General features: G+C 36.5%; 2 protein-coding genes, 1 long non-coding RNA gene and 1 other non-coding gene across 4 annotated transcripts; 3 read left to right on the top strand and 1 right to left on the bottom strand.

The window, feature by feature from the left end:
- Positions 1–15,450: 15,450 nt before the first annotated feature.
- Positions 15,451–16,029, top strand: LOC127095747 (uncharacterized). The gene is made up of 2 exons (XR_007792682.1): positions 15,451–15,720; positions 15,868–16,029. It is a non-coding gene; the product is annotated as an uncharacterized LOC127095747 (long non-coding RNA).
- A 13,368-nt stretch (positions 16,030–29,397) lies between these two features.
- TRNAR-UCU (transfer RNA arginine (anticodon UCU)) lies at positions 29,398–29,470 on the bottom strand. Its single transcript has one exon. It is a non-coding gene; the product is annotated as a tRNA-Arg (tRNA).
- A 117-nt stretch (positions 29,471–29,587) lies between these two features.
- Positions 29,588–32,449, top strand: LOC127094930 (DNA repair protein XRCC4). The gene is made up of 5 exons (XM_051033686.1): positions 29,588–29,789; positions 29,889–30,031; positions 30,147–30,275; positions 31,226–31,348; positions 32,088–32,449. The coding sequence occupies exons 1-5, from the start codon at positions 29,651–29,653 to the stop codon at positions 32,331–32,333; spliced, it is 780 nt and encodes a 259-aa protein (XP_050889643.1). The 5' UTR covers positions 29,588–29,650; the 3' UTR covers positions 32,334–32,449.
- Positions 32,450–50,166: 17,717 nt separating this feature from the next.
- On the top strand, positions 50,167–50,812 carry LOC127097242 (glu S.griseus protease inhibitor). The gene is made up of 2 exons (XM_051035739.1): positions 50,167–50,335; positions 50,429–50,812. The coding sequence occupies exons 1-2, from the start codon at positions 50,314–50,316 to the stop codon at positions 50,620–50,622; spliced, it is 216 nt and encodes a 71-aa protein (XP_050891696.1). The 5' UTR covers positions 50,167–50,313; the 3' UTR covers positions 50,623–50,812.
- Positions 50,813–72,089: the final 21,277 nt, after the last annotated feature.

Below are 72,089 nucleotides of genomic sequence, written 5' to 3'. Positions count from 1 at the left end.
CAATTACAAATAAACATTCCGTTTGCTGAAGCTTTGGAACAAATGCCAAAGTATGCCAAGTTCATGAAGGACATACTAACCAAAAAGCGGAGGTATACGGAACCGGAGACCATCGTCCTTGATGCGAGCTGTAGTGCCATCATTCAAAGGACGCTTCCTAAGAAAGAGGTTGATCCGGGAAGAGTTACATTGCCGGTTAAAATTGGTGATGTGTATGTCGGAAAGGGACTTATTGACTTGGGGTCGAGCATAAATCTTATACCTTTGTCAATTATCAAGAGGCTTGGCAACATCGAGATTAAGTCCATCCGAATGACATTACAATTGGCGGATAAGTCGACGACCCATCCTCATGGCGTAGCCCAAGATGTGTTGGTGAAGGTCGACAAATTCTTTTTCCCGGTGGATTTTATTGTAATTGATATGGAGGAAGATGATGATGCTCCGCTCATATTGGGCCGACCATTCATGAAGACCGCAAGAATGATGATTGATGTTGATGACGGTTTAATGAAGGTGCGTGTTCAAAATGAGGAGGTCACCTTTGATCTATTCGAGGCGATGAAGCATTCCAAGGATAGAAATGATAGCTTTCGCATCGATGTGATCGAAGACGCTATTATGGAAGTTTCAAAGCATATCCATGAGATATCTCCTATGGAGTTAGCTCTCGACGACTCATTGGAGGTTTTCACTGTTGAGGAGGAGCTAGCTCTTGAGGAATGCTTAAAGGAACTTGATAGCTTGGAAGACCTACAACCGTGGGAAGTAGAGGAAGAAAATTTGAAGAAGGAGGTAATTGACGAGAAAGCGCCAATTGAATTAAAAGAGTTACCTTCGACTTTGAAATATGTGTTTCTAGATGAGACCGAGGCAAAGCCGGTCATCATAAGCAACCTTTTGACAAAAGAAGAAGAAGCCCGTCTAATCATTGTGCTAAAAACCAATCAAGAAGCTATGGGTTGGACTCTTTCCGATCTTAAAGGAATTAGTCCATCCTATTGTATGCACAAGATTTTGATGGAGGAGGATTTCAAGCCGGTGGCTCAACCACAACGCCGCTTAAATCCTACAATGAAAGAGGTTGTAAGAAAGGAAGTGGTGAAGCTTTTGGATGCGGGAATGATTTACCCGATCTCGGATAGTCCGTGGGTTAGTCCCGTGCACGTGGTTCCGAAGAAGGGTGGAATGACCGTAATCCGTAATGACAAAGACGAATTGATCCCGACTAAAGTAGCAACGGGGTGGAGAATGTGTATAGATTATAGACGGTTGAATACCGCGACTCGTAAGGACCATTTTCCACTCCCATTTATGGATCAAATGCTTGAAAGACTATCGGGCCAACAATACTACTGTTTTTTAGACGGCTACTCCGGGTACAACCAAATTGCGGTTGACCCGGTTGATCATGAAAAGACGGCTTTCACGTGTCCGTTTGGAGTGTTCGCATACAGAAAAATGCCTTTTGGGCTTTGCAATGCGCCGGCGACATTCCAACGATGTGTCCAAGCTATTTTTGCCGATCTAATAGAGAAAACAATGGAAGTCTTCATGGATGACTTCTCGGTGTTTGGTGGGACGTTTAGTCTATGCTTGGCAAATTTGAAGACGGTGTTGGAAAGGTGTGTGAAGACTAATTTGGTGCTAAATTGGGAAAAGTGTCACTTTATGGTGACCGAGGGGATTGTGCTAGGCCACAAAGTCTCTAAAAGGGGGCTTGAAGTGGATAGAGCTAAGGTTGATGTAATTGAAAAATTACCCCCTCCGGTCAATGTGAAGGGCATCCGTAGTTTTTTGGGGCACGCGGGGTTCTACCGGCGCTTCATCAAGGACTTCTCAAAGGTGGCTAAACCTTTGAGCAATTTACTCGCCAAAGATCAGGTATTTCTCTTCACCGACGATTGTTTGCAAGCTTTCGAGGTTTTAAAAGAAAAATTGGTTACCGCTCCAATAATAGTCGCTCCCGATTGGAATGAAAATTTTGAACTAATGTGTGACGCGAGTGACTATGCCGTTGGAGCGGTACTTGGCCAAAGAAAGGACAAAACTTTTCATGCTATACATTATGCGAGTAAGGTTCTTAACGAGGCTCAAATAAATTATGCCACAACGGAAAAAGAACTACTCGCAATAGTGTATGCGCTAGAAAAGTTTAGGTCCTATCTTATAGGGTCTAAAGTCGTGGTGTACACCGACCACGCGGCGATTAAATATCTGCTGACCAAGCCGGATTCGAAGCAAAGGCTCATCCGTTGGATCCTCTTGTTACAAGAATTCGATGTCGAAATTAAAGACAAGAAGGGGTCGGAAAACTTGGTAGCGGATCATTTATCCCGCTTGGTGAATGTCGAGGTTACCGCATCTGAAAAGGAAATCCGGGAAGAATTTCCTGATGAAAAATTGTTTAAGGTTCAAGTTAGGCCGTGGTTTGCAGACTTTGCAAACCACAAGGCTAGTGGTTGTGTGCCGGCCGACCTAACTTCGAACCAAAAGAGGAAGTTCCTTTCGGATGCGAAGTATTATGTTTGGGATGACCCATACTTGTTTAAGTTGGGTAGCGATAACCTGTTAAGGAGATGCGTAACTGGTGATGAAGCCCAGAGCATCCTTTGGCATTGTCACAACTCGCCTTATGGCGGACATTATAATGGGGTTAGAACGGCCACAAAAATTCTTCAATCGGGATTTTATTGGCCAACTATTTTCAAAGACGCACATACCCATGCGCAAAGTTGTGACAGTTGCCAAAGAAGTGGTGGGATAGGTAAGAGAGATGAGATGCCTCTCCAAAATATCCAAGAAGTGGAAGTGTTCGATTGTTGGGGCATAGATTTTGTTGGACCTTTCCCACCCTCTTACGGGAATGAGTACATGCTTGTAGCTGTTGATTATGTCTCTAAGTGGGTTGAGGCGATTGCCTCACCTCGGGCGGATGCCAAAACGGTGATAAAATTTTTAAAGAAAAACATCTTTTCCCGTTTTGGAACCCCCCGAGTGTTGATAAGTGACGGAGGGTCACACTTTTGCAATGCACCTTTGGAAACAATTCTAAAACATTATGGTGTGTCGCATAGGGTGACAACTCCGTACCACCCTCAGGCTAACGGGCAAGCGGAGGTCTCTAATCGAGAGATTAAGAGAATCCTAGAAAAAACCGTGTCTAATTCTAAAAAAGAGTGGTCCCAAAAATTGGACGAAGCATTATGGGCCTACCGTACGGCCTTTAAAGCTCCAATTGGCCTAACTCCGTTTCAATTGGTATTTGGTAAAACTTGCCATTTGCCGGTTGAATTGGAGCACAAGGCCTTGTGGGCCCTAAAATTTCTAAATTTTGAACATGAGTTGGCCGGTAACAAAAGGAAAGTACAACTACTTGAGTTGGAGGAGATGCGCAATGCCGCATACCACTCAAGTTGGTTGTACAAGGAAAAAGCAAAGAAGTATCATGACAAGAAGATCCGTACCAAAGAATTTGTGCCCGGACAATTGGTCCTATTGTTCAACTCCCGGTTGAAGTTGTTTCCCGGGAAGTTGAAATCGAAATGGTCCGGGCCATTTCGGGTGAAAGAAGTAAAAGAGTACGGGGCCATTATCATTGAAGACATGGACGAGAAAGACAGTTGGACCGTGAACGGCCAACGATTGAAAGTGTATCTCGGCGGTCATGTGGATCGCGAGAGTTGTGCTCAGCCGCTCGATGCTCCCCTGTGAGCATCGCACCGTCGAGCTTAGCCGACGTTAAACAAGCGCTAGTTGGGAGGCACCCCAACATTGTAAGTATTTATTGTTTTATGTATCATGTTGAATTCTGTTACAGTGTGCGAAACAAGGCTGGATGACTTGCAAGTGCTGCATTTGCAAATGCATTTGCTGTCATGCTCGCTTGCAGCTCGCTAGGCGAGGCAGAAGCGAGCATGCTCGCAAGCTGCTCGCTAGGCGAGGCAGCAGCGAGCGCTGCAGTACTGTTTTCTATTTAAACACTTCAGCAGAGCCATTTTGCCCTACCTTCAAAAATTTGTCTGAACGGCTCTGCTGAGGATTTCGTGCGTGGTTTCTCAAACTCCCTCTGTTGCATCTTTATCACCGACACGTGCTTCTTTCGCCAATTGCAAACTCTCCCCACTTCTCTTTTCCAAATCCGTTTACCAAAGGTTTGCCCCACTTCTTTTTCTTTTTGTTTACTCTTAAATTCCAAATATGCATAGCAAATAGGATAAATTTGGTATGGGAAACATGGAGGTTGCATGAGATATTGTGGAGTTTGCAATGTTAGGTCGTTTAGGTTTTCAAATTGGGGATTTCATCTATTTTAGGTTTTGCATGCAATTAGCCAATCCCCAATAGCATAGAACGACTCATTGTCATTAGAAATCATTAGGTTCTGTGTAGGAACCATAGAGTACGGGTATTGGGAGAAACATCCTTGAAAATGCAGAAAATCCCAAAACCCGTAAGGTTCGCTAGCAGCTCGCTAGGCGACCTGGGGCGACCGTTCGCTGCAACTTCGCTAGGCGAAGCAGCAGCGAACATGACAGTATTTTGAATTTTGTTTTAATGGCTAATCTGTTTGTTGGTGTGTATTGTTTCTTTGTATATTTTGCAGAATGGAGTCTAGATCTGGAGCTGGTAAAAAGAGAAAAGGAGATGCAACTACTTCCAGGACCGTGCCGATTCAATTCGACCACGACAAGTTTGTAGGCCCGAAACAAGCGGCACGTTACATCGCTTTGGAGAAGCGAAAAATCCTTCCTGAGAGGCGTTTTCTGATCAACCCGCAGGGCACTTACCGAACTTTCGCCGGGTTGATAGACGCCAAGAAGTGGGATAGGTTGATAAGTCCCTTGGAGCATTATGACATTGGTACAGTGCGGGAGTTTTATGCTAACGCACTGCCCGACGACGACGAGCCCTTCACTTGGGTTTCTAGAGTTGCCGGGCGTACTATTCCTTTTGACCGGGATGCGATCAACAGAATCCTAGGGGAACCGCTCCAGCTGGGAGCTGATCAGAGAGACCAGTACCACACCGACCTCAGACTTCATCGAGACGTCGCTGCCATTACCACCGACCTGCTTTTGGCTGGGAGATCGGTTGAGCCGAACCCATCTGGGGTTCCTGTGAGATATCACCGGGAGGACATGACTCCCATGGCTCAGCTGATTCTACTTCTGGTTTTAACCAACATCCAACCCAAATCACACACCTCTACTGTGCCGATCCCAGTGGCACATTTAGTCCATTCCATCCTCACTAATGTTGAGATTGATGTGGCGAGGATAATCGCCAATGAGCTGAAGACTGTGGTTGAGAGTGGGCTGAAATCGGGGGCTCGTGTGAATTGCCCACTGGCCTTCCCGTGTTTGATTATGAGCTTATGTATTCAGGCTAGGGTCCGGCTTCCGTCTCGTGGACAGGTTAGAATCCCGGCACCAATTGATGATCGGTATGTAGCTAAGTATTGTAGAGCTAAGACTACCGCTGGCAGTGCGGCCTCGGGAAGTACTCGGGCTGCTGATGGTCCTAGTGCTTCTTCTCCCGGACTTGATCCGTACCTGAGGGCTGTTTGTGACTACAGTTTTGAGTGGATGGCAGCATCCCAAAGAGCTATGATTGACATGCACAACAGTATGCAGAGGTTGGAGCTGCAAGGTAATGACCCCTCCGGTGCTCGAGCATTGTTAGCGCGTGAGCAGTTTATGCTCAACGCTAATTGGCCTGTGGACAGGCCAGTCTATGGTGAGGGGGAGGGAGCTGAAGCTGATGATGAGGATATTGATGATGAGGCTACCGGTTCTGAAGCCGGTAGTGAAGAGGAGTCTTGAGCCCTTTGTGGGTTAAGTTTTTGAGTATTTGTATTTCAGTTTTTATTATGTCATTTTTATTTGTACTTTCGAATTTTGTATTTTGACCATGGGTGTACTATTGGGGTGTTTTGTCCCCCACGAACAAAATTTATTTTTCAGTTAATGTTATTTATGTTTGTTGTTAATTTTGTGTGTTTAATAAATTTTTGGTTGAATGAGTGGCAAACCCTTCTAGATTGGTTGCTCCTCAAGAAGTACCCAATGAAGGTGCATCCGAGCTTGGATGGCAATGATAAGAATAACAAGTGAATGAAGCTAAGGTACATGGTTACCGTCGGCTAGAATTTTAGAATGCATTAGGAACTTTACTCTTTTTGGTAAATTGAATATTGTCTTTGTGCAACATAATTGAATGAATGTTTCATCTAGAACCTAAAACCACAAAGTGTGAGGAAACCTCCATTGTTCACTTAAATGCTGGATTCTAATAAGTTTTGTTGATTCATGTGATTCATTATTTGTCTGTTATTATTGTGAAATTGTGGAAGCAATTAGAAATGATCAAGGCACTTGTTTTCTTTCGAGCACAACTACATCCAAAAACAACTTACCTGTGAGCAGAGAGAGTATTTGTTAACCCCTTTGAGCCTAAACAGTTGAATCTCGGCTTGAAATAAAGCGAGATCTCAAAAAAAAATTTTTACAACCCGGAAAATATTGATTATTGTTCTTTTGCCGTAAAAAGGTAAGAGCATTCACTTAGGGTGTGGAAGAAATAAGTTGGGGAGAACGAAAAAGAATTGGTAAGCACCACAACTCTTGAAAAAGAAAAGAAAAACCGAGCAAGCATAGAAAAATATATGTATAGAAAATATAGAAAAGAAACATTTGTTTTGTACATTTGATGTGAAAGAAAAGAACAAAAATATAAAGAATGAAAATGAATGCTTGCTTGGAAGAAAAATAGTGAAAAATAAGAGTTGAGTTGTGGAATATGTGTTGTGAAGGTTACAAATAAGAAACAGATGAAACAAGTCGAGTAGTGTGAATAATACTGTGAATGTCTCTTTTGCATCGGCACTTTCGTTTCAATGGCCTTAGAAATGACCCTTGTTTGTTAACCTGACCAAGCTTCAACCGAAAAGCCCTTAGTGATCTTTATGCTTCCACAGTACCATTTTTAATTGATTAGACATTGTATGAATCTGTTTGATTTCTTCATTATTTGTTAGAGAGCGAGATTAGTCCCGCGGTTGCAAACGCGCAAAATCTTCATTCCTGATTCGAAGAGGAGAGATAGGATGATTCATTCAGAACAGTATTGTTGTAGATAGATAAATATTTTGCATTGCTATTTAAGTTTAAGTTCCTAGGTATTATTTTATTCAAACCGTTGGGAACTTGTATATGCGAATTTCGCTTGTGTTTGAGCCGTTTATCCAACTTCGGAGAAACCGTTTCTTTATGCAAATCCTCTTGTCTTTCAAGAGGCATACTTTGCTTGAGGACAAGCAAGAATCTAGTTGGGGAGAGTTGTTAGATGCCCAAAAGTGCTTATTTGAGCTATCATATGTGGGCATCTTTCACTCTTTTGCCTTGCTAAAATTGTCAAAATCACATTTATTTTACATGGAATGCGTACATTGATAAACAAGCTTGGTGCCTTTGATGTGTTTGTTATTGTGCAGGAAAGGCATGAATTAATTGATAATAAAGACACAAGAGAATTGGCAAAGGAACCAAAGCAAAGGAGCATTTCATCTGCCTGCTCGCTAGGCGAGGCTGTGGCGAAGAATGGGTTTGCTAGGCGAGCTCCTGGCGAACAGCTCCAGTAAATTAGCAAATTAATTCGCTAGGCGAGCTCATGGCGAAGTCTGCAGCGAATTCATTCTGTTTTGGTGAAAAAGTGCAGCCAGCACGCACTCGCTAGGCGAGGCTCTAGCGAGTCCCCAGCGAGCATTCCAGTAGCAAAACCTCTCAACCTCGCTGGGGGCGAGCTTGAAGCGTTTCCTTCGCTAGGCGAAGGTATGTTCGCTAGGCGAACATGACAGTTTAGCAGGCCCTGTTTGCTCTGGGCGCAGGGGCTTTTTGTGCCCATTTTAGGACCTCGCTAGGCGAGCTATTATGCTCGCCTAGCGAACATGACAGTTCTGCACTTGTCTATAAGTAGCAGGTGCCACTTTTGGGCACAAAACCTCATTTTTACCAACTTTTCCATTTTTTGTACTTTCTCCTAGATATTTTACAGCATTGCTTTGTGGGAGATTTTATGCCCTAATTTCATTTCTCTTCATCTAGCTACCATCTTCCACAAAAAGAAGGTGGATTCCCATCCAACTTCGATTATTCGACTTGGATGTTGATCAACCCTCTTTTCTTACTTGCCGACCAAGCTACCATGAAAATGAGTAGCTAAGTCTTCCATTTGTCAAGGTTAGATGTAGGTGATTGCTAGCTTTGTGTGTAAATGTAAGGATCCTCATATGTAAACTCTTTAACGGTAAATATATGATGAAAACTTTGTTTCTATTTAAAAACTCTTTGTGTTGGTATTTGATCGAGAGATGTTTACCGATTCTTGACCTAGGTTTTCATCCAAACTTGTTTGTTAGCTAGAGATAGTAACGAATGATTTTGTTCACCATAAGGTTGAACCAAAACGTTGTCTTTTTGATAGATTGTGTTCGAGAGAAACAATGGATCAAAATGACAAAACTTACAATGGGTGTTCGAGAGAAACGCATTGAGAGGACTTTGTGAAATTATTTATCATCTAAAGGAGTTTATAAGATTGTTGACTGAGCAAATACATGCAAAGCAAATGTAATCATTGAAACCTAACTTTGACAATATTTCTCATATTAATCAAAACGTAACTTTTACCGCAATTAATTACTTTGTATGCAAGATAACTTGATTAAAACCAAAACCCTAGTGTTACATTAAGTTAAGATTAATTCAACCATTGAACGGCAGTGATATCTTACAATCTCTGTGGATACGATAACAAAAACCCGACACTTAAAAACTGTCTCAACAAAAACCTTGAAAGGTTGGGTTTTCCCCTCGGAAATGAACTTGCGACTGATTTGATCTTGCAATCGTTGCCAGATGGATTCAGTCAATTTGTCCTAAATTTCAATATGAATGATATGGATAAATCTCTTCCTGAACTGCTAGCCATGTTAAGAACTACTGAGCAGAATCTGAAGACAAAAGGGAAGTCCATTCTGATGATCAGAAATGGAAAGAGACAGAACAAAAGGCCCACCAAGCAGAGTGATAAAGGGAAGGGGGGGGAAGTTGCCAAACCCATACCCACTGTTGCTGCTTTGAAGCCTAGTGGAGGCATAGCAAAGACAAACACTTGCTTCTGTTGCGGTAAGACCGCACATTGGAAGAGAAAACTGCCCAAAGTACTTGGAAGATGACAAAATCTCCATTCACAGGAAAAGGTGAAAGAGCTAATGATCTTTTGGCCCTCATACATACTGATGTATGTGGACCACTGAACATACCAGCCAAAGGAGGTTTTCAGTACTTCATTTACCGATGATTTCAGTAAATACGATTATGTGTATATAATGAAACTCAAATCGGAGTCCTTTGAAAAGTTCAAGGAATTCAAGAATGAAGTACAAAACCAACTAGGTAAGAATATTAAAACTCTTCGATCAGATCGAGGTGGTGAGTATTTAAGCCTAGAGTTTGATGACCATCTGAAAGAGTGTGGGATCCTATCCCAACTTACTCCTCCTGGAACACCCCAATGGAATGGTGTATCTGAGAGAAGAAATTGAACTCTGTTAGACATGGTCCGATCCATGATGAGTTACGCCGATCTTCCAAACTCCTTTTGGGGACATGCACTATTGACAGCAGCTTACACACTTAACCGTGTTCCATCCAAAAAGGTTGAGAAGACACCATATGAGATATGGAGTGGTAAGAAACCACATATGTCTTACATAAAGATTTGGGGTTGCGAGGTTTATGTGAAACGACAAATTTCAACTAAGCTTGAGCCCAAATCTGACAAATGCTCATTTGTGGGGTATCCTAAAGAAACAAGAGGGTATTACTTTTACAATCCTTCTGAGGGCAAAGTGTTTGTCGCTCGAACTGGAGTTTTCCTAGAAAAGGATTTTATTTCCAAAGGAACCAGTGGGAGGAAAGTAGAGCTTGAAGAAATTCAAGAATCACAAAGCATAGATACACCTATGGAGGAATTAGAGCAGGAAACACAAGAAGTTGTGGAAGAGCAACCTGCTCAAGTAGAACAAGACCAACGTAGGTCAAGCAGGATACGTCAATTACCTGAGAGATATGGATATCTCATAACTGATCAAGGTGATGTATTACTCATGGATCAAGATGAGCCTGTGACCTACCAAGAGGCCATAACTGGTCCCAAGTCTGAGAAGTGGCTAGAAGCCATGAAATCTGAAATGGATTCCATGTACACAAACCAAGTTTGGACCTTGGTAGAGCCTCTTGTAGGAGTTAACCCTATAGGATGCAAGTGGGACTTCAAAAAGAAGACTGACATGGATGGTAAGGTACATACCTATAAGGCAAGACTGGTTGCAAAAGGATACAAACAAATTCATGGGATTGACTATGATGAAACCTTTTCACCAGTTGCAATGCTTAAAATTTGTTCGGATTTTACTTGTTATCGTTGCATATCATGATTATGAAATATGGCAGATGGATGTCAAAACTGCTTTTCTTAATGGAAATCTTCTTGAGGATGTGTACATGACACAACCTGAAGGATTTGACATACCAGAGGAAGCCCAAAAGATATGTAAGTTACAAAGATCAATCTATGGATTGAAGCAAGCTTCCAGAAGCTGGAATCTTCGTTTTGATGAAACAGTAAAACAATATGGATTCATCAAGGACGAAGATGAACCTTGTGTCCACAAGAAGGTTAGTGGGAGCATGATCGTTTTCCTGGTATTATATGTAGATGACATATTACTCATTGGAAACGATATCCCTACCCTACAACAAGTAAAGTCTTGGTTGGGGAAATGCTTTTATATGAAGGACCTAGGTGAAGCAACCTATATATTAGGAATCAGAATCTATAGAGATAGATCACAAAACTGCTTGGCCTAAGTCAGAGTACATACATAGAAAAAGTGTTGAGACGCTTTAATATGCATGATTCCAAGAAAGGATTCATACCTATGCAACATGGCTTGTGTCTATCAAAAACACAATCCCCTTTAACTAAGGAAGAAAGGGATCGCATGAATAAGATTCCATATGCATCTGCAATAGGATCTATCATGTATGCCATGTTATGTACTCGACCAGATGTCTCGTATGCTTTAAGTGCAACGAGTAGGTACCAATCTGATCCTGGTGATGCTCACTGGGTAGCTGTCAAGAATATCCTTAAGTATTTAAGAAGGACTAAGGACTCATTCTTGATATATGGAGGTCAGGAAGAGTTGGCTGTAATTGGATACACCGATGCTAGCTTCCAGACAGATAAGGATGACTTTAGATCGCAATCTGGTTATGTGTTTTGCTTAAATGGTGGCGCTGTGAGCTGGAAAAGTTCAAAGCAAGATACAATTGCTGATTCTACAACCGAGGCCGAGTATATTGCTGCCTCAAGTGCAGCAAAGGAAGCTGTTTGGATCAAAAAGTTCATTAGTGAACTTGTCATAGTTCCTAGCATTGTGGATCCCATTGGTCTCTACTGTGATAACAATGGTGCTATCGCACAAGCCAAGGAGCCTAGATCTCACCAACGATCCAAACACATACTTAGGCGTTATCATCTCATTCGAGAGATAATAGATAGAGGAGATGTAAAAATATGCAGAGTACCTACACTTGACAATATTGTTGACCCACTGACAAAGCCTCTTGCGCAGCAGAAGCATGATGGTCATACTAGATCTATGGGTATTAAGGGTATGCCTGATTGGCTCTAGTGCTAGTGGGAGATTGTTGGTGTAAGCCCTAGAGGCCAATACTTTTGGTACTTGTATCGAATTATTTATTAATAATAAAAGGCTTTTTCTTTATTACGTTTGTTTAATAAAGTCCCTAGAATAGCTAGTCTGTTTAATGTATCAAGTATGACTTAATCATGAGATCACATTAAACATAAGGACATTATTCTTAAAGTATCCGTAGTCGAGCTTTATTGTGAAGTGGGATGACATTAAAGCATTAAGACTATTATGTATATAGACTGATGATCACATCTCTTGGATCATGGATAAGGAGTTATCAAGTCTTAACCATAGGTATGAATATTAAGAGTAATATTTATACCGGATTGACCCGCTATGAGAATACTATATAGAAAGTTATGCAAAGTGTCATAAGTTATTCTCATGGTGATAATGGTGTATACCACTCTTCGACCTGAAACCACTATGGACCCTAGATGTAGAGTCGAGTGCTTTATTGCTGATCAAACATTGTCCATAACTGGATAACCGTAAAGATAGTTGATGGGTACTCCACGAAGCATGCTGAGGGACATGAGTGACCTAGATGGAATTTTCCCCTCCTGCATAACAGGATAAATGTCTATGGGCCTAATATTGAACTGGACAAGGATGACACGGTCTATGCCTTGTGTTCAATATAGACATAAGGGCAAAAGGGTAATTATACACATAAGTATTATCACAGAAGGAATTGTCAGATCACATGACATTTTCATGTCTTGGGTAGCAGTGATGTGTTGCTAGATACCGCTCACTGTTTATTATGTTAAATACATGATTTAATATAATTGCCAATGCCGCGAAAACCTACAGGGTCACACACAAAGGACGGATTGATGAGAGATAAAGTAACTAAGGAACACCGTAAGGTACAGTGCCCTTAAGTGAATTGTAGAACATCGTAAAGGTACAGTGTACTTAAGTAGAATACGAAATATGGTAAGGTACCATGAGCTTAAGTGATTTTGGGCATATTATAAGATATGAGCCAAAATACACTTAAGTGGGATTTTGAGCTTGAAGCCCACACAAGTGGTTCTATAAATAGAACCCCTGTGCAGAAGCATTCATTGCGGTTGCATTATTTTCGTTTTCTCTCTCTCTCTCTCTCTCTCTCACACTCAAAGCCTTCATTCGTACCAGCTAGCACTGAGATTGAAGGAATACGTTCGTGTGGATTGAGTAGAGATGTTGTCATCGTTCAACGTTCGTGATCGCTCCATGGATCTGCATCAAAGGTTTTGATCGTCACAAGAGATCTGCACCAAAGGTTTCAATCGTCACAAGAGGTAAATATTCTATCACTGATCATGACCATTTGTAAGGATCTCTAAAGGAGAAAATTTTAATTTCCGCTGCGTTTTGGATCGCAATTCTCCTTCACACCAAGTCAGCAAAACCAGATGGAACATTTACTACCATTTTCTCATAGAAAGTAGTTTACAGTGTGTCCATAAACATGCCAGTGAGTTCCTTTTCTGTCAGGGGTGGCTCTATACGAGCAACCAATTCTCTAAAGCGTTGAGCATACTCTTTAAATAATCCATTATTCTTCTAGGCCATCCTTTGCAATTGTCCTCTGTCTGGAGCCATATTCATGTTGTACTTGTATTGTTTCATAAAAGCGTCAACCAAGTCACCCTAATATTGTATACGACTCTTCTCTAAGCTCATGTACCATTTCAAAGAAGCTCCACATAGACTTTCTTGAAAATAATGTATCAGCAGTTTATCATTTTCAGAGTGAGCAACCATCTTTCTACACTACATAATTAAATGGCTTTTTGGGCAGGTGCGAACTTTGTATTTTTTAAAGTAGGGGACTTTGAATTTACAAGGTATGGTCATTTAGGAACTAAGCACGTGTCCTTTGCATTGAATCCAAACATATTAATTCCTTTTATAGCCTTGAGACTTAACTCAAAGGTTTGGTATTTCTCTTTTACCCCTTTGACAATCTCCTCTTGATCATTGTTATGAAGACCAACATCATGGTATATAAAACGAGGATCATCAGTAATATCATTGGCAGAAATGTGTACTATTGGTCGAGTCTCGATGATCATCGGTATTTGTACACTTTATTATGGGAGAGAGACCACTCTAGAAGTTTCAGCATTAGGTGGAGTATAGTTGGGAGGTAAACCATATAGAGGATATCCAACACTCATCCCTTGGATAGGTCGGGGTTCCATAGAGACAACAAAAGTGATGATATTAGAGATGATTGTAGGTTGAGGGTGAACTCCTCCATTAGTCAGTGCTTGCAACATATCCATCATTCTATCCATCGTTTCCTTGATCTCGTTGATCCCCTCTCACATTTCTTGATGCTCTTGATCAATTTCTTCCATCATTCTTTTGGTATTGACCCTTGTTCGGTAGTCGTGTCGGAGAATCTTAAAGGTCTATGGGGAAGAAGGGTGAAATGAGTTTCTGGATCCCCCCCCCCTCTTTTCGTGTCGGAGAATCTTAAAGGTCTATGGGGAAGAAGGGTGAAATGAGTTTCTGGATCCCCCCCCCCTCTTTTCTGCAAGATGCAAAATGCATGAAGGTCCATGTATGAATATGCATAAATGTGCATGGATGAGTATGCAAAATATTTTATGTTTCATTTTTAAGTATGCTAAAAAAATTCATGGGGATGCAATGTACATACGAGATTAGGATAATGACAGACCTAAGAAAACACATACGGGTTTAGGATAAGATGGTGAGAACACCCATATGGGTTTAGGGATAATGATAGATGTAGGGAAATCCTAGCAAGTTTAGGATAATGACAGACCTAAGAAAATCTGAACTTGTTTAGGGATAAGAACACCTTATTCAAGAAGGCTCCCTACGACCGACTAGTTCTAAGTATTTACAACTCAATTCCCTCACATGCATGTTATAAGGTTTTCTACAAAGGGTCATAGAGTCATGAATTATACACCGAGTTTCAAGATGATGAGGGTTTAATTTTAGATTCATAAATTTGCTGACATTGAGAGATAATGAAGTCATGATTATATTTTGTGTTGTGTGATAGTGTTCACAATGGTTTTGTGATACCATGAGAAAAAGAAGGTAATTAATGAATTATGTTATTTTAGTGTAAACGTGGACACTTCTTAATATAATAGAGGTAAATGAAATATATAACATTGTCGAAACGAATTTGCAAAATTACATGTTAAAAATTCCCAAATATGGGGAAGTTTCCTTTTGCAATTACACTTAATTTCTAACAACTCTTCATAATTCTAATAATTATCTTTATTACGGTTTTGTGTCTCGTAATTATTATATTTATTATCCAAAATAACGAGGATATATGAAAATGATTACAACTATAATAAACAACTTAGTTATTGAAAAACAAATGGCCCATTAGCTTATTTGGTTAGAGCGTTGTGCTAATAACGCGAAGGTCGCAGGTTCGAGACCTGCAAAAGATTCATCATCATCACCTGTTTGCATTATTTTATAGGATTTTAAAATATTTCAAAAGTGGTTATTAATAGTAATATTTCTATAATTATTAATAATACATTTATCTATGACTCTTTAAAGGTGGTAATATTTAATTAATTCCTAACTACTATTTTTTATTGTTTAGTATACATTTATCTATGACTCTTTAATATTAATAATAATTGATTGATTAACTTAGGCTTTGAAAACAAACAAAAACAATGTTAGTTTACATCCAATTTTGTTTCTCAATACATACGCGAATCATTTGGTGCAGTGAGAACAAACAAGCCGATTCAATTTCAAATTGGTTTCTTAATACAAACCTTAAAATTTCACTCGTGAGCACAAACAACTACTATGCCGATTCACTTTCAAATGGGTTTCTCAATGCAAACCCTTAAATTTTAATTTATCTTCTCCCAATACCGATTCATCTCATCATCGATATCATTTCTTCAATTTTTCAGGTAATCAATTTAAATTTTTGTCAATTTCTGCTAATTTCTAATGATTTCAAATATATAAATTGGACCAATTTTTTCTCCCATTTCCCACTTCTTTTATTGGTTGATTTCTGGTAAATTTATAATTTTTACTACTCGATTATGTATCAGGTTTTCTGAATGGCCGCCGGAAAACATGACTTTGTTAAGGAAATCACTCCTACAAAGGAATCATGGAACGAGTTATTCGCTTATGGGTTGTATCCGATATGAACGAGAAACAAAAGTTTTTTAGGATGGAAATGATTATAATGGATGAGAAGGTTGTTGTTATTGTTGTTTTTTCTTTTCATTATTCTTATTTGATTATTATCGCGACGCAAAAGTTACTGAGTCAACCACCATCTTTTATTCGTTAATAAGAAATATGAGAAATAATAAGAAAATCCTAAAAATATAAGGATAAAACATTAGGGTTCAGGAGTCGATTAAGTGAGAGGAAAATGTTAGCAGCCCTTATTTCTATTGTACTCATGGGAACATCTTATAGTTCTAAAGTTATTATGTTTATCTAAGGGATTTTTTTGCCTAATTTCTTATGTCTTGCTTAATGCTTTGAATCATTCATTTATAAAGGGAAGTTAGTAAGTTATTTTTAAGAAAGATTTAATCACAAAGGGATTTTTTTATATTATTGTACCTTAAATATAATGAAGAATTAGAGTACGGTAGTTCGTCTGAAAAATGTTGTGTGTTGGTTGATTTTATTTATGAAAAGATCTCAACGCGCTGGGCGGAAAAAAGTTTGTTTGAAATGGATTAAAGTTGATGATTAAATCTATGATTTGTTCCTATTTTGGTTTGAGAAGTTTATGAATCCACTCCAATTTGGTTTGATTCGTAATTGATTTTTGGAAATTATGGAAAGTTTTTGTATTGATTTGGAACTAGCAATAACCGTGTCTATTTGAAGTTTTGGATTTCACTTATTCTGCTTTTGGGACTTTAGGATCCATTTTATTATCGATAATAAAAATAAAGATATTTTGATTTTATAAATAAAAACTAACTAGTAATAATAGTAACAACATAATTTTTTTATCCTTTTCTTAATAATAAACTAACAATAATAAAGACAATTTTTTTATAATAAATAAATAACTAATGATAACAATGATAATATATATATATATATATATATATATATATATATATATATATATATATATATATATATATATATATATATATATATATATATTATAATAACTAACTAATAATAATATAAATTAATAAAAAGTGTTTTTTGGATTTTTATAATAATAATGATCAATCTATAATAATAACAATTAATTTAATAAAATAGATACTAACGAAGATTATTTTTTATAATAATAATAAAAGAGAGAAAGAATAAAAATATGTAAATAGGAGATAAAAAGTGAGAAAAATTTAAAAATAAGAAAAAAAACTAAAAAAAGAAATAAAATGATCTAGTAGGAATCAAACCTAAAACATCATGCTTGTCATACTCACTACACTACCAAGTGAGCTATCTCATTCATTTAAAATGAAAAACTCTAAAAAATCTATAAAAAGAAATTTGGGCAAAATTTTGGATATGATAATTATATTATATGGTTTTGTTTTAATTGTTATTGTTTCTAAATTGATAGGGTGACAAAATCCAAGCTTCAATTAGAAAAGGTCTGATGTCTCGATTTGAAAATAAGATTCGTAAGGGAATTGCTTATGATTTGAAATATTTTGGTGTTGCCGATAATACTGGAGCGTATAGGACCACAAAACATCAATTCAAGTTGAATTTGCAGAATGACATTGTCGTTACAGAAGTTGGAACTGGACTGATAAAAGTATCCCCTTATTCATTTACATTTTCTTCATATATTATTAGAAAAGTTGACATGGACTATTTGATTGGTAAAATCATTTAAAAAACATTTTTCTGTTTTTGATATTTTTCTTTTTGTTCAGTTTAATGATAATGTCTTATTTTTGTAATAGATGTTATGGGGGGTTTTATCTAGTGTTGGACGTGAAATGGTCTATGAAAGGAATCGTTTAACTACTAAACTTAAAGTGATTGAGTAAGAGTCCAATGGATAAGTTATTTGATATGATATAAACCTTTTAGTTTTACATGCAAGAGCTATATAACTTACATTAAATGATTTCATTTATTTCTTCATGTAGTATGAAGTTTGAATGCATACTCTTTGGATCATAGTTGATGATTGATCCGCTGTCGCGAGCGGATCAAAAACGAGTATTTTTGACAAAACTAGTTAGCGACAAATTGACTCGGATTATCGTTCTCACAAGGATTCTTGAATGAATTAACCAATGATAGTAACGATTAATGGGGTTTTGGTTGGTTTAGGATTCAATTAAAAAAAATAGATTAAAATAAGTGATTGTTGAAATAAGTTGTAGCAACAATTTACTGATTCGGTCTTTGCCTATCATCGACTATCGTAATTCCAACCGCAGATTAACTATTCCTATTCGATTATAATATCAACTGACAAGCGCAATTGATAGTATAAGTTGTATGTTCCTATTATCCGAATTAAGCAAACGGGATTAAATTTCATGAATTAAGCAAACATGAATTAAACGGACTCGATAACGAATTAAGCAAACGAAATCGTGACTATAGTTAGGATCACACAATCAATCGGATTAAATCAATATAGCATATGTAATTCGGATTAAGCAAACAAAATACATATATTAATATTGAAAGGAATAAAAAACCTGAATAAGAATTACTAAAATCTCAAGGTATCGGAACCTGAATACAACAAATTGTTTGGATCGATTAGTTCTTCATGAGAATTCTTGCCAAAACTTTCCGGAATTTCGTGAATAATGATTCTCCTAATGTTATGTGGCTGCTAGGTATATGGAAAACAAGGAATTTGGTTTACAACCCAACTGGATCGAAAACATAACACAAGCCCAAAACTAATGACCCAAAATTTAAATAAAACTAATGCTGCAACTTCAATGAATTTTCTGGCCCTGCTACAGCCTGATTCAGCTCTCTACTTATGAATAAAAGTTGTAGATCTTTTTCTTAGCTTTCCATCGACTGGTAGCACGTCTCAATCCAATACTCCTAGCTCAAGATATGATTTTTCTCGCGAAAGCTGCTAATGCTGAAAATTAAATACGAAAATTAAATAAGTGCAAAAAATAAAATAAATTATGAAAACACATTAAAACATAAAAATAATCAAAGCAAACCGAAGTAATACTTAAGTACAAACATGGAAGAACGTGCATCAAAATGCATTGTTCGATGATCTTGATGCATACCTCCAATCGGGCTATAGAGGAAATGTTGTTGTGCTTGCTCAGTATCTAAAAGTCAAAATATATAATGGGAAAGTCCAATTGCATAATGCAATGAACTGTACCAAGCTATTGTTCAATCCAGAAATATCTGACGCAAACAGTTTCCTACTCAAGTAAAGAGTTACTAACTTTTTATTCAAATTACTTTTATGATTTTTTTCATTCATTATTGATGATTACTTTTATTTCTTCCTTATTAGTGATAATATTGGATCACCCACTCAGTCAACTGAAGGATGCTTCTGAATTGAGTTTAAAAGAATATTTTTAAATTTGAGTCAATGCAAAACAATTGAGGAACTTAAGGATTATCAAGATGTAATCTTAATTAAATTTCTATTTCTTACATATTTTACATCAAACACTTTATATATATTTTTGGTTTATTTAACATTGTTATTGCTTTTTTGTGTTTCTAGAACATGGTTTGTGTTGCTTTAGGCACAATCAAACATGTTATTTGTGGAAATGATTTATGGTATATTGCATGTGTCTGCAACAAAGGAGTTGTTGCATATTCCAAAAGGTTTTTCTATCCTAAATGTAATAAGATGTTGGGAAAATTGTGCCAATGTCTTTATCATAAAATGTTTCTATTGTTCATAAGTTATTAATATATTTATTATTTTAATTTTCTTACTTTCTTAAATATATAGGTGTCGTATCAAACTTAGAGAGATTGATGAGATAGATTATGCTACTTTCGTGTTTTTTTTATCGTGATTGTTGTTTGTTGACAAAGAAGACATACTTTGATTTGATTGAGGAAATGGACCGTGTTAGTATTTTTTTTTCAAATATTCGTTTGTACAATATTTTTTAGTGTCATATTATACTTAAATTCATTTCTGGTAGTAACTTTGTTAAAAAATATGTATATTAGGATCTTGAGCCAACCATTGTGCCTAGAGTTATTAGTAAATTTGTTGAACAAACTTTGCTATTTAAGATAGATGTCAAGAATGATGTGAACTATGGATTTGAACAATCATTTCACGTTAAAAAGGTTTGTATCGACAAAGATATTGTAACTAGGTTCAAATCTGCTATGAAGGTGGTTTATATTGTCTTACATGTTAAACTTTTTTATTTTTTGTGTGTAAATTGGCATGTCTGTTATTATATACTTAATTACTATCTTATTTTATGTTATTTAGAATTATGCTGGTGTTGAGGATGATTTGACTGTTGGTGTTGTTCATAGTGAGTTGGTTGCTGGTGTAGTTCAGGGTTTGAATTCCAAATTTGAGAACCTGGTTTGAATTCCAAACATATTAAAGTTGATGTTGCAGATTGTGCTCCTGTTAAAAGGGGCATTATGGAAGTTGTTGATAAGAATGATGAAGCCAACTTAAGAATTTATAAAAACAAAGATTGAGAAATATTAATGGACATGACTCATCTGATGGTGTGAAAAATACAGGAAAGCAGGGGGGTGAATTGGGTTTTTAAAACGAAAGCTTTTTACCAACTCAAAAACTCCACACAATCAAAAAACAAAGAGAGAAAGACACAAGGATTTTTATCCTGATTCACTTGAAATCAAAGCTAATCTAGTCCATCCGCCAATGTGATTTCGCCTTTTATACACAAGGACTTAATCCACTATAATCAAACATATTGCAAAAATCACAATGAACAATTTTATTTGTCTTCTCAAGGATCCGACTACAACTTAGTCTCCTTAAGGAAATCACAAAGAGCAACTTTCTTTATCTTCTCAAGGATCCGACTATAACCTAGTCTCCTTACGGAAATCAAACAAACAAGTTTAAATACAATTTTTTATGTTACAAGTAGGGCTGGAAATGAACCAAACCAACTCGAAAATAGTTCGAGACTCGATTCGATAATTAATTCGTTGGACTTGGTTCATGAACCAAATGAGTCGAACTTGAGCTCAAAACTAAGTTCGTAAAATAAATGAGCTGAACTTGAGCTATGTATAGTTCGACTCGTTAGGTTCATGAGTCGACTCGGTTATATATATATATATATATATATATATATATATATATATATATATATATATATATATATATATATATATATATATATATATATATATATATATATATATATATATATATATTTAAATCATATATCTCAATAGTATCATTTAAAAAAATAATGTATAGATTTTAACCTTTTAACTTATCAAATTAAATATTTTAAAAAATACTTGTGACATTTTTTTATACAAAGTAAAATACTTCTAACTCAAAATAAGAATAGTTTTTGAATTAGACTTTTATTTATATCTTGAAAGCTTTATTTTGTTTTAATATTTTCTCTTTAAAAAGAATAATTTAAAATATCAAATATAATAAAAAAATTTAAACTTTAAAAAATGACTTTTTAGTCCGTGAAGTAAACAAACTGAACCTAACGAACTGAACCTAACGAGTTGAACCGAGTTGTTCAAGAACTTAAAACGAGTCGAGTTCGAGCTTAAAAAAAAGTTCGTGTCGAACTCGAGTCGAGTTTCGAGCTAAACCAATTCTTATCGAGTCGAATCGAGCTGACGACGGGTTCGACTCGACTCGACTCATTTCCAGCCCTAGTTACAAGTTACTTCTACATAATCGGGTTTTAAATAAATGAAATACAATCACTTAAAGAAAAGTATGCACAAAGTTGTGAGCTTTTTCACGTAGAAAACAATCTTGTAAATTGTTGCATTAGATTTCTTCAAGTCTCCGAGTCCTACTTATATAACATAAGAAAGAGACCATTGGAGGGCAAATCCGAGATACCAAAAAGCAGTTTCCACTAATGGATTAGTGACTGATGTGATGAATAATACTGTCATTCACCCATATTTTCAGGAGTGGAAGGAACATTTTTGATTTGTACTATATATTATTTGATCACGTATCCACTTTGATATTATATTCAAATTCATTGGCTTTTGATGAAAAGTTGATGAAGCATGAAGAGAAGAAACATAAAGCTGAAATCATAATCTTCAGAATCTTTAGTCAGAACCTTGACCATGTCAGCGTCTGGATTGAGATCTTCAGAGTCTTCAGCTAAGTAACAAAACTTCAGAATCTTCAGTCAGAACCTTGACAACGTCAACGTCTGGCTTGATATCTTCAGAGTCTTTAGCTAAGTAATAAAACTTCAGAAGCTTGCCATTCTTCAGAAGCTTGATAATCAGAGTCACATCTATAAGGTTGCAATTGTCTTTGAAGATAAACTCTGGGAGGTCAGCAACAGAAGGAATGCTTGGAGCATGCTTAATAATAAGACCAGAAGCCATTGTTGGCCTTTTGAGAACTTGTAGAAAAGAAATTTGAAATTTGAAAGTAGAAGTTGCAGAAAGCTTTTTATAAGCCACAAAGAGGGAAGCTTCTCAGTTTCCCTCTAAAGAAATTTTTGACAATGTCGTTCATAGGATAAACATGCGACATTTATTTTATGAGAAAAAAGAAATTAAAGGGTTTCTTTTAAAGGTCATTTAATTTCATGGTCCATGATTCTCCTAGGAAATCAGAGTTAATGATGGAAAATCTGCACACATGAGTGTGACGTGACAATTTAGTGGAAATTATTCATGATGACTAATTAATGTGACGTGTGCAGGCTATAATGAATGTTGTCGAACAGTTACAAAAATGCCACATTTCATCCATCTGATACATATGATCAAAAGGGGAATTTTTTGGGGCATCTTTTAGCCTGGAAATTCTAGTTGGTGAAAAGTCAACAAATAATGGCAATAACTACGCCGGAAATGCTAAGTGTCAAAAGCTTCAACCCAAGGCTTCAACATATTAACTATGTAGACTAAGATGGTTCAACGAACCTATTAGTTGAGTCAAAGCAAAGTCTGGTTTAGAAGAGTCTCAAGAACAGATCCATAAGATTAAGATCACTCTCTCTTACAAACATGCTTAGAATATTGAAAAGGGTTTCACAAATCAGACATTCGACTCGTATCTAAGTTGACATGTCTACCAGGTGTTGGGGACTTAGAATTTTATTAAAGTCAAAAGACTATGTGATATGAAGATGTCTCAACACTATGGAATTCGATTAAGGACTATCGACCAAGGCAGTTAAGAGGCTCAGAGAAGTTATCGAAGCAATTATCAGTGGATTTATTACCATGTTGCTGGGCAGGGTCGGCCTTGTCCATATGCAGCATGTGCTGCCGCACAGGGACCCAAATATTAGAGGGCCCAAATTTTTGAATTTTTTTTTATAAATATTAATAAAAATAAATAAAATGTTATTAAAAAAATTCAATAATCAAAATAATTATAATTATATGGGATTAATTACTATACACTGTCAGTGTAAAAAGTTTTACACCATCGGTTCATCATCATCACCCGTTTGTATTACTTTATAGATTTTTAAAATAAAAGTCAAACTTCTTTTAATATCCAACGTCTATAATTAACTGACGGTGTAAAACCCTTTTGCACTGTCAGTGTATTTCAATTAATCTCTAATTATATTCATTTTTAATTTATATATAAATTTATTTTTGATATATATATATTTTAATTATTATAATTATGTTTTGGACCCATTTTTGTAATTAGAACGGGGCCTCCAATATAATTGGGCTGACCTTGTTGCTGGGTTTTCAGCAGTTTGATCTTTGAAGACATGTGAGAGCAAGTTAGAGAAAAGTTATCTAAGTAGTGGAATACGTGTCAAATATGTAAGATTTATCCATTATCATCAATTACTTTCATAGTAGTATATGATTTAGTTTCAGTGTGTGGGATCAAGGTCACAACTTTCCACTAATTCTCTATAGAACAAAATTATCCAAGTCACATAGAGAAACTATATGTGAGAAATGTGAGTATGCATCCACTCTTTAAACTTTTTGTAAATATTTTGTACTTGAATCATTTACTTTAATATCATTTATCCTCTTTAATGTTTGTTATTTTTATCAAAAGCATATTGTTTGCATCCAATTTATCATTATTCAAACATTTAAATCCAAGTCATACTTGTTTTTCTTTGCATTCTTCTTTTGCACAAATTGTCTCTGAGATTTTTGAGTTAATCTCTTAAGTAAACTAAATTTGTGATTGTTAATAACAACACCAATAAACACAAGCCATCTATCAAAAGAGGTAATGTGCTAGAAACTTTATTCAACTCCGTTTACAAATAGTCGGTTGTGAGTTGAGAGATATTAAGGTGTTGGAGCACTTGAATATTTGAAGCTGAACGAATGCGTCGGAATATAACTGGATAGATGTAATGGTAGAGAGTGATTTCTCGGCCTTGGGCTCTGAGGTATCCATAAGTGATGCAAACATTGTATTTGGCAATCCTTTGTAATGGTCAGTCCTTCAGGTGTCATGGGAGAAGATGATATGCAATACTTTTGATAAGGACATGGTCCCATTTTATGAATGCTTATTTACTAGAATAGGAATTTGGCTGCCTTTTTTTGAATTTGAGGTAGCCTTCCTGAAGCATTTAAAATTTTCTCCTTGCCAACTTCATTTGAGGTCGTAGGTGTACATAAGTGTATTACAACTCTGTGCCGAGTACATATCTTGGAAACCCTCTCTTAGGTTTTTTTCATCTCTTCCATCTGAAGCATACTTCTATGGACAACTTTTGTGACTAGGGGCTCATATACTTACATCCTATTAATATTTTGTTTGACCCCTTTACTATAGATTACAGGGATTTTTTTGGGAATTTTTCATATTGGTGAAGCCCATCACCCTCGTGGCTCACTCTACTTTTTGTTATATCCATGCTGACTTTCCTCAATACTGCCAAATTTTGTATGCAAAGTATTGGTCTAAACTCCATTTTAAATGGTCTACTCACTCCTTTTGTACCCATCTGAGTTCTTTTTCTTCAAACAAGGTGAAAATGAAGGAGGAAAAGGCGAATTGATACTCATGTTATCTTGAGCGCAGTTAGCCATGAGGAGAGGAAGAATTTTTTTGGCGAGGACAGAGGCTTCATGTTTTTTTTACATGTGTGATTGTATCTTGTAGATAGAATGGATAAAATAAGCAAGTTGAACATATTCTACAACCTTCCAGATGCTTAAGGTATTCTGGTTGCGGTGAATATCGAGGCTACCACTTATGGGCTTACTTCTCTAGATACCACTAGTATAACTCCAATCATTGCTCCCACCCCAGTCATAGAGATGTCTATTCTTTCCCCGACCCCTTTATTAGTCACGCCTCTGATTTCGACCAAGAGGGGCAGAGATGAACAACAATCCCTCAGGAGTGAAGGTTATCCAAAATGGATTTGAGTTTTTGAAGATGGTGCTTTTGGGGAGATGACTCCCTTCATAAAGATACCGGACATATTCTCTTCTCGACTTTCTCCTACTTCTGATGAGGTTGCTGTTGTTATTTCAACGTCAGATCTATTATTAGTCCAAAATATTCCCGAGGGGGATAAAGTGGAAATGGTTTCTTAGCTTGCTCATAGTATGTTCAAAGCTGGCATTATTTTCTCTATAGTGTCTACTGGACGGGGTAATATCCTGGCCCTAGGTAATCCTTCCCGTGAAAGGGATACTTGGAAGGGAAACGTCGACATTAGAGAGTTAAGGTGCACTAATACTCAGAAGGAGCTTATTATATTGCAGGAGGAGGTTAAACTTGGAAACTCTTTGAAAGAGATTGCAGATATACATAGTTTTCCTTCTATTTTGGCTGTTTGTGTGATTGAGTTGGAGGGTTCCCTTAGGCATATATAGAAGCGGTATAAATCTACTTCTGATTTTATCGAGGAGAAGACTCACATGGTGGAAGATCATCATAAAACTTATATTCAAGACACTGAATCCCACACAAAGACCTTGAAAACTCTTTAAGACGAGGTGGTCGGTCTAAAGCGGGCGCTCTATAAGTCTCTTCAGCATACTATGAGGGACGTGCTCATAGTTTATGAGTGAGTTATGGAACAAGCGAGGAAGCTCTGCCCCAATGCTATAATTTCTTTTGAGGCGTTGGATTTGTTTAGGCCTTCCCCTGGGGTGACTCTAGGAGGTGGTCCCATTACTTCAACTTCAGATGCCTTGAATTGATTTCCTTTCCTTTGTATTATTTTTTTTCTTCTTGCAGTTCTTCCCAAGATTTTGTTCCTTGAGTGTAATAACATTTATTATTCAAAGGAAATATTTTACCTTGATGATTTTAGTGTTTTTCACTTTAGAGCTTTGTGTCAGTTTTTACTTTAACATTATCTCATTTACAAATTGTTATAACTATGGGATTGCTCATTTTCTCTACAAATTCTTTTTTACTTTAGAATTTAGGTCAAACCACCGACGTTCATTGACTACGGCGTGATGTCTACTTTGGGCGTGAAAGCCTTAACTACCCGCCTTGCAAAGGAAACAATGCATTTGATCATATTGAAACAAAGAAAATGCTTATGGAGTTTTTCCTCTTTTTGCAACTTGGTGCGTTGAATAATGTTAGCTACCATTTTTCAGTTGCTAAAATTGCTTGTTGTATTTATCATTATTATAGTAGAACATTAATTTCTATGTCGCGTTTAGAGAATTTCATGCGTTCCCCAGGACATGGCATGGGATTGGCAAGGTCGATGTCAAGTAGTCGTACTCTATATTGTGCTTCGCGTCACAAATGATTGTTCCCCAACCCAAGGTAGGATCCATGTACCTCCCTCAGAGGCTTGCTTAGATCGAGGTGGATGTCTCTAGGATCCACCACCTATGCCTTAGGATCGGCTAGATCCGAGGGGGTGCTTCATCTACGTATAAGTGCATTTAATCGGCCTCAGATGTGAGGTGTACGTTTGAGCCATATCAAAATCAGATAGATGTGTTAAGTTTGTATTGGGTATGCAACGGGGAATAGAATGTGCTAAAGCCGTATCAGAATCGCAAACATGCATTAAGTCTGAAATCGGAGAAAGAAACGCACAACAAAAATTAAAAATAAATAATGGAACGACGAGGTAGATAACCTTCAATCGTCAGTTTTGACATGAATGAGCGCTATCTGGGGTATTTAGCTATTGTGTTTAGACGTGAATCCAAGTGTACTTCACGCTTTAAAGTGCCTTCCTTGGTTGGATGAGGTGCCTAGGTATTTTGGCTTGCACTTAATTGTTGTTATATGTTTGAAGGGTTGGCTGCCCCAATGAGTAGTTTGAAGACGACCATTGATATTTTGAACCCGTCGAATTGCTATGCCCAATGCTTTGGCGAGGTACTTTTCGATCCTCGGGGTTAAGATTCCTCGACTTCCTTTCTACATCGAAGTGAGTATCTGCCTCAAGTAGATTAGGTGTTCGCCTGCGGCGAATCTGGCTTGCTGCCCCGCTTTCCTCGGACCCGAGATTATGGTCAGACATATACAATGTTCCATGACAGGCCCGTTTAGTCTTTCCTTTGGAACGGGGACGCAAAGCTAGTGTTGAATGTGGTTAACGAGCCCTCTCCTGGAAATTAGAACTAAGGGTATCTTTCTTTGAACACTCTTGGTAGACCTCTGCTCAGCGATCCAATTTGAGGAGACCCTGATGCATCAAGTGGAAATCCCGTGGTACCCCCATGATGCACCCCTATGTTAGATCGATGCATGTCGTTAAATATGAACTTACGGTATCTTCTGATGTCACCCCGACAATGGGGGGAACTAGGGACACAGTCAGGTCATACGTTGAATTGCGAATCCTCGGCCCGACCTTCATGGAAAACGACTTCAGACCCCGACGTAACCCTAGATATGGATTTGGAACACTTTCTTTGTTTTTCTGTGGAGTACTCAAGGGAATCAGAGATATGGACTCCGAGGAACATGAGCGGAAATAATTATTAATTGAATCGACTATGACTAACCTCCATATCCATTTCCCAACATTTCTCGATTATGAGATCAAAGGAATCTGCGGACAATGGAAATGAAAAGCAATTGAGAATTCATGGAAAACATAACAATCAGAGACTGGTTCACTTTTGATTCAATGACCTAAGGAGATTGCAAATCGATAAATCAGAGATCTGTATCTGAACCGCAAGAATCCATATCTAGAACTCTTGAGTTTGTTTGATGGTACTTAGGAAGCGAAAGCGATTTTTATGGAAAACGTAGGAATCAGAAGTCGATTCCCACAGACGATGCCACTGTTCCGTTCGAGAACCAAAAATGGATGATCTAGATACACGAAGGAACCATAAATGATGATAGTTGAATAACTGGCGATCTTGGACGGTGGCTCCAATCTCCTTTACTGTGGCGTGAGGTGGATCTGCATGGCTAACACTCCAACGCTCAAATCGATTCAAAATTCAAAATGAGTGTAATGAAATTGGAGATCAGATATTGCCCTTTGATCTTATAATGTGAATTGATTTATACTTTAGATCAAGTGAAATTGATTTGAGATGAATTTGATCTTGATCAATTGGGCCTTTAACCGATCCAGAATAAATATCTTGAATTAAAAGAGACGTCGAGAATAATTCAAGTTGATTTTAAAAGATGTTAGAGTTTTGCTAACATCTAGCCATGGACAACTAACCTAGTTTTAGTTTTAGTTATTTTTCTATTTTAAGATTGTTGTGTAAAACAATTATTTGGTGTGCAAGTAATAACTAACTATAACTATATAAAGCTCTGTCTAAAACAATAATATCAACATTTTATCTCTTTAATTTAATCCATATGCATATCTCAACTCAATTTTCTAACCCTTTTTGTCTCGATCTTCTCCCCTTCATAACAATTGTTCTCAACATTCTGAAGTGACATTTTTTTACTGCAAACATGGGACACCTGTTTAGATAATATACTAATAAACATGAGACACTCATTCCTAATAAAATGTTTCTCACTATGTTAAGAATAATTTTGTTCTTTCTCTCTGCCACTCTATTTTATTGAGATGTATAAGTTGTTGTAAGTTGTCTCTCAATTCCATTATCCTTGAGGTGAACTCACTTCCCTATTCAGTTCTTCAACGATCAATTTTCACATCATGTCCCTCTTTTAACCATTATTTTAAACTCCTCAAAAATGTGTCAAGGACAACAAATTTCTTAGTTAAAAAATATATTCAAATCTTTTTACTAATTAATCTATGAAAATAATAAAATAATAATTAAACATAATCTATTTATACCATAAAATGATAAAGTATTAAAGATGTTATTTTTTTTGATAATTCTTTCATTTGGTAATTTTGTGGATTAAGATTTAAAAAAAATACGATAAAAATGGTAATAGTAGTTGAAATTCATTTTATGAAACAACAAAGTAGTTTAAACTTGAAAAGGAGAAATCAAGGCAATTGTAAATAAAAATATTTTTTGTTTGAAAAAAATACAATCACGCCCAGTGGGACTCGAACCCACAATCGCTTGATTAGAAGTCAAGCGCCTTATCCATTAGGCCATGGGCGCCTTGTGGTTATCATTTGAATTTATGTTTTAATATACAATAAATTCATCAAATACCAAATGTAAAAACATTAATCACTTTCTTTAGTTTCTTAATCCGTTTTAATGAATTTCTAATCCTTAATTAATCAAATTTATATAGTAACCAAAATTAACATAGTTGTGTGTTCCATACTGTGATCGATGGAGGAGAAGAAGCAACACACATGCTTGAAACTGCACATTAATGGAAAAGAAGAAGCAATATTCGTGAAGGGCACTTGGTTCGATACACACTTCAACCTCTCCATCACCGATGGTTCCACTGCTTGGTACTGCCACGGTACTACTAATCACTAACTTCTTTTCGCTCCTCTTTCGTATTCCATTACCCATTTCTTCAAAGTTTTGATTTTGTTTTATGGGTTTTGAAAATTTTCAGCATCGGAGGAGGAGTTGAAGCAGCGTGCCGCTCAGTGGGACCAGCCAGTTTCGGAGTATGTGAAGCTGTCTGAGCGGTATTTAGGGTTTCAGCAACCTGGTTCTGTATACGCATTTGCTGATGCTGGTGATGGTCATAAAAGGGTAAATATAGCCTACCAAGTGTTTGTTATTTGTTCACAGTTGATTTTGAAATGTTTGTTAGTTACAAAGGTGCTTCTTTCAGTTTTGGCTATTAATGTTTGTGTGAATGTTGCAGTTGTCATGGACGTTTGAGAAGGGAGGAATGACGCTGTATTGGCGGTGGAAATGCATGCAATCTCCGGATTCTAAAAAAGCTACTGCAGAGATATTGAACTTTCTCATGGATGCAAACATCAGGCTTAGTGTATGATAAGGCGATAACATTCTGCTTAACTTTTTTTAGTGTATTTTTCATATAAGTAATTACAATTAACCTCACTAGTATGCATCATGTTTCTTGGTGTGTTCATTATGGGTATTTACTTGGAGACGTCATGCTTGGGATGATAATCGGAAACAAATAGGACTTGCTATGTTTAATTGTGTGAACTGTGAAGTGGGAGTTTAAGTGAATGAATTATCATTTCTGTTAACACTTTATTTATGAGAGAGGAGGTGATAGGTGAAAGGGTAGAATCCTGCATATCATTGTTTCATTACCAATTTTCCGTTGCTATTATTATCTTCTGCTCTGGATGAGAAACCATTGTTTTGAGAAAAATTGATAAGCATTCTTGTTACTCACATCCTCAATTCTAATCTCGATAGAAGTGTGAAAGTAGCTACAACTAAATTTGGAAAATTACTATTGTGTACAAACATAACCTAATGCTAAGCTGGTCAAAAGAATACTTTTTTTTGTACTAGTGTGCAAACAACGCCTATTTCTCTATTACATAAACTTTTAATTTGGAATGTTCTTTTCGATAATAATAGAAAATGCCTTCAACTTGATCACTATTTTCTATGTTAAGGCATGTTCTATTAGAAAAGAGTGTTCTATGTTCTTTACATAAACTAAAACTTAATGGAGTGTTCTATGTTCTTTACATAAACTTAAACTTAATGGAGTCTTCTATTTTCTTTTCATAAGCTTAAACTTGAGTAAATACGGGGTGTTCTATGTTCTTTACATAAACTTAAACTTGAGTAAATATGGGGGTTCTAATAGAACACTCTTTTTCATATGAACCAGATTAGTGAAATAATCTATCTTAATTTTCCAAATCCGGCTTGATTTAGAATAGTCAGTACTTATATCCCCGCCCCTTTTCTTTAGTATAGTTAGACGTGTTTGTTTATATGCATTTACAGGAAGAAGTTGTCATAAAAACGGAATTGTTTGAGAAGACGAAAGTAGAAGCTGAAAAGTGCTTGGCCCAGAGTGAGAGAATAGCCAATGAGAGGGTGGAATTTGAATCTGAAATATATACAAAGGTAACTTTTTTACTTTCACTTTGTGTTTGTTTTTCTTCATCTCTGTTTGTCCATTGAACGTTTTGACCTGTATGGTTTACTGGCATAGCATTGCCAAGCCCTGTATCACTTAAGAATGTCATTGGTCCTACTCCTGCTAGATTGCTCAAATAATTAACTGATTGAACAAGTTTTTTTTCTTCCAATATTGAATCCATTCATAACTGTATGTTGAATTTCTGACTCTTAAATTCATGTTGATACCTATTCAATATTTTTGGTGGAACAATGAACGAAGCAACAGTATATTGTTGAATTGAAATGTGATGAGCTCAAGAGCTTTACAATGGTGGAAATGTAAAAAACATTGATAAACCTGAGTTCAAGAACCCTTCATCAGAGCACTATGCTCCTATTCAAAGAGAAAACTCTCCTGGCCAAATCTAACAATTTTTCTGAATGCCTTGCCTCACCTATGTCACTCTAATCCTATAGACATTCCATTCCTAACAGAATGCTAGTAGAGTCACATGCCACGACACTAACTCCTCTAATTTCTCCATTTTTAGTGTGGGAGGGCATTTCTGGTGTTGTATGATGCAGGTAGCTCCTGCAATGAGAAAAAAGAGGATTGTGTTAAGATTATTTTGTTATTTTATGATGCTTTTCGTTAATTGTACTATGCTAATATTACAAATCTTGCATTTTTGTCTTTGCTTTCATGTATCCAACTGAATCTGCTTGTGTTATTCTGTTTTAGTTTTTGGGGGTCTTAAATTCAAAGAAAGCAAAACTGAGAGAGCTTCGAGACCAGCTGTCAAAACAAGATAACACTGACAAACATCCTCAAGAGGAAGACGATGCAGAAAAAACCGAGAGTTTTGATGAAGAAAGTGATTATGACAAAAGTGATGAAGACGAAGGTCCTCAAACGTGTATTACTAGCTCTTCAAAGGATGTGGTAGCAAATAAGCCTTCACGTCGAAGGGGAAGCAAACTCTTGTGACAAATTATCTGCACTAACTAGGCACTAACTAGGCAAGAATTTATTTTCATGGATTTTACATATGTACAAAAATCACTTAATTTCCATGATAATTATAATGATATGATTTATGTGAATTATTTATGGTCGGTTCGGATAGATGACTTGTAGGTAGAATATTGAAAAGTCTTTGTCCAAATCAATTAACATCGGATTTCATTGATTTAGACGAATATATTTTACCACCCCGTAAATTTGACTTGTACCCCTCCACAAAATTTTGTTAATACCAATCTTGCCATTGACAAAATTTAGCTAGAATGTCTAAACGAAATATCCAGTAGAATAAAAAGTTTGGTATGGTATGGGGTGTCCAGATGACATTGTGTACGGTTAGTGCATCAATCCTCTTTCTGTACTCCAGAACACCGTTTGTGTGTGCACGCCTGGACTTCCATCTCTTGCCCTGTGTGGAGCCAACACTGGTAGGAATAACCTACCTCTCACAAATGGAGAGGAAATGCTCTTGGCCTGTGTGGAGCCAACTATGGTAGGAATAACCTACCTCTCACAAATGGAGAGGAAATACTTGTATATCCAACAATGCACAAGAACATAGACAAATCAAGAAATGTCATAAATAATAACTATAAGAAATAATAAATTTTATACCTGAAATAAACTCATAATTGGCAAGCTTCCTAATCTCAAAGATAGTCGTTTCTCTAAGTGCTGCATATAGAACAAACAATGTAGCACACCCTCTTGCCCATCTGATATGGTCAAGGTTACTAAATTGTGAAGTTAAGCTTCTCTATGATGAATGTTTTTGATGAAGACAAAACTCCAAGCAACAAGAAGACAAATATTTTATTCTATGATAAAGCATCTTGATTCAAGAAGTTAAGCTTTTCACTTCAAGAAGGTATAATGAGAATACTTACCTTCACTAAAGTCTTAGAAGCTCAAGGTATTCGTATGGCTATTGCATAACTTTTCATAGTGCATAGAAAATGTCTTAGAATCATATTTTTCATTTTCAAACTGGGTAAATCGATTTACCTATAAGGGAAATCGATTTACCACTGAAGCTTACATATTTTTTAAAAGCAAAAATTAATTTTTTCACTTAGGTAAATCGATTTACCACTTATGGAAATCGATTTACCACTGGAGCATTACATTCCCAGAAGCGAAATTTTAACTTTTTAAACTAGGTAAATCGATTTACCTCTTAGGGAAATCGATTTACCTCTTAGGGAAATCGATTTACCACTGAAAGATTTTGAAAATTTTTTAACGTTGCAACAGGGTAATCAATTTACCCATTATGTAAATCGATTTACCACTGTGCGTTTCTGAAAAATCAGTGGCTGTTCATACACCTCTTCATGCACCATTTCATGGAATCTTTTCATTACATCTTTGACAATTGTTCATGATTCTTTCAGAACATTACCATGTTTCATGTGAGGTGTTATGTGCATATAAATACATGATCTTTCATATTCAAATTTCACCTCTTCCAATCAATCTCTTAGAATTTTCAGAATTCACACTTATTGTTTTAAATCTTCATTCAAGATTTTTCTGCATATTTTCATATCATTCAAAACAGAAAATTCTTGAGCAATCTAATATCTATGTGTTGTGAATTATTTTCATTGAAAGAGAAGATCAAGCAAATTGATATATCACTTTGAGTGATCATTATACTACAAACTTTACATTCAATCCATTGTTGTAATCCATATCTTATATTTAGAATTGTTGAAAAATAAGATTATGTGTTTTGTAAACACCTTGCTGTTCAGGATTGTTGGAAGCAAGAGAGTAGGGTTTGAGAGGATTGTTCTCATATCAACTTGGTGAATCACAAGAGGTTGTTCTTGGTGATTGTGTCTGTCGTGTACAAGTCATAACAGATAATGAAATCTCTTTCATGTTGAAAGGGGACTGGAGTACTCTCGATCTGTGAGGGGAACCGGGATATATCTTCGTGTTCTTTATCTTTTCGCACTTTATCGTTCATCGCTTAACATAACCAGAAAAGAAAGAACAAAGTTTTTCATAAACCGGAAAAAGGTGTTCAAAGATCCTAACTCACCCCCTATTAGGCACTACTCAACTAACAATTGGCATCAGAGCAGGTTTTGGTAACTTGCTCCACAGATCCAGATAATGGCTTCCGCAAGCACAAACCCGGTTTTTAAAGATGGAGGTAGTAGCAACAAACCACCTCTATTTTCTGGCGAATATTTCGATTTCTAGAAAATCCGCATGAAAGCACATTTAGAAGCACAAGGAGATGGTATCTGGGAAACCGTTGAAAATGGTCCGCATAATCCAACAAATGTGATCAATGGTGTTGGCACCCCAAAGATCAAAAGTTCGTATGATGAAGACGATAAGAAGAAAATAATTAATGAGAAGAAGACCATCAACATTCTTCAAAGTGCATTAAGTATGGACGAGTTCTTCCGCATATCTCAATGCAAGTCTGCGAAAGAAATATGGGATACCTTGGTGGAGACTCACGAAGGAACCACTGAAGTCAAAAGATCCAGATTAAATACATTGAGTCAAGAATACAAAATGTTCAGAATGCAGCCCGAAGATATTTGTTCACTTAACGAATCACTTAATCGCTCTTGGAAAGACCTTCACAAATGATGATCTCAACCTTAAAGTGCTTAGATCCTTGACTAGAGAATGGCAACCAAAAGTAACGGTCATATCGGAGAAGAAAAGTCTTTCCACTATGACGTCCGCATCATTATTTGGAAAATTCCAAGAACATGAACTTGAACTTGGAAGACTCGAAAAGCATGAAAATCAAGAGAAGAAATCCAAAGGAATTGCTTTAAAAGTAGATTCAAAGGAAGATAGAAATGATGGCGTATTGGAGGAAGATGAAAATTTCATGCTCCTTGTTAAAAGGCTTGGTAAGTTTTTTTAGTAAAAATGACAAACCCTTTAATGCAAAAAGAAATAAACATTTCAGGAAAAGGGAGGCTTCCACATCTACGCAAGAAGTCACATGTTATGAATGTGGAAAGCAAGGTCACATAAAGCCGGATTGTCCGAAACTCTCAAAGAAAGGTGGCTTTAAAGGCAAGAAGGATTTCAAGAATAAAAAAGCATATGTTGTATGGGAAGATAATGAGATAAGTTCTTCATCCGAATCAGAAAGCGACGAATGTGCAAATCTAGCATTAATGGCCTCGCACCATTCCGACGATGAAGAAGATGAGGTTAGTAATGGGTTTTCTCTTTTCGATAGTGATGCACAAGGTGCTATAAATGAACTTCTTGAAGAATGCAAAATTATGTATAAAACTATATCATCTCAAAAGAAAACAATTTTATCTTTAGAAGAAAAAATCGTGACAATTGAAAAAAATGTCAACGATGAAAAACAAAAGATGATTAGTGAAAAACAGAATTTTGTATGTAAAAAATTGTGAATCACTTTCTTTCCAAATTGTCCAATTAAAAAGAGTTCTTGAAAGGTATGCAAAAGTTAAAATTGGGTTGGAAGGTGTCCTTAGCCAACAAAGATATTCCAATGACAAAAGTGGTTTTGGTTATTCAAAATTTTCCAAGCCAAGTTCAAGCAAAACTGTCTTTGTTAAGGCTAATGACCAACAAACCAAAGAGAAAGTGAACAAGGCAAAAAATGTTCATCACTATCCTAAAATAAAAATATTTTCTAAAAAGAAATCTTATGTTCCTAGATATAAAAGCAATTTTGAACCTACTTGTTTTTATTGCAGAATAATTGGCCATACACCTAATGCATGCTATGTTAGAAACTTTAGCGTAGCAAATGGGCATTACGTATGGGTAAAGAAAGACACTAATTATGAAGGACCCAAAGAAATTTGGGTACCTAAAAAAAAGTAACTTTGTTTTGTAGGTATGTTTGAAAACCACATCAAATCTTTGGTATCTTGATAGTGGGTGTTCGAAGCATATGACGGGAGATATAAACAAATTTTCAAATCTAGCATTGAAGGTCAAGGGTTATGTCATATATGGTGATACCAACAAAGGGAGAATTCTTGGCATAGGCAAAGTTGGAGCACCACCTTTCATATCCATTGAAGATGTCCTTTATGTCGAAGGACTAAAGCATAATCTTCTAAGCATTAGCCAACTTTGCGACAAGGGCTTCAAAATCAAGTTCACCAAAGATGAATGCTTGATTGAAGATGAAGTCTCTCATGAGGTAAAACTCAAAGGTACAAGAATTAATAATATTTTTATGATTTCTCTTGATGATTTATCTTTGAAGATAAAATGTCTTATGGTAAACAATAATGAGTCATGGTTGTGGCATAAAAGATTCACACATATTCATATGGAACATTTGAATAAACTTATAAAGCATGATCTTGTCATTGGTTTCCCTAAGATAAAATTCGTCAAAGATAGACTTTGTGATGCATGTCAAAAAGGGAAACAAACCAAATCAACTTTCATATCAAAGAATGTGGTGTCCACTACAAGGCCACTACAATTGTTGCATATGGACTTATTTGGTCCATCAAGAACAAGAAGCTTCAGAGGTAATGTATATGCTTTAGTTATTGTTGATGATTTCTCTAGATACACTTGGACTTTCTTCTTAGTGCATAAAAATGATGCATTCAAGGCATTCAAGAAATACGCGAAGCAAGCCCAAAATGAGAAATCGCTAACTATTGCCTCCATAAGAAGCGACCACGGTGGGGAATTCCAAAATGCCTCCTTCGAAGAGTTTTGCGAAGAACATGGAATCTTTCATAATTTCTCGGCACCAAGGACTCCTCAACAAAATGGAGTGGTGGAGAGAAAGAATATGTCACTTGTGGAACTTGCACGAACGATGCTAAGCGACTCAAATCTTCCAAAGTATTTTTGGGCGGATGCGGTAAGCACGACATGCTATGTAAGTAATAGAATTATCATTAGACCTATCTTGAAAAAGACTCCCTATGAACTCTTCAAAGGAAGGAAACCAAATATATCTTACTTTCACATTTTTGGGTGCAAATGCTTTGTTCTCAACAATGACAAAGACAATTTAGGTAAATTCGACGAGAAGTCCGACGAAGGTATATTTCTTGGATACTCTCTTACTAGTAAAGCTTTTAGAATATATAATAAAAGAACTTTAAAAATTGAAGAATCTATGCATGTTACTTTCGATGAATCTAACCCCTCCAAGGAGGATATTGTTTTGTGTGATGATGATGATATTATAGAAGTTCCTCAAATAGATACTTCAAGTGGAAACAATGGTGATCAACCAAAACATCAAGATGAGCAAAACACAAATAATAATGATTTACCTAAGGAATGGAGAACTCATCGGGATCATCCAATTGATAAAGTTATTAGTGATATTAGTCAAGGCATTGCAACAAGATTAAATCTGAAAGATGCATGCTTGAATATGGCTTCTGTCTCACAAATTGAACCTTCCAAAGTTGATGAAGCCTTAGGTGACGACCAATGGATAATTGCTATGCAAGAAGAGTTGAACCAATTCGAAAGGAATCAAGTTTGGGAACTTGTCCCTTGGCCAAGTGATAAACACATCATAGGTACCAAATGGGTGTTTAAGGACAAGCTTGATGAGAATGGTATAATTGTTCGAAACAAAGCTAGATTGGTGGCCCAAGGATACAATCAAGAGGAAGGCATTAACTTTGAAGAAACATTCGCTCCGGTTGCAAGGTTAGAAGCTATTCTTTTATTACTTGCTTATGCATGTTCATTAAATTTTCAATTATTTCAAATGGATGTCAAGAGCGCATTCTTGAATGGCTACATCAATGAAGAAGTCTATGTCAAACAACCCTCGGGCTTTGAAGACTTCAAAAATCCTTCACATGTTTTCAAGTTGAGGAAAGCTCTTTATGGCCTAAAGCAAGCACCTAGAGCATGGTATGATCGTCTCAGCAACTTTCTTTGTGAAAAGGGATTTGAAAAAGGTAAAATCGACAAAACCTTGTTTATTAAGAAAATAAAAGATAACACTTTATTGGTTCAAGTCTATGTTGACGACATCATATTCGGCTCAACAAACAAACAAATGTGTGAAGAATTTTCATCAATGATGCAAGGAGAATTCGAGATGTCCATGATGGGTAAGATGAATTATTTTCTTGGACTTCAAATTAAGCAGCTGAAGGATGGCATCTTCATCAACCAATCAAAGTACTGCAAAGAGTTATTAAAAAGATTCGACATGGATAGTTGCAAGGCAATGTCTACTCCGATGGGATCCGAATCTTATGTTGATCAAGATAAAATATGTGTTTCGATTGATATAACAAAGTCTTCCTTACTTTGTTTGACGGCAAGCCGTCCTGATATTATGTTCAGTGTGTGTCTTTGTGCTCATTTTCAAGCCAATCCAAAAGAATCACATCTCACCGCTGTTAAGAGAATCATGAAATATCTCAAGGGAACAACAGATGTCGGCCTATAGTATCCTAAAGGTAGTATTTGCAATTTAGTTGGTTATTCTGACGCTGACTACGCAGGATGTAAAACTGATCGAAAAAGTACTAGTGGTACATGTCACATCCTTGGAAATGCATTAGTTTTGTGGGCTTGCAAGAAACAAGCATGTGTTGCTCTAAGCACTGCCGAAGCAGAATACATAGCCGCAGGTAGCTGTTGCGCTCAAATACTTTGTCTTAAGCAACAACTTCGTGACTACGGACTCGATCTTGGATGCATTCCTATTTGTTGTGACAACACAAGTGTGATAAACATTACAAAGAATTCGGTCATGCACTCAAGAACCAAACATATTGACATTCGGCATCACTTTCTTCGTGACCACGTGCTTCAAGGAGATGTCGAAGTCACATTTGTGGATACTCATAATCAACATGCCGACATCTTCACAAAACCTTTAGCGCGAGAACCATTTTACAAAATTAGAAGGGAACTTGGGATTCTAGATGAATGTGACATATAATTTGGAAAAAACATATCAATAATCAAAGGTGCACATACATTTCCAACTCATCTATTTACATTTGCAATTTACTTCATGGATATCCACTTCTACTCCTTTCTTTTACATGATTCATTGGGTGTCTCTTGCATGAATCTTTGTTAAAAATATGTGTTTTTTTAGCTTTTTTCACTGAGTAAATCAATTTACTCATGATGTAAATCGATTTACACATAAAACAGTAGCACTGATTTTTGTATTTGGCATATTTTGGCACTGAGTAAATCGATTTACCTATGCTGTAAATCGATTTACCCATAAAACAGTAGCATTGTTTTTTCGTGTTTGGCATATTTTGAACTAGGTAAATCGATTTACCCATAATGTAAATCGATTTACCCCTGAAACTTTTCACTTTTTGTGCTTTCTGGCCATATGGTAATCGATTTACCTATGGGGTAAATCGATTTACCCCTGCGTGTTCAGATTTTTTTCTTTTCTTCTACTTTGGTTGGTCCAATCACATCCCTTCTCTCTCCCATTTAAAAGCAAATTGTTTCTCACAAAACCTCACTTTAACCTAGCAGCCAGAATCTGCCCCCTTGGTGCTCTCACCTAAAAAATTTCATCTTCTCCAAATCACCCAAAACCTTCATTAAAGCTTATCTCCATCATCTCCTAATCTTTACTCATGGCATCAAAACTTAAGAGGAAAGCTGGAACTGCTGGAAAAGGGAAAGAAAAAGCTTCATCATCATCCATGGATGTTCAACATTTCTTCAAAGATCACACCTCGGAGGAATTTGAGAGGTATCAAAAGTTTTATCAAAAGAAGATTGTTCAAACTCCAAAATTCGGTGATCTCTCTTCCTTTCCTGAAGAATGCTTTAATTTTCAAGATAAATTAATTTCTACAGGTTTAGGGGCTCTCATAACTTCTTCTGGACCCTATTATCCAGATTTAGTGAGAATGTTTTATTGCAACATGTGCATTGAGAATGAAAAATTTGTTTCACATGTTAGAGGGAAAAAGATTACCTTAACCCCTAAGAGACTTGGTCAAATTTTGGAGGATGAAGTCTGGAATGATTATAATAAAAGAGAATTTTATTTTGGCTCAAGTAGGATATCGGAAGGCGAATATCATGTAAAAAGGGTTGAATCTCATGGTGGGGAAGAACCACCAAAAGATTTTGGAGTGCTGGAAATTTTTTCATCAATGATAGGTTGCTTCATTATTTCTTGGCTTATGTTATATTTCCTAGAAATTCAAATCATTGTACTGTTACCGATATGGAGATGCAATCATTATATGCTATTAATAATGACATTTCGCTTAATTGGCCACGTCTCATTCTTCACCATTTGATGACTCACACCAACAAGCTCAAGTCTCTTCCTTATGCTTGGTTCATCACTCGTATTATGGAGTATTTTAATGTTAACTTTAGTGATGTTGAGTTTTGTCTTATGGATACAAGAAGTCACAAAATCTCTATCAAGAATGTGGACAAGCGGATGGGCTATTGGTATAATCCGGAAACTAAGTCGGTTATGTTTATTGGTGGCAATAATGAAGAAAATGAAGAGATTCCTCAAGAAGGAAATGGTGGTGAAGATGTACCTCCTCCAAATGTTCCTCCTCCAAGTGGTTTAAGTAATCAAGACCTCTTTAACTTCATGACATCTCAATTTGCCAACCTTAACACATCCATCAATGACCAATGGATTTCGACAAATAATCAAATTGCACTAAATCATGAAGCCACCACCAACCGCATAAACCTTCTTCAAAACGACATGAATCAACACTTCTCTTATCTCTACTCGCATCTCAATATCCCTCCATATGATCCAAATAACCTGGCTTCTCCCGCTCCTATATTTACGCCCATTCAACAACAATTTCCTTACCAAGGAAACAACACCAACAACACCAACAATAACATGAACCAACCTTAGTCTTTTTCTGTTTGTTTGTATTATTCTTGTTATAGGTTGCTAATTGCATATTTGGTTTCATTATGTTTTTATTATGTCTAATATTTGAACTATTTTGGTGTAAGGTACTTGGTACCAAAACTTTGTTTGTTTGCATTGTTTATGATTTCAATTTTGGAATGCATGAGGCTGTTTTTCTTTTACTAGTTATGCTGTATATTCTATTTTATATTTGTCATGTGGTTATCTTTCACCCATCTTTCCCTTCTTTTTGATAATGTCAAAGGGGGAGAAAGGTGTTATGAATTATGCTTGTATGCTTGTGCATTTCCTAAGGTACAAATGATACAAATCTCCTTCAAAATGATCAAGTCAACATGATCATAAGCTTCTCAAATTTAGGGGGAGTTATACATCTCAGGAGGAGAAATTTTCGTTTCCGGAAATTACACGCATCAAAGAGGATTATTTGTCATCATCAAAAAGGGGGAGCATGTGAAGTCAAGCTTCTCTATGATGAATGTTTTTGATGAAGGCAAAACTCCAAGCAACAAGAAGGCAAATATTTTATTCTATGATAAAGCATCTTGATTCAAGAAGTTAAGCTTTTCGCTTCAAGAAGGTATAATGAGAATACTTACCTTCACTAAAGTCTTAGATGCTCAAGTATTCATATCGCTATTGCATAACTTTTCATAGTGCATGGAAAATGTCTTAGAATCATATTTTTCATTTTCAAACTGGGTAAATAGATTTACCTATAAGGGAAATCGATTTACCACTGAAGCTTACATATTTTTTAAAAGCAAAAATTAATTTTTTCATTTAGGTAAATCGATTTACCACTTAGGGAAATCGATTTACCACTGGAGCATTACATTTCCAGAAGCGAAATTTTAAGTTTTTTAACTAGGTAAATCTATTTACCTCTTAGGGAAATCGATTTACCACTGAAAAATTTTGAAAAATTTTTAAACGTTACAATAGGGTAATCGATTTACCCATTATGTAAATCGATTTACCACTGTGCGTTTCTGAAAAATCAGTGGTTGTTCATACATCTCTTCATGCACCATTTCATGGAATCTTTTCATTACATATTTGACAATTGTTCATGATTATTTCAGAACATTACCATGTTTCATTTGAGGTGTTATGTGCATATAAATACATGATCTTTCAAATTCAAATTTCACCTCTTCCAATCAATCTCTTAGAATTTTAAGAATTCACACTTATTGTTTTAAATCTTCATTCAAGATTTTTCTGCATATTTTCATATCATTAAAAACAGAAAATTCTTGAGCAATCTAATATCTTTGTGTTGTGAATTATTTTCATTGGAAGAGAAGATCAAGCAAATTGATATATCACTTTGAGTGATCATTATACTACAAACTTTACATTCAATCCATTATTGTAATCCATATCTTATTTTTAGAATTGTTGAAAAATAAGATTGTGTGTTTTGTAAACACCTTACTGTCCAGGATTGTTGGAAGCAAGAGAGGTGGGTTTGAGAGGATTATTCTCATATCAACTTGGTGAATCACAAGAGGTTGTTCTTGGTGATTGTGTCTGTCGTGTACAAGTCATAACAGATAGTGAAATCTCTTTCATGTTGAAAGGGGACTGGAGTACTCTCGATCTGTGAGGGGAACCGGGATATTTCTTCGTGTTCTTTATCTTTCCGCATTTTACCGTTCATCGCTTAACATAACCAGAAAAGAAAGAACAAAGTTTTTCTTAAACCGGAAAAAGTGTTCAAAGATCCTAATTCACCCCCTCTTAGGCGCTACTAAACTAACATAAATCGCATCATATACTTTGCATCAATATATACATGACACTTATCCTCTAGTGGCTGCCTCGTACATTGACATTTGCACCAGCTCTGCATACCTATCCATGAGCCAAGATAGGCGAAAGTGAGCACTTGTGTTAAACCTAAACTTCTCCTCCTCAGTAACCCCCATATCCCATATGGAAGTAATACATGCTAGCTGCCGGCTAATTAGAGGAGCGGTGAAGAAACTAATTGGCATAGGAAGATAAAATAGAGAGGAGACATCATCCAAGGTAATCGTCATCTCACCAAACAAAAGATGGAAGTAAGATGTTTCCTTATGCCATCGCTCAACAAAGGTTTTCAATTGTGAAGCGTCGAGTGTGGTCAACAAATAGTTCATCAATGAAAAGAGACCACAATCCTCTACAATCACCCTGACATCCCGTGGCATCGGGGCATTTAAGAACTTCTTCAGATTCTCTATGTGATTGGGCACCTTCAGCGGCAGTCGGTCATATAACAAACAAAATAAAAAAACATCAGTTATTTTCAACGTATCAATAATAAATAAAGTCAAGTTCAACATAACATATGCATACCTCTCCCTGCCATAATCTGAATTCCACATGACCGACATATCCAGTGATCATAGAACGGTCACTGGGCCTTCTAGGAAATCCTTCATCAGTGTGTATGGATAGTCCCGTCGACGCTGAAGTAGTAACCTCTATATCAACATGGAGAATAACCTCCATATCACTCCTAGCAGGCAGAGTAACCTCCACATCACCCGTAGCAGACAGAGTAACCTCCACATCAACCGTAGCAATCGCCTATGTATCAGACTGAGGAATAACCTTTATATCATTCAAAGCTACCCTTTCAGAATAATGAGGCACCTTTGTCTTGACCACCATCTGCATGTCACCCTGACCCTCTACATCCTCAACACCGCAACAATTGGCTCATCATCAGGATTTTTGGTCCATCAAACAACATGTCTAGATCCTCTACGTCAGATACTGCGTAGTGCGTGAAATTGCTCGGCTGCCATCCGCCTCATGTGAGAATCGGTCGGGGCTACTCTTCTCGCCCGGATGTGCGAGTCCTCAATGTCATCTCCCATCGCAGCAGCAACTGCAACCCTGTCATACTACCTAGAAGCAATCATGTTGTTTGATTCTATGGTCCTCATTGCAAATACAAAAAAAAATGATGCAATTTAAACTATCATATTTTTTAAAAGTTCAAAAAACTTCATGCTTTTCCCAATTTTTTTGAAAATTTTGGTTAACCTAAGAAATCTTTTACACTATCGTTATTTTCAAAAATCAACGGTATAAATGCATGCATTTTTACTAGTTTTTTCAAAAAATATGGTAGAAAACATGCATTTTTATCGATTTTTTCAAAATATCCGATATAAAACATGCATTTTTACTGGATTTTTAAAAATGTCTGGTAGAAAACATGCATTTTTGCTGGAATTTTCAAAATATCCAACATAAAGTATGCATTTTTACCAGTTTTTTCAAAAAAATCCGATAAAAATGCATGAGAAACATGATTTTTTACCAAATATTTATAAAAAACTGATAGAAATGCATTTATCCCCGAAAATTTGATAAAATTGTATACTTAATGGTCATAAATATGGTAGTTTAATTGAATATCCGGTATGTTTGAGAGATTTTCAAAGTTAATATGGTAATAACATAACATGTGTGAGGTAAGTCAAATTTGGGGTGTAGCAGGATAAATTCTCTTAGTTTAGTTCAGACTTTAACCAAACTAAAAAAATGTCCAACCCAAACACTCAGTTTGATTGGAATTTCCAGGGTCAGATTTGAACTCGTGCAACCTGACCCATTACACAGAGCCTTAAAAAATCGGACCCCTCAAAATATCCATTCAAATTTTAAAAATTAAAATAGTAAAAATCTAATATATATTTTGTTTGTTAATTAAGCAAGTGTTTCATTTTTATGGCCCAACGACTTTGTAACAAGTCTTTGATAGGAGTGTCGCGTGTTCGATCATGGCTGGAGTATTTTGGATATTTAATTTTTATTACTTTACAAAATCTACCTACAAATATTTTAACGAGTGTATTTTGGATATTTAATTTTTAGGCTTAAATGCACTTTTGATCCCCCTATTTTGAAGTTTTTTAAAATTTAGTCTCCTCATTTTAAAAATCAGCTTTTTTGTCCCCTAAAATTTACTTCCCTTGGGATTTCCATGGTCCTCCTCCATTTGAAAATCTCATTAAGGACATGACACATGTGATGTACATCCACGTCATATTTAATGAATATTTTATTTCACAGTATTTAATTTTAATATTAAAAAACAATTTTAATTTAAATAATGATTTTAACTAAAAAATTTATTATGCATTTATTAATGGAAACTCAACTTCGTCTTGCACACACTTGCAACCCTAGCCATCTTCGTCTTCTAGCTTGAAGTCAAGCACAAATTATGTTTTCCATATTCAATCCTCCATTTTGGTTTCCTTGCCAAGTCGTCTCCCTCCCTTAAAATGTCCTAGAAATCATTTTCAAAAGTAGCTATAGAAATCGTTCATTGATGTACGAATGTCATTATGGTGTGAATGCTCCATTGACAACATCATGGACTGATGCAAACCCAGAACATCGTTTCTATGATTGTGGAATGTATAAGGTGAGATTTTGTTTATGCTATTTTTTATGTTCTTCTCTTTTATGTTATATCTCCATTGATGTATATTCCTTCCACTCCATTGATTTCTCCAGATGCAATGTTACAAGAAGTGTAGCCACTTTGTTTGGTTGAATGAATAAAGGAATCCAAAAGCAAATGAAGTTATTTCCTCATCACTGTAGAATTTGAATGATGAGAAACAAAAGGTGAAATATGCCATGATGAAAGATGAAGAAATGAAGATGAAAATGGAATTGTTGAAGAAACATTTGAAGCTCAACTCGATGATTACCATCGTTGTGTTAATTGCATATGTTGTCAACAATAATGAAATAGGATCTTAGTTGAATTTGTGTTGTAAGCTTAGGTTCTTTTTTGTAACATTGCTGGTTTAATTTGAAAGGTCTAACATGTTTAGGTTATGTGTTGTTACAGTTTTATGTTGAAAGATACAATATTGTGTAACTTGACTTGATAATGAAATGAAATTACAATATTATGTATCAACTTGTAACATCTGATACCATAACTTATTGATTTACTTAAAACAAACCATAAAGTTTACTTGATTTTGAAATGAAATAACTATAACATCTCTATACATTCCATAACAGACCATAACAATTGAAACCATAAGTAGTTGATACCATAAAACCAGTTGATATTATATCAAAAGATCAATTGCATAACAAACCATATTACAACTGGTTCATAATAGATCGTAACCAGTTTCATAAACAGTTGAAACCATAACTTGTTGATACCATAAAACCATTTGATTTGCATAAAACCAGTTGCTATTATATCAAAAGGTCATAACATATCATATTACAACTGGTTCATATCATTTCATGACCAAATTACAACTTGTTCACAACAAACCATATTGGTTTATAACAAACTATATTGCATAAAAAAGATCATGGTTCATAAACATACCATATTACAACTAAAAATGATGGTTCATAACAGATCATATTCATAACAGAGTACCAGACATTACAAAATAAATCTAACATATAAAAGACCATAACATAAAATAGACCACTAGGCATTACAAAACAACATTGCATTTAATCTTGAGTAGCTTGAGGTGCTTGAGAACCCTGACCAATTTCAGCCTGGTTTTCACTTGACATTTTCTTTTCTTTACCACCCTTATTGGTCTTTGCCTTCATCGCTTTGTTTCCTCCCTTTAGTATTGCTCTTTTACCCTTACAACTTCTCTTGTTATGACCTATTTCTTCATATTTCTTACAAGTAACAGTTGCAAGTTTCCTTGAAAGCACATGAGGGTATTTGGCTCATCATTTGCCTTGTTTCTCAACTTCTTTGGACGACCAGTTGCTCGTCTCATAACATGAGGATAAATCAGTACATGATCAACTATAAGTCACAATTATGGTCTATTTGTTGGAATATAATATTTGAGTAGGTCTTATCAAAATTTGACCTCCTGAAATAATCATAAACTTAATCATTGATACATACCATACAAACCAAAACATAATCAAAGAATTCAAAATTTGAATCATACATGTAATACTCAACCACATAATTTTCAAGTTATTTTTTGATGTTCCAAATGCATGTGATGACATGACATCAAGGTATCCCAGACAAATTCCACTTTCTACATGAACATGTTTCATTTTTAAGATTGACACATTAGATCTTACTCCCATTTCAAACCTCTAAGAAGATAAATATCCTTTCAAAAATATGGTTGGCTTTTCTTTCAGCACATTGTATATACACAATGCTCTTAGGATTTGACTTCAACAATTCTTCTGAATAACTCCTCAAATGATTAAATTGATCAAAACCAACACCTTAAATCAAATAGATAGCCCTCCTTTTTCCCCCTGTATGCTTGATCTAATGATATTTTCACTCCACACCAGCACATTGTACATCCTCCTCATCAATGTAGTAATCTATTTCACTTGGATCCACAATCATAGAGGGGGGGGGGTCAGATACTTTGTGCTCCATAAATACATCTATCACCCCGTGTCCTACAACATCTTTAGCAAACTGCAACACATCCTTATCATTATTCAATGACCTAAGAACACATGTAAAGCTAAAGACATGGTTCCAATACCACAAACACTTTATGTCTACATAACCCTCACTTTTAATCAATCTCTCCACATCCATGTATGACATGAAATCCACATCCCCCTGCTAATTCATCTCAGTTACCTTTCCACCAACATACCACTTAACAGGTTCAGAAACTAATCTCCCTCTATGGTGTATTCTTAACCTAACCTTATTAGTTTGACATGACCTAAAAATTTATTGAATACATATGGAATAAGTTAACATTCAGTGGGACCACAACAAAACATTAAACAAACATGGTGGACCACAACATTAGAATAATACACATAAACAAGAAACAACTATGGGACCACAACAAGTTCACATGAATGAAAAGGATAATGGACCACAACTAAACAAACAACACGCAAAATAAAACAACTGGGACATGGTGATACTCCAAAGAGGAAAAAACATACCTTAAACAGAACTCCACTCGTCCACTAGTCATATTCGCGAATACCAGGTACGAAAGGTTGCAATTGTGAGCTTCATGTTTGATGTTTAAATCTATGTGATTGAATGAAATTAGGGTTCTTCGTGTTCTTCTTCAGAGAAAGAAAGGAAAATGTAATTAGAGTTCAAAAGGGAATTATGACTTCTGATTTACCACATTTTATTTTATATTGTTTAAAAGTAAATTAAAATGATTTACATAAATTACAAATACTTTACAAAATAAAATATAAGTAAAGATCATTATAATATTCAAAAAATGTGACATGGATCTACAATGACGTTGTCACATTATTAATGAATATGACAAGTGTTCAAAAATGGAGGGGACTATAGAAATCCCAAAAAAAGTAAATTTTAGAAACCAAAAAATAAAATTTTAAAATGGGAAGACTTAATTTAAAAAAAATTCAAAATAACTAAAAATACATTTAAACTTAATCTTTATTACTTTACAAAAACTATCTACAAATGTTTTAACTTATGCCCAAAGAACATATATACCTATATATCAACTAATCAAGTTTGTTCTTGAGGGTTATTTATTAAATTTCATCTTTTTTTTTTATATAAATTTTAGCTACATAACTAAATATTTAAAAATTTATCATATTACTAACTTATTTATTATTTGTATAAAAAACTTCTTTATTACTAAAATTTTATAATGACATAATTTCTTATCAGTTGTGAAAGTAAATTCTCGAAAAAGTATGTAGCACTTCTAATTCAATTTAAATAAAATCAAATTTTTTAAGTATTGAATTACAGTGTGTTGCACAAAAAGCAGCTACAGTAGATCCACTTTATTATTTGTGATTTGAACTATTATTTTTCTTTTGATTATATATATATATATATATATATATATATATATATATATATATATATATATATATATATATATATATATATATTATTTTTAAATAATATATTAAAAATTCAACGAAATTATTATTATTTTAATTAAGTTATAATGATTCAACAGTGTAAAAATTTGCATAGGAATTTCTTGGTTGAGAGGTGTTCGAATGTATGGGTGGTTGGGAAAAAGACAAATATGTGTAGATTTGATTCAAATTTTTTCATCTGTGGGATTTAGGATTGAAGTAGATAATACTTAAAGCCATTGTAAGTTGAGTAGTTAAATATGAAAACTCTTGTTATGACACTCAATATATTATTATTGCAATTTGTATTTGACACTTAACTTTCTAATGCATGTGATTTACATAAAAATCCGAGCTTTATAAATAATAATGATGCAATTTAATGCACAAATGACTTTTATTTATATATAATTATTATTTATATAAATTAAAAAAAATGATTTATGTTACTTTTTATTAAAAGTGTATTTTCAAAATTTGAATAAAACTTTCAAATTATTTGACACACGTTGCCATTTTTGATTTTCGAACACCCCCTCTGCTCATATATTTGCTGAAATGTAAGTTTAATCAAATTTCTCTCATTTTGTTCGTCTTTTTATTAATAGTCAACCCTTATCCTTATCAACGTGTTCTTGCACACTTACATAATCCATGAGATCAAAATTATCCAAATTGAGAGGGCTTATTAAATCCAAAACAGAAAAGATATGCTAATATTATTATTATTATTATTATTATTATTATTATTTCTTTAATATCATTTCTTTTCAATAAGTAAATAGTATTATTGACAAATTAATAGATAAAGTTGCACTGAATTTTGAAAACAACATTAAAAAATAAAACAAAATTTCTGTGCAAAATAACAATTAAAAAGAAGAGAAAAAGAACAATTTGTTAAAAAATAAAATAAAATCAACATGTATACGCTTCTTAAACAAGATAATTGCTTACGTGATATCGTAAAATTTGACAAATTCATATCCGTATAAATTTTGACAATGAAATTGAATAGTCAAATCATGCACCATTCAACATCCATAAAAAAACCCATAAGATTGCCAGCAGAAACTACTATAAATACCCCATATATTGCAATACTTTATATATCACAAACACAACAATTGCAACATTCTTATACAGATCCAAGAATCAAAAAGGGAAACAATGTCTGTTAATGAATGCGAAGGTAATGAAGAGTTAAAAATGTTTACATGCATATTGTGAAATTTATTTATAATTTGATGGTTGAATGAATTAATATTGTGTTTGAACTGTGCAGGTAAGAAGTCATGGCCAGAATTGGTTGGAGTGGATGGAAAGGTTGCAGAAGGTAGAATTGAGAAGGAGAATCCATTGGTGAATGCTATAATTGTTCCTGATGGATCTTCTGTCACCTTTGATTTCCGTTGTGATAGAGTTTGGGTTTGGGTTGATAAAGATGGAATTGTTAAACAGATTCCAATTATTGGATAGAAACTTTCTGCACTCATCATCACACATGGAGTTTATTAAGGAGCTAGTTTAATAATAATATGCTCCAAGTCATAAATAATAGTAATAAAATAAGGAGCTAGTTTCTTTCCAATTATATACTACTGCTAAAATGTTATTTAAACATCTATATGTATGTACATGTTCTGCTGTATAAATGATTTGTTTTTCATTTTTTTTGTTTGTGAATAATACACCGCATTCTTATTGATTATTAATAATTTTGAGTGTGTTTTAAAATGATAAGAAAATATTCAAATGAAGATTAATTTTTGAATTCAGAAACAGACAACATTTGTGAAGTGTTGCAGTAGATATGAATTCAGAAATATGCAATAGTGCAACATTTAAAAAGTTTTGTTATAGGAGAAACAATGTAACATTTAGTAAAAGTGTTGCTGAAAGTGTGTGTTTTATCAAATATCTCAACCTCATGAAACCTTATGAAACAAAAGCAATTTAATCTATAAATTGAGTATTCAAATTCAAAAAAACACACTAGAAAAGTCTTTATTCTTCGCACAAAATTCTGGAATTCTTTTCCTCTACATCGGTCTTGTGCAAACTCGAGTATAAACTGAATTATGTTGGATATTCGTACGTACAAATTTTATTCGAGTATAAACTGAATTATCCTGGGTATTCGTAGGTATAAACTCTAAGACAATTTAAAAGTATTTAAAATACTGTAAGAAAAGTGATTCATTCACGATTCTAACTTCAATTTATTTGATTATAATTAATTCTTTTAACAATATTATTAGTATTATAAATAATGACAATCGAGGTTTATTCGGATATGTTTGTTATTCTTTTGTATAAATTAATATGAATGTGAAATTTATGATATTAAAATTCAAATAGTATTTTCTGTATGAGCGCATGTTTATCGATATAATTTTCTGTTAATTATCATTAATAGAATAATATTTGAATTATAGATAATAAATTATATATATTTAATCATGAATAAAATTAAAATTAAGTTTGAAAATGAATGTATGTTGAAGAACATCTATCATTTATATATAATTCTATGGTTACAGTGTACGCACGTTAAAATTTGAAATTTTTACAAAAATAATCCACTTTTTAAAGGAAATTCCAAAAATTCCTCTGGTTTCAAAAAAAATCCCAAACTACCCCGCTTTTAGGAGCAGTCACCAATTGAATTGGAGACTCCTCTTAAAAATTGAATGGAAGCGCCAATTGGATTGGCTAGGGCAGGTGTCCTAGCCAATTGGATTGACGCCCCTGTGTAGGACTTAAGAGGAGGCGTCAATTCAATTGGAGTCTCGGTGTGCAATTTTTTTTGGTAAACGGTATACGTGATAGATAGATCTGAGGGGCAATGAGCGTCACTTCCAACTACAGGAGAAGGCCTGTTGAGGTAGTCAGACAAGTCGGCATAGTCTTGAGTATGCATCGGTGGTGTACCGTCGTAGTTGAGCTCATGATCCATGCCAGAGAAGTTGGGTTGTGGATGACTCATTGATGGGCGACCGGGACAATTGAAGGGAGACATGAGTGTGAACGATGCATCGAGGAAATGTTGGAAAGATTGTTGGGGTGTTTGGTAGAAATAGGGTTGTTGGATGTTTTGGTTTTGTGAGGTTTGGGCTTCTTGGCTATGGTAGGAGGATGGGCAGTTGGTGTTGAATGATTGTTGGGTGTTCTGGCTTAGGCGACTTTGGTAGGGTGATGGGGTGAGTGCGAAGCGATGTTGAGTCTCAGGTTGATGGTCAATTTGTTGGTGGTGGTATGGGATATGCTCTTGGTATTGGGGTTGGGTGTATGTTATGTTTTGGTTGTATGTTTGAGTGTTGGTTGAACGGAACGTTTGACGGACATGGGGTTGTGTGTATCCGGTCTGACACTGTTGTTGGGGGTTTGATGTTGAGGTGTCAGGTGTGTAAGTCATCTGGCGTGGGTCGTACAAGTACATATCCTTGACGATGAACTGAAAACCAACTGATCTGTACCAAGCCATATAAGTACGACTTGGTTATTCTTCAGTTGGCATGACTGCATCAGTTAACACATGGTCATGATGGTGCTTCCATTTGAGACACTCCGATCTTGCGAAGCTTTGCCATGGATTGAAGTTCCATTGGTCATTAACTTTACGCAAATTCCATTCTCTTAGGCTAGCTGGGGGATCTGGGATGTTTTGGGGCATATCGAATTGCAGCTTCACACTATCACTGTTGTGCATCTCCACAGTTGTGAACCGTATTATTGGTGTGCATGCAATCCATACGGCCGCGTCTTCAACGTTGACCTGATGGTCATGATCCAAATTAAGGTATGGACGCCAAATGAACTGAAATGTGAAAGAAGATAGGATTATAATCTAGGTAGAAGAAGTTAACAAAATATAACGAAATAATTAAGTTATTTTCCTTAGGTCTGTCGGTCAAAGGTAATCCAACAGGTTGCGATACTGAGTAATACAGTGTCTTGGACATCTGTTGCAACTCATACCACGTGCAAACCATCTACACGAAAAAGTCAAAAAATATTAGTTAGAGATAATAATCTTTAAAGAAGTAACTAAAGATATAGCAATTTAAACAACTTACTTTTGTGCATACGGAAATGTGAAAGGGTTGTTGTTGACTGGTGCTAGGGACGGTAGTCTTGACCAACCTCAAGCTTGTAGCAAAATAGCACATCCAGAAAATGTAGATGTGTCTTTGTGTGAGTTTTTGTATAAGGAGCTATAGAGATAGGCTAGACAAGCAGATCCCCAACTGTAACTTCCTATTCTATCTACATGTCTAAGTAAAGGTAAATACATAATATGCATGCTAGAACTACTACCTTCGGGAAATAAAAACGAGGCAATTAACAACATAATGTAACACCTAGTTTTTATTATTCGAGCATCTTCGGTAGAATGCTCATCTAAGTATAAACTATTATAGTACGACTTAAGGCGTGAAAGTAGTATACCTTGACCTCTTGCGTTATCATCTAACAAATCAGTCTCCAAGAGATCCATGCAAATTGGATTTGCTTACTTGGTTTACCATTAACAACCTTACCTTCAATGGGCAGTCCCAAAAGCATGTAGATGTCTTCTAACGTCACAGTACACTCACCGGTTGGGAACCAAAATGTGTGTGTCTCTGGTCTCCATCTTTCGCATAAAGCTAGAATGAGTTTGTTATCTACGGACCAAGACAAAATCTTGCTTATATGACCGAAACCAGCGAGTTCAACATAAGGTTGAATCATCGGGTCCATATGGACATATTCGTGGACCCGAGTCCGGAACCTTGATACATCCTATAAAATAAAGAACAAAAAACTTGACTAAGTTGGTATGTTAAAATAAAAGGGGATTGGTGAAGATGAAAGATAAAAAGTTAACAAAAGAAAAAACTTACATATGTTGCGATGTTTGCAACTGTTCCTCTATGTGATTTGCGCATTGTGAGGATAAACATTTTGTCGGGGGGTTGGTGTAGATGAGACTGCAAGAAGTTGTTGCAGATGAATTTGTAGAAGAAGTATTGTAGAAGTAGTGAGAGTGATGGTGTGGAAGAAGTGTTGATGGAGTGGATGTATTTATAGGCAAATGGACGGGAGCATGAAAAGTTGTGCTTGCATGGTGTCTCCACTTGAATTGGCGACCATGTACAACCTTTGAGAGGGGTCGCCATTTAAATTGGCGCCTCCATTCTAGAAGGTATGTTATTGAATGTCGTAACATGATTTGTAAGTTTCGTTTGGATGCGTCTTACAAAAAGAAAAACGAATCTTGGGAGATCGCTTCAATATACCCACCTCACAGTTGCATTGCAACTAACATTGAACAAGATCACCACAAACTAAGCGCGACGTTGATATGTCAAGACATTCGGCCGTTGGTTAATAAAGACCCATCCGTGAAGGTGAGTATAACTATATCCCATATCAGAATAACATATAGTTATACTCCATCTTACAAGAAAGCCTGGATTGCCAGGACAAAGGTTGTTGAACAAGTTTTCGGCAACTGAGAGGATTCATACAAGGAATTTTCATGGTTTTTATAGGCACTAAAAACATATGTCCCAAGAACTGTGGCAATTATGGAGACATTGCCAGCGATGATGCCAGACGGAACCTGTGCTACAGGTAATAGAATCTTTCACTGTCTCTTTTGGGCATTTGACCCGTGCATCAAAGGTTTCACATTCTGCAAACCTATTATTAAAATTGATGGCACTTGGTTATACGGCAAATACAAGGGTACTTTGCTCATGGCGGTTCCACAAGACGGCAATGACAATGTCTTTCCCATTGCCTTTGCTCTTGTTGAAGGTGAAACGGTTGATGGATGGGGTTTCTTTCTTCAACATCTCAGAACGCATGTGGCTTCACAAGCCAATCTCTGTTTGATTTCTGATAGACATGCTGTCATTGAGAGTGCCTACAACAACCATGACAACGGATGGCATGCTCCTTCTTCTACCCATGTCTTTTGCATCAAACACATTGCACAAAACTTCATGCATGCTATAAAAGATAAGAATATTCGCAAGAAGGTGGTGAATGTTGGGTATGCTCTAACTCAGTCGTCATTTCAATATTATCGTGACAAAATTAGACTGTCTAATGAAGACGCGAGGAGATGGCTAAATAACATACCAGTAGAGCAGTGGACAAGGGCATTTGGCGGAGGTTGTCGATGGGGCCACATGACAATAAACCTTGTAGAATGCATGAACGTTGTATTCAAAGGAATTCAAAATCTGCCGATAACCGCCTTGGTAAGATCGACCTATTATAGGTTGGCTTCTACGTTCGCAACCAGAGGTGAAAGATGGAGTGCGGTGTTAATGTCCGGGAAAGTATTCAGTGAGTGTTGCATGAAGGTCATGAAAGAGGAGAGCATCAAAGCTAGCACACACTCTGTAACAGTCTTTGACCGTCATAGGCAAAATTTCAGCGTCTAGGAAACAATGGATCACAACAAGGGGAAAACAAATTTAGCCTATGCTATTAGACTAAACAAAAGTTGGTGCGATTGTGAAAAATTTTAGGCCTTCCGCATTCCTTGCTCCCATGTCATTACAGTATGCGCTTATACTCGTCAAGACGCTTACACCCATTTATCTGATGTGTACAAGACCGTCAACGTCATGAATGTATATAATCAAAGCTTCTCGGTACTACCAATGGAGGAATGGTGGCCTCCATATGAAGGTGATATAGTTTGACACAGCAACGAGATGCGTAGAAAGAAAAAAGGAAGGCCAAATAGCACACGTATCAGGATAGAGATGAATTCCACAGATAAAATGATAAGATTGTGTAGTATCTGTCGTCAACCAGGACACAACAAGAACAACTGTCTCAGTCGAGGAGCATCATCTGGGTCTTAAGCTTTTTGTAACATTGTATTTCTATAACCTTCAATCATTATATATCATTAAGTTTTTGTTACAACGAGGCTCACAACAAACATCAGTACAAAATAAGCTATCTGAAAACAGAAATATTTCTAACTGATTATAATAATCAAATTAATGTCATCTCGACCGAACATCATTTCCCTATCATCCTTATCAGTCTTCATTCGCACCCAACCAAAGATACTATCGAGTCTCTCAATACTTCTAATTTTTCCCCTTCTGGTATTTTCCCATCTAACCAACGAACCAGCTCCCTCTTCAGTTGATTGAACGTAGTGATGTTCCAGAACAGCATCAACATCTGAAGTTTGTCTCTCGCATAAATCACCTTTCCGTATCGGCGACGAACACCAAACATGATTGCCAAATGATTAATTGAGATGTGGAACAATGTCACACACAATGCATCTATTTATAACACAAAAATTGCATTTTACACTGAGGCTCCAATTGAATTGGCGCCTCCTCTTAAGTCCTACACAGGAGTCTCCAATTCAATTGGCGACTCCTCCTAAAAGTGGGGTAGTTTGGGAATTTTTTTGAAACCAGTGGCATTTTGGGAATTTTCTTGAAAAAGTGGGTTATTTTTGTAAAAATTTCTTAAAATTTTCATAATATAATATTACAAAAGTTGTTTTTTTTAAAAATAATTATTTTTAAATAATCAATATTTCAAAACAATTTCCAAAATAACCACCTTTCAAAACAGATGCGTCAGATGAATTGACGCATCCATTTTGAACCAAGAGGAGACGCAAGCACCACTGACGCATGTTTTAAAAGCAATGCAGGGTGGTGTCAAGGGTGTTGGCGTATGCATGTATTTGCATGTGCTTGTGCCCATGCTTCTGGCGCCTACATGTGCTGACATGTGTGGCGCCTAGTCCTTTGACACATGCATTTTCATACTCCTTCTATAAATACCTCGCCCTTCATCCATATTTTTCACACAACTTTTACCCTACAACCACATTTTCTTTCATTCAACTTCAATCTCCTTCAAGTTTTTGAGTTTTAACCATGTCTGAATATATTCAAAAGCGAAATGCCGATTTAATCTTTTCCGCCTTGCGTCTCCCATAAAGATTCGACTTTGGAATATAGATTTGTTTAAACGTCTTAATCGGAAGTTGAACAGTTGGTTAGATGGAGAAATTGGAGATGATGGAAGGAATAGAAGAATCCAATGGCTTGTGTTCACGTTAAATTAAAATGGAGAAGTGCGTGAATGAGTGGATATTAAGACTGACATAGACGTTCATAGGATGATGCATTACATGTTCAAAATTATTTTGATGGTTGTAATCGCTTAGTTATTGTAATGGTATTTTAATTGTTTTAGTTTGTTTGTGCTCTTGTTTATGTAATGGTATTTCCTCACAAACTTATAATATGAAATAAATTTAGTTTTTTATATATTGCAACAGATGTACATGTGAATTTATCTTGTTGTGCTCGTTCCAACACTAGGACAGTTAGTACGATTGTGACTTGGCTGACGGCAGGGCCGTCCCAATCAATTTGGAGGCCCTGTTCTATTTTAAAATTAGATATTTAATAGATGAAAACACAACAAATTAAAAAAACATATTTTATTTAATTGTAAATAAAATTAAATATATAGAGACAAAGATGATAAAAAATACTATGTAGAAATTTGATTTTTCATAGATCTATAAAATATATTAATAAAAGAAAAAAATTGATTAGGTTAATTGCGATATTAAATTTTAAATAAATTTAAATATAATTGATTTAGATTATAGGCTGTTGGATAGGATATGCTTCAAAATATTAATAAAAGAAAATATTTATTAAATTAATTGCAACATTAAATTAAATTTAAAAACAATGTAGTTGTGTTTTTTTTATAAAAGTAAAAATATACCTAAAATATAAGAATAAGGAATCGAACCCAGGTTATATTACTACCAAAATAATATAGCCACCACTCGACTACACTACATTCATATATTAAAATGGAATTAGTGATATATATTCGTTAGTATTATATTTATATTGACCCTATCTATCAAATTCGAGGCCCTAAAAAGTCGGAGGCCCTGTGCAGTAGCACTCCTGCACCCCCATAGGGCCTCCCCTGGCTGACGACATGAACTACATAATCTAACCATTTTATTCGATGTATCCATTTCGGTTCGAATATGGGTGTTGTCTGGGCAACCCTTTTTCTTCTGTCGCATAACTTCGTTGTGCCAGACAATGTCCCCTTGATATTTTGGCCAATAATCCTCTTTTGCCACTACGGAGAAACTAATTTTGTAAACATTTGATAGGCTGGTGACTTTGTAAACATCATATAATAAGTAGGATGGATTCCTTCGAACCTTTGAACATGCCACAATGACATGGGAGCAAGGCGTACGAAAGGCTTGAAACTTTCTACAGTCGCACCAACCTCTATCTAGTTCCACTCTGTACTATCCTATCGGCATGCCCTCATTGTGATCCATGGACTTGACAGCACTATACCAACCTTTAGTACAGTCAAACATCGTGACCACATGTGTGTTTGCTTTGGGAACTTCATGTCTAATGAATTTCATTGAAGCATCACTGAACAACTGCCAAGATTGCAACACTGAACTCCATTTGGAACGTTTGGTCTCAAACAACGCCCCTATCCTCAAACTATACCTTCCACAATTCACTCAACCACATCGACCCAACTACGACAACTTGGGCACCGAACTACATTACGGAAGCGACGTTGACCAGAGCCCCTCGACTATTGGGAACAAATGATGACACATCTATCAAATACCGCTAGAACTTCCGTCGGACCTTCACACCAACCATCATTGGATCAGGTCAGCACGCAAAGACGCCAAACACCTCAGGAAAATCATGGGAGACCTCGAAGACAAACTAACACACCTGGATGTGGAACAAAAGGACGTTTCAATCGGGCCGGACATTAAATTTTTGTCAATCCCAGTAACTTTTATTATATCATGAATAATTTTTTTTTAATATTATATTTTATTATTTATTAAACAAAATTTAAAATAAAAAAAAATACAAAACGGTATATACGTCAAATGAATTGGCGCATACACCAAAGTTCAAACATAGGCGTCATGGTTGCTAGCGCCTCTCTGCAATGCTTTGAAAGCATGCGCCAGCACCAGTGGCGCCTCCTCTTGTTTCAAAATGGATGCTCCGGTTCATCTGGCACATCTGTGATGTGGTTATTTTTTATTTTATTTTTAAAAAAAAAAATTTAAAAATTGATTATTTTAAAGAAATATCACAAAAGTTTATGATGTACGGATTTACGAAATGCACAAGTTTTCTTTTCTGTAACAAAATAAGATTTTTTTACAAAAATAACCCACTTTTTCATGGAAAATCCCAAAATACCCCTAGTTTCAAAAAAATCCCAAACTACCCCACTTTTAGGAGGAGGCGCCAATTCAATTGGCGACTCCTCTTAAATACTTGAATGGAGGCGCCAATTGGATTGGCTAGGGCAGGTACTCTAGCCAATTGGATTGACGCCCATGTGTATAAGTTGATAGGAGGCGCCAATTGGATTGGCACCTCAGTGTAAAATGCAATTTTTTTGGTAAATGATATACGTGATAGATAAATTTGAAATAGGACCAATTGATATTAATAAAAAATTTCGTTTACACCAAAAAGCCTAATGGTGATGACTGGGATCATCTAACCGACCTCTGGTCCCACATCCTCTAGCTACCCTAACCCGTGGCCCTAACCCATGTTGATGATTCAGTACCGGTGTTTGAGCATCTGAGGGGCCAGGAGCGTCACTACCAACTATAGGAGAAGGCATGTTTAGGTAGTCAGACAAGTCGGCATAGTCTTCAGTATGCATCGATGATGTACCGCCATAGCTGAGCTCATGACCCATGCCAAAGAAGTTGGGTTGTGGTTGACTCATTGATGGGAGACCGGGACGGTTGAAGGGAGACATGGGTGTGAATGATGCGTCGAGGAAAGGTTTTTAGGGTGTTTGGTAGAGATAAGGTTGTTGGATGTTTTGGTTTTATGAGGTTTGGGCTTCTTGGCTATGGTAGGAGGAGGGGCGGTTGGTGTTGAATGATCGTTGGGTGTTCTGGCTAAGGCGACTTTGGTAGAGTGATGGGGTGGGTGCAAAGCGATGTTGGGTCTCAGGTTGATGGTCAATTTGTTGGTGGTGGTATGGGGTATGCTCTTGGTATTAGGGTTGGGTGTATGATATGTTTTGGTTGTATCTTTGTGTGTTGGTTGAACGGCACGTTTGACGGACAAGGGGTTGTGCGTATCCGGTATGACACTGTTGTTGAGGGTTTAATGTTGAGGTGTCAATTGTGTAAGTCATCTGGCGTGGGTCATACAAGTACATATCCTCGACGATGAACTAAAAACCAACCGATCTGTACCAAGCCATATAAGTACGACTTGGTTTTTCTTCAGTTGGCATGACTGCGTCAGTTAAGATATGGTCATGGCGGTGCTTCCATTTGCGACATTCCGATCTTGCGAAGCTTTGCCATGGATTGAAGTTTCATTGGTCATTAACTTTGCGCGGATGCCATTCTCCTAAGCTAGCTGGGAGATCTGGGATGTTTTTGGGCATACCGAACTGCAACTTCACACGATCACCATTGTGCATCTCCACAGTTGTGAACCGTATTATCGGTGTGCATGTAGTCCATACGGCCGTGTCTTCAGCATTGACCTCATGGTCATGATCCAAATTAAGGTATGGACGCCAAATGAACTGAATGTGAAAGAAGATAGGATTATAATCTAGGTAGAAGAAGTTAACAAAATATAACGAAATAATTAAGTTATTATCCTTACATCTGTCGGTCGAAGATGATCCAACAAATTGCGATACTGAGTAATACAATGTCTTGTACATCTGTTGTAACTCATACCACGTGCAGACCATCTACACCAAAAAGTAAAAAAATATTAGTTAGAGATAATAATCTTTAAAGAAGTAAGTAATGATATAGCAATTTAAACAACTTACTTTTGTGCATACGGAAATGTGAAAGGGTTGTTGTTGACGGGTGCTAGGGACGGTAGTCTTGATCAACCCCATGCTTGTAGCAAAACAGCACATCCAGATAATGTAGATGTGTCTTTGTGTGAGTTTTTGCACAAGGAGCTATAGAGATAGGCTAGATAAGTAGATCCCCAACTGTAACTTCCTACTCTATCTACATGTCCAAGTAAAGGTAAATACATAATATGCATGCTAGAACCACTACCTTCGAGAAATAAAAACGAGGCAATTAACAGCATAATATAACACCTAGTTTTTATTATTCGAGCATCTTCGGTAGAATGCTCATCTAAGTATAAACTATTATAGTACGACTTAAGGCGTAAAAGTAGTATACCTTGACCTCTTGCGTTATTATCTAACAAATCAGTCTCCAAGAGATCCATGCAAATTGAATTTGCATACTTGGTTTTACCATTAACAGCCTTACCTTCAATGGGCAGTCCCAAAAGCATGTAGACGTCTTCTAACATCATGGTACACTCACCGGTTGCGAACCAAAATGTGTGTGTCTCTGGTCGCCATCTTTCGCATAAAGCTAGAATGATTTTTTTATCTACGGACCAAGACAAAATCTTGCTTATATGACCAAAATCGACGAGTTCAACATAAGATTGAATCATCGGGTCCATATGGACATATTCGTGGACCCGAGTCCGGAACCTTGATACATCCTATAAAAGAAAGAACAAAACACTTGACTAAGTTGGTATGTTAAAATAAAAGGGGGTTGGTGAAGATGAAAGAAAAAAAGTTAACAAAAGAAAAAACTTATATATGTTGCGATTTTTGCAACCGTTCCTCTATGTGATTCGTCCATTGTGAGGATAGACATTTTGTCGGGGGGTTGGTGCAGATGAAACTACAAGAAGTTGTTGTAGATGAAATTGTAGAAGCAGTATTGTAGAAGGAGTAGTGAGAGTGATGGTGTGGAAGAAGTGTTGATGGAGTGGATGTATTTATAGGCAAATGAATGGGAGCATGAAAAGTTGTGTTTGCATGGTGTCTCTAATTGAATTGGCGACCATGTACAACTTTTAAGAGGTGTTTCCATTCAAATTGGCGCCTCCATAGGGACATGCATGCAATACCTAGGTCTGATTGCTTGGTTTCGAGGTCTGCATGCATGCTTTGACAAGGTGTCGCCAAATGGATTGGCGCCCATGTGCAAGGAATGAATGGAGGCACCAATTCATTTGGAGTGTGTGTTTGTATGCCTGACACGTGGCTGTCCTCTCTCTTGCATGCTGAACATGTCACTTCTTAGTAGCTTGCATGGTTTACACATCATTTCGGAGTAGCTTGCATGTGCGACACGTCACTTCGAACTAGCTAGCATGTGAGACACTTCACTCCCCTATTTTAGTGTCTTCCTATCAACATCCAAGACACCTCACTCACATTCATTTGCAGCAAGAAAATAGTTTTCATTTGCAGAATGTCATCTTCACCAAAATACAGTGTCAACGTTCATTGCAACGGTGAAACATACGAGTCTGAGTTATATGGTTTTTATTTTCGAAACACTGATACCATTAGACTCACAATCAAGAGAAATGCAACCTTCTTGCATTTGAAAAAAAAGAATACAATCCTGTATAGGATCGGGTATTGTGTCAAAGATCACGTATCAAAATCTAATATTTTTTTAGAATAGTCAATGCAAGTTTTTCCCCCTTAAGGTACGAGACGATGAAGATGTTGAATACATGTTTGTTAGTCATGAACATCCAGGCTGCAACTGTATTGAGTTCTACATTACTCTTCAACCATGTATACCATCTCAGCAGTCTCAAATAACCAGTCAGAATGAATATAGTGAATTTGATCCACAATGGTCAGATGACGTCAACCCAGAAGCAGAAGCAGAAGTGGACGTCGTTGATGAAGAAGAAGAGGAGACTGAGATACAGGTTGATCACATGCTGAACAACGACATTGAAGATGATGATCAACCACCATCAATACCTCCTAGTTATGTCTATAATCCGCTTCAACATATGACAAATATGGATCTGCACGACGATGAAACATCCAACAATGTTTTCTATAATCCGTATCCGAGATCAGAAGGCGAATAAAAGGTGGGAGACATGTTTCGTACCAAAGAAGAATGTGTTCTAGCTATCAAAAAATTCCACATGAACAACTCTGTTGATTTTATAGTGAAACGCACTGATTTTAGAAGGTATGTTATCGAATGTCGTAACATGCTTTGTAAGTTTCGTTTGGCCGCGTCTTATAAAAAGAAAAACGACTCTTGGGATATCGCTTCAATAGACCCACCTCACAGTTGCATTGCAACTAACGTTGAACAAGATCACCGTAAACTAAGCGCTGCGTTGATATGTCAAGACATTCTGCCATTGGTTAATAAAGACCCATCAGTGAAGGTGAGTATAACTATATCCCATTTCAGAACAACATATAATTATACTCCATCTTACAAGAAAGTCTGGATTGCAAGGACAAAGGCTGTTGAATAAGTATTCCGTAACTGGGAGGATTCATACAAGGAATTGCCACGGTTTTTATGGGCACTAAAAACATATGTCCCAGGAACTGTGGCAATTATGGAGACATTGCCAACGATGATGCCAGACGGAACCTGTGCTACAGGTAATATAATCTTTCACCGTCTCTTTTGGGCATTTGAACTGTGCATCAAAGGTTTCGCATTCTGCAAACCTATTATTCAAATTGATGGCACTTGGTTATACGGAAAATACAAGGGTACTTTGCTCATGGAGGTTGCACAAGACGACAACAACAATGTCTTTCCCATTGCCTTTGCTCTGGTTGAAGGTGAAACGGCTGGTGGATGGGGTTTCTTTCTTCGACATCTCAGAATGCATGTGGCTCCACAAGCCAATCTCTGTTTGATTTCTGATAGACATGCTACCATTGAGAGTGCCTACAACAACCATGACAACGGATGACATGATCCTCCTTCTACCCATGTCTATTGCATCAGACACATTGCACAAAACTTCATGCGTGCTATAAAAGATAAGAAGCTTCGCAAGAAGGTGGTGAATGTTGGGTATGCTCTAACTCAACCGTCATTTCAATATTATCGTGATGAAATTAGACTGTCTAATAAAGACGCATGGAGATGGCTAAATAACATACCAGTAGAGCTGTGGACAAGGGCATTTGACAGAGGTTGTCGATGGGGACACATGACAACGAACCTTGTGGAATGCATGAACGGGGTATTCAAAGGAATTTGAAATTTGCCGATAACCGCCTTGGTAAGATCGACCTATTATAGGTTGGCTTCTACATTCGCAACCAGAAGTGAAAGATGGAGTGCGGTGTTAATGTCTGGGCAAGTATTCAGTGAGTATTGCATGAAGGTCATGAAAGAGGAGAGCATCAAAGCTAGCACACACGCTGTAACAGTCTTTGACCGTCATAGGCAAAATTTCAGCCTCCAGGAAACAATGGACCACAACGAGGGGAGACCAAATTTAGCCTACGATGTTAGACTAAACATAAGTTGGTGCGATTATGGAAAATTCTAGGCCTTCCGCATTCCTTACTCCCATGTCATTGCAGCATGCGCTTATACTCGTCAAGACGCTTACAACCATTTATCTGATGTGTACAAGGCCGTCAGCGTCATGAATGTATATAATCAAAGCTTCTCGGTATTACCAATGGAGGAATACTGGCCTCCATATGAAGGTGATATAGTTTGGCACAACGACGAGATGCGTAGAAAGAAAAAAGGAAGGCCAAACAGCACATGTATCAGGACAGAAATGGATTCCACAGATAAAATGATAAGATTATGTAGTATCTGTCGTCAACCAGGACACAACAAGAACAACTGTCCCAATCGAGGAGCATCATTTGGGTCTTAAGTTTTTTGTAACATTGTATTTCTGTAACCTTCAATCATTATATATCATTAAGTTTTTGTTATAACGAGGTTCACAACAAACATCAGTACAAAATAAGATATCTGAAAACAAAAATATTTCTAACTGATTACAACAATCAAATTGATGTCATCTCGATCGAACATCATTTCCCTTGCATCCTTATCAGTCTTCATTCGCACTCAACCAAAGATACTGTCGAGTCTCTCAATACTTCTAATTTTTTTCCCTTATGGTATTTTCTCATCTAACCAACGAACCAGCTCCCTCTTTAGTTGATCGAACGTAGTGATGTTCCAGAACAGCATCAACATCTAAGGTTTGACTCTCGCATAAATCACCTTTCCGTATCGGCGACGAACACCAAACATGATTGCCAAATGATTAATTGAGACGTGGAACAATGACTCACACAACGCATCTATTTATAACAAAAAAATTGCATTTTACATTGAGGCGCCAATCCAATTGGCGCCTCCTATCAACTTATACACAGGGGCGCCAATCCAATTGGCTAGGGCACCTGCCCTAACCAATCCAATTGGCGCCTCCATTCAATTTTTAAGAGGAGTCGCCAATTGAATTGGCGCCTCCTCCTAAAAGTGGAATAGTTTAGATTTTTTTTTAAAATCAGGGATATTTTGAAAATTTCCTTGAAAAAGTGAGTTATTTTTGTAAAAATTTCACAAAATAATACATCAAACGATTAATATGTTAAATTGGTATGGGTTACGGGTACTATGCGTGAAAATATTAAGGTACAGTGCGTGAAAGTATTAATACTTAACATATTTTAACACTAATTTATTACAAATTTAAATAATAATATTATTATTATTTAAGTATGAATTCATGATAATATGCACTTATTTGTACATTATCAATGTATTCGATGTTTATATATATATATATATATATATATATATATATATATATATATATATATATATATATTATATATATATATATATATATATATATATATATATATATATATTATATATATATATATATATATATATATATATATTGAAATACATGAAATTTTGTATCAATGTGATGAATTTGTGTCAGATATATTTAATTTGAAATTAGAATTTTGTTAATCATCAAAGTGGTCAAATTAAAAAATTTATAATTTTAAATTATAATTGAACTTTGATTCAAATGTTATGTGAATTTTTTGTGTTTAGTGAAACTCATTATTATAAAGATAATTCAAAAATAGATCATGATTTATATAGACTTTTGAATTTAGAGTCTAATGTAACTATTGAATTCTGAAAATGATGGAAGAGTTATGACTCAATTGAAATATATAAGTTCATGCAATGTAATAGACCCGACATAACATTTGCAATTAGTAAAATGAGTAGATTTTACTAGCAATTCAAATGGTGAGCACTGGAAGGTCATCATTAGGCTTTTCGAATATCTTATGAAAACCAAAAATATTGGTCTCCATTATGATAGATTTCTTGCCAAATGTTGAATATCATAAATATGCATTTGGGTGGATATTTATACTAATCAGGGGTGCGATTTCTTGGAAGAGAAAGAAACAAATGTGGATCAGTCTCTCAACCATAGAATCAGAGTTCAAGGCTCTTGCTTCTGCTAGTGAAGAAGATGAATAGTTGAAGGACCTTCTGTTGGAAGTTCCATTGACTAAAGACAATGTTTCAAAGATGTTGATACAATGAGGTAGTCAAGCCACTTTACCTAGAGCATACAAATTATGTATAACAGAAAGTCTAGGTAAGTAGTACTTAGACATTCTTTTGTGAGAAAATTGATTAAGGATGTAATCATTTCACTCACATATATACGATCACGCTATAATTTGCTTAATCCATTTACTAAACCACTGGCCAGAAATTTAGTAAAGATTACCTCGAGAGGTATGAGATTTAAACTCCTTGAATAAGGGTTCCGACAACGGTAGCAACCCAATATGAAGTTAACAAACCTTAACCTAAGATTTAATGGGTAACAACAAGTCGTTGATTTGGATGTTTGTGCAACGCTGTGACAATGTTGACTATTACATACTGAAACAGACTCTGAGGGAGAGGTCATTCAGTGTGCCATGTTAGCAGATTCTGAACCAGTTAATGTTGAAAAAGCGCTCAAGAAGAAAGTATGGCTGAAGGCCGTGAAATAAAAAATGGAGGCTATAGAAAGAAACAAGACTTGGGAGTTGATTGGGATTCCAAAGGACAAGAAAGCCACTAGCGTCATATGGGTTTCAAGGTGAAACTAAAGGTAGATGAATCAATGAGAAAACACAAAACAAGTTTAGTGGAAAGATGTTTTCTGTAGAAACATGGGTTAGACTACTTTGAGGTGTTTGATCCTGTAGCGAGACATGAGACAATCAGACTGGTGATTGTGATAACTGCTAATAGAAATTGGCCTCTAATGCACCTGGATGTGAAATCTGCATTTCTGAACGGTCCATTGCAAGAAGAGGTATACATGTCACAACCTCCTGGATTTATGAAAAAGAATCGGGAAGGGGTGGTCTATAGGTTACATAAAACGTTGTATGCACTGAAAGAAGCTCATAGATCTTGGAATCTGAAAATTGATTCATTTTTCAAGCTCCAGGGATTCAAAAAGTGTGAGACGGAATATGGTGTCTATGTTCAACATACTTCTAAAGGCAATATGATTCTAGTATGTGTCGCAACCTGAAAAATACAGTGTGCGAAAAAACAACCGGCGAAAGAGAATGACAGAAGAGTCGCCACCGTGCGTTATTCATCCCAAAGGAGGGAAAGGAAACGCTCGAAGTAAACCTGAAAAAAGGAAAGGACAAGACGGGGTCTCGCAACCAAATCTTGGGTTCGGGAGTCGGTTATGCGAAGGGAAGGTATTAGCACCCCTACGCATCCATAGTACTCTACGGGATCCACTTTTGTAGTTCTTGTCTAAAGGGTGTGGGTTTATCTTGTGCTGTTTGCCAAAAAAAAGGGTTAAATGAAAATGCCTCGCGCGGATGTCGCATCCACTGCATACGTATCTCATCTGAATATGAGAATCAGAGTCTTCGTAGCTCGGCTGACCTATGGGTTGGGGGATGTGTGCTCGCTAAGACATCGCGTCTTATGCCTACGTATCTCATCTGGAATGAGAATCAGAGCAAGCCGTAGTTCGGCCAACTACGGGGTTATGGATTGGGTTTTGGACGAACGACGTCACTACGCAATCTACCGGATGCTCGACCTTCGGAGACTTACTCGCCTGTAGTAGAAGGAGTAAACGTGTGTTATGGGTTTTAGGGTTTGGGATGCTCGAGGGCAAAAAGGCAGTCCTTGACGAAGGAACCGCGCTACCTGCAGGGATATGAATACAAAACACAAAACATGTATCTCAAAGTAAAATGCCACAAAGGGGCTCAAACATTGCCTCCTATCGAGGTCTTCCAGCTAAGAAAGCGATAAAGTATGAGAAAGGAAAAAATTACCACACGGATAAAGATTCGAAGCTATAGTAGTTAAAGGGGCAAGAAACCCTGAAATGTCTCCAGCTGGATCGTCAAAGGAAATCAGTCAACACGAATAATCAGAATAAAACTCCAGGGGGTATCCCACAAATAAAGTGGGAAACCACGCGAGTGTCTCTGCGAAAGCCATGTGAGCCCTCACAAAACTCGACAAAGGGTTAGAGCAGCAGGATGAAATCAAGAGAAAACAATGCCATGGAAACACAAGACAGGTTAGAATAAACAAAATAGGGTAACCCAGAGTTGCCCCTAAATCAAAATGTAATCACATGAATAATTCCATCAAAATTCACAAAAGGCTCACAAAAAAGGTATCACATTCACCCATAATACCTCATACATTTAGAGCATTCAAATAAAAGGCATAAAGATGATGGATATAGGGCATACCTGATTGGAGAGCTTGATTGAAATTGAGTTGCACCCGTGAGGTTTACAAGTTGAGTTCCCTTCAGGGTTTGGAGGTTGCTCTGAACTCTGTTGGCTTTTCTCTCAATATCTTTTTCCTCAGGGTTTTGTTCCAAGGAAACCTCAGAGTGTTTTGCTTCTCTTCCTTCTTTCTCAAGTGAATCTCCCAGTGTAACTCCAAGTGTAACTCCAAGTGTGTTTTCCTCTACTGAAACTTCAGTATTTATAGACTGATTTTCGTGGGTAATTGGCTCAAATGAGAGAGACCCAAGTCCAAAATAATTTGTTATATTTTATTTATTTATTTTATTTAATTAATTAATTAATTAATTAATTAATTAAATTATTTATTTATTTATTTATTTATTTTTTTCGTTTATTTTTTTTTTTTTCGTTTTTTTTTTTTTCGGGAAAAATGAAGGGTAAATTTTGGGGTATTACAGCTGCCCCTATTCAATCAACTGGAGACCCGGAAAGAAGATGGCAGCTGCTTTCCTACTTTCGAGGTATCAAGGGATTGAATACAATAAAAGCCCAAAAATTTGCACTGAAGTGAAGTGAAGTAACAATGTCTGTCAGAATCAGCAAAGAGGTGGTCTTGAAAGAAGAATTCGTCTGGTACGGTGAGAGTCAGTTTGAATATCGAAAAAGAATGTTAAACTGGATACCAAAATAAATGGTAACACAGAAATAACCATGGCTTGAATGCCGCTCATCAGTCTGAATACTGGAAAGGATTTCGATCTGAACATCGGAAAATGGGCCTGAATGCCACAAGTCGCATCGACCTGAACGTCGGAACCTTCTTCGATCTGAACATCGGAAAATTGGCCTGAATGCCACTTCGATCTGAATATCGGAAAATTGGCCTGAATGCCACTTCGATCTGAATACCGGAAAACTGGCCTGAATGCCACAAGTTGCATCGACCTGAACGTCAGAAACTTCTTCGATCTGAACATCGGAACATTGGCCTGAATGCCACTTCGGTCTGGATACCGGGAAAACTGGCCTGAATGCCACTTCGGTCTGGATACCGGAAAACTGGTCTGAATGCCACTTCGGTCTGGATACTGGGAAAACTGGCCTGAATGCCACAAGTTGCATCGACCTGAACGTCGGAAACTTCTTCGATCTGAACATCGGAAAATTGGCCTGAATGCCACTTCGATCTGAATATCGGAAAATTGGCCTGAATGCCACTTCGATCTGAATACCGGAAAACTGGCCTGAATGCCACTTCGGTCTGGATACCGGAAAACTGGCCTGAATGCCACTTCGGTTTGGATACCGGAAAACTGGTCTGAATGCCATAAGTTGCATCGACCTGAACGTCGGAAACTTCTTCGATCTGAACATCGGAAGACTGGCCTGAATGCCACTTCGGTCTGGATACCGGGAAAACTGGCCTGAATGCCACAAGTTGCATCGACCTGAACGTCGAAAACTTCTTCGATCTGAACATCGGAAAACTTCATGCCTGTCAGCATTGGCAGAAATAGGGAATGCTAATAGAGGCGGCGCATGGGCCAATGACACTTGCTGGGGATAACAAAGGTAAGTAATGAACAACTTCAGTCTGAGTACTGGAAACAACTTCTAGCTTATCACTTGGGATACCGAGAATGTTTTATGCTTACATGCGTATGTTTGAATTTTTCAATGGCGTAATGCTCCATAAAAATGGAAATGCTACGCGATTTGGAAGGATGCAATGCAATATGATTCTACATGCAGGGATGCGAAATGCTGGGTAGAATGCCAAGCTGAGGCAAGGGGATCTACTGGGGAAATGATTACCATCCTCTGGGCTCTGGCCAGGCTGCTGGAGATACACACCACAATGAACTCTGTGGGGAGATGATTAGCCATGCGGTGTTCTGGCCATGCCGAGACTCTGATCGGGAAAAGAATGGCATTGGAAGCCTGCTGCTGAGGAAAGCTACAATGGTTCTGGCAACCACGATTTGCGAGAGATGACTCAGCAGGGGGAGCAAACACTGATACGGTACCGAGGTTCTGCTTCAAGGAAAGAAACCATGGATCTGGCATTGGGATTATCGATCTGGCATCGAACTCTAAGGAGCAGCCACTTCTGCTGGGAAGATACAGTCTGGCACTGTCAACTCCGCTGGGGATATATAGTCTGACACTGTCAACTCTACTGGGGAGTGTATGTCTTGAAACAACCGCTTGGGGAAGTACGGTGGTGAGAAACTGCTGGGGATTGAAGAATCCAACACTCTGATCAGCTCTGCAGGGTCAAGACACTGAATTCGTCTGTTGGCGACTTCACTGGGGAAGATATTCACGACCATCTGCAGGAGATTTTAAGGAAATGCCCCGAGGGTATCTGTTCTGAATAGACGATCCAAAGCACTTAAAATTTACAGCAATTTTAAATGTTTATTAAGCATGTACCTGTAAAGCCCTTATGTGTCATGATGCAATGTTTATCAAAAATTCGAACGTCATTTTTGCAAACAAAACAGTAAAATGAAAATGAAAACAGAGATATACTGAATAACATGATTTTATTGATTGAATGGCCTCTGAATAGGCATTTACATTAAGAAGCAATCCCTGGAAAGAGGTAATCGCACAATAGATAAAAACAGAAATTAATCTAATGGCAATGTGAAATGGATTTCTATTGGGTTCCAATTCTGCTATGACTTGCCCGTCTTCAAGATCCTCCAGATGATCAACTTTCTGAAAGAGTGATTGGACTGTTTCCTATCCTTCAAAATTTTCCAGTCATTGGCACGAGATGAGATTCAGAACTACTCAGAACGCAGTCATTCGCTTAATCCCTAACTTTTGCCTGGATCGCCCTTTTCGGGTTTTCAATCCACCGGGATACCCATTTTTGCCTAAGTTGCCTTTTCAGGTTTTCAACTTACCGGGTGTACGATCTTTTCATTTTTATTTTTGTCCCTAATTTTTGCCCGAACCTTTTCATTTTCTTGGTTCGTCGGGATGCCCATTTTTGCCTGGACTATTCTTTTTACTGTCCAGCGGGTCTATTTTATGCAAAGTATTTTTTAACTGCGTCTGAGTTCACAGGGGAAGTGAAGTTTTCACCATCCATAGTTGCAAGCATTAAAGCCCCACCATCAAAAACCTTGGTGACGATATACGGTCCATCATAGTTAGGAGTCCACTTGCCCCTGCGATCTGTCTGAGGAGGAAGGATC

The sequence above is a fragment of the Lathyrus oleraceus genome, chromosome 6 (genome assembly GCF_024323335.1).
Source record: "Lathyrus oleraceus cultivar Zhongwan6 chromosome 6, CAAS_Psat_ZW6_1.0, whole genome shotgun sequence".
Classification (NCBI taxonomy): Eukaryota; Viridiplantae; Streptophyta; class Magnoliopsida; order Fabales; family Fabaceae; genus Lathyrus; species Lathyrus oleraceus.
This window is presented reverse-complemented; position numbering and strand designations above follow the sequence as displayed.

Excerpts from the sequence above, each read along its gene's own strand:
- LOC127094930 (XM_051033686.1), top strand. The coding sequence starts at position 29,651 with ATGGAGGAGAAGAAGCAACACACATGCTTGAAACTGCACATTAATGGA. Across the intron at positions 29,790-29,888 it reads CACTGCTTGGTACTGCCACG|CATCGGAGGAGGAGTTGAAG; the intron begins GTACTACTAATC and ends GAAAATTTTCAG. Across the intron at positions 31,349-32,087 it reads AATCTGAAATATATACAAAG|TTTTTGGGGGTCTTAAATTC; the intron begins GTAACTTTTTTA and ends ATTCTGTTTTAG.
- LOC127097242 (XM_051035739.1), top strand. The coding sequence starts at position 50,314 with ATGTCTGTTAATGAATGCGAAG. Across the intron at positions 50,336-50,428 it reads GTCTGTTAATGAATGCGAAG|GTAAGAAGTCATGGCCAGAA; the intron begins GTAATGAAGAGT and ends TGAACTGTGCAG.